Below are 71,756 nucleotides of genomic sequence, written 5' to 3' on the forward strand. Positions count from 1 at the left end.
AGGCTGGCGGTTCAAACCCACCAGCCACTCCTCGGAAGGAAGATGGGACAATCTACTTCCATAGTGATACTGCCTGGGAAACCCAACGAGGGGTCGCTATGAGTCAGGGCCGACTCCACAGCGCATAACAACAACAACATCTATAATGGTATCTAATTGACAAGAGCAACTTGAAAGATTAGGTAGGAGCCTTAGGGGGCAGTAAGGTTATGTTAATAGGGTGGAGGGTGAGAGTGGTTGTACTACTTGAAGAATGTGATTAGTGTCACTGAATTGTTCATGTAGAAACTGGGGGGGGGGGATAAAAGAATACTATCACATGTCCTTTTAACTTAGCAGGATGGTCTAGGTTGTTGAGCAAAATATTGCTTGGTGGTGTCCTTCCTGTTCAATATGAGAATATTCTATTTCCTTTTTTTCCTTAGAACTATATTGTTCATTTATGAGTTCTTGAGTTTTAGAAAATTCACCTAATGTATTGTCATCTAAAGACTCACAGTCTGAAATTTTGTTTATACGATCAATTTTTCCATCCCCATTAAAGTGTAGAGTGGTGCTGTTTGTCTCTTTGCATTCATCTCATTTGTCTAATAATTGTGCAATGTCTTTCCCCTGTCAGTTTTCTTCTCATTGCTGTTATGGGTGGAAAATTTTAAAATTCTGAATTCTCAACTGTGTTCAGTGAATACTACAATCAGACTAAAAAGTTAGTGTCTCCAGTCTTTTATACCTTATTGAAAGATGATACAATATGTTGAGCAATTCAGTAAGAAAATATAAAGACAATAAAGGAGGGGTGATTTATTTCACTACTGCATCATTCTCAGTGATTTCATCATTCTTCATTTTTCTTATTATTTAGTTCTTATTTTTGACATAGTTGTAAATAATTCAACATATGAAAAGGAAATAAGACCACTAAGATACTGTAATGCACTTTAGATTTACAAAAGGGTGCAGTGGACCCATATGGTAATTATAAAGTAAAATTAAATTTTACTCTATTTTTTTAAAAATAGGTAAAATTTCTCCTTGTTCTCTGGAATATTCTAAGAAAGAATAAAATTCATAAAATAACAATCCTCATCAATAGAACTGCTCCAAGAATAGTCAAAAACTGAAATTGGGTCCACCAGACCCTGATGTTATGCCAAGGGCTACATTGACCAGAAGAATATATTCGTATAATGACTATATTAATGAAGCTTTTATGGTATAGTCAACTGGAATAGGAATGACAGTTAATTTGTCTCAGCCTCTCTCTACTACATTTAAGCTTGTAGGAGTTTGCTCTGGCATAAATCTTTCTGTTCTGACCTCCCTTATCTGTGCAACATATACAGAAAGAATAGATTAACTTCCTTTCGAATGAGGAAGGTACTTCCTCCTCCTGTTCATTTTGTTTGCAGGAGTCCTGCTTTATCTTATGAGCTTCTCTTCTCTGTCAAAGGCTTAGAGCTGTTAGCTGTTGAAGTGAAATGCATCCCTGTTGAGCAGAGAGCACTGCCAATGTTCCAACTGGGAAGAATCTCTGAGAGGTGTATGTGCCAAGCACGATATCATTGTGTGCAGGCATTGCAGTAGTCTGCCAAACCCAAGGGTAGGCTGCCAGTACAAATGTCATGTTGACATGACATTTACAAGTGTTGAATCTGGAAAAGGGCTGGCAGTGGAACATCCCTTGGCCACCTCATTTAGGGTGGCAGTACCTGGACCACCTTTTGATTTTCAGACTTAGAAATCACAGTCAGGAATCAGTACTTTATATAGCATTTGAAGCTACTTCCTCTTCTAGGAAATGATGAGTCCTGGTAGCGTGTCCTGGGATGCAAGATAAACCAGAGTAGTTAAGAGTGCAGACTCTTGAGTCAGAACTGGATTTGAATGAAGGCTCTATCACTTATGAAATGTATGACCCTGAGCATGTTACTTTTAAGCCTCAGTTTCCCATCTATAAAGTGAGGATAGTAATATCACTTTCTTCAGAGATTTTAGAAGGATTAAATGGTGCATTTAAAAGTGCTGAATTCCAGTGCCTGTCTAAGAGTAAATGTTCAATAAATGTTAGCTGTTTCTCACATTCTTCAGAAGCTTGTGAGAAATTCAGGTTTTCAATTGTTCTTGTGCTTCCAAATTAGGTAGAGCTGTTATTATTGTTTGTCAAGGACATGTCACAACATGAGCTTGTGTGTAGACTCTGTCTACTTAGGCATTACTGAATCACCATTTTGGTACTGTGCATAGCAAGTCTAGAACACAGTTCTCTTCACCTCTCTAGGAAGATTTAGAGCTGGAGTCAGGGTCGTTTGAGCATTTGGCATCTCTGCAGTTTCTTAGACGTGGACATCATTTGAGTCTTAGGAATTTGTTTCAGTTAATAGCAGTTCTTTGATTGACCTGGAAATTCTGTGGCATATTCTAATCAAAGTAAAAGACCAAATGCTATTGTGAAGTCGATACTGTGGTTTATTAGGGGAATTCTTTGGGGTGGGTAGCAAAGTACTTGGTCTTGATAGAGCCTTTTATCATGATCTGGTAGCTAATAACAGGCTTTTTGGTACTACTTATAATCACTTTCAGTACCGTTAGTAAATTCTCTCAAATGATAAACTCCATCTTTTTTTTTTCCCCTCTTGTTTTTCAGATCTTCAAAACTGCTGCGGGCATTCTATGTCCCCTTTCTATCAGATCAATATACAGTGTATGCAAACTACACCATCCTCAAGCCCCGGAAAGCAAAACAAGTCAGGAAGAAAAGTGGAGGTTAGCAACACACCTGTGGCCCCAAAGGACAACCATCTTGTTAACTACTGATTGCACTGGCATGGCTCCATCCAAGTTATCACTTATAGCATTTGTAATAAAGGTCTTCTGACATGAATGCGGGGATCTGGGCTCTTTGGGCTAGTCAAAGGCAATCTTTTCACTTATCTGTGTCTCTGTTCTGCATATAAACTTTTTACAAATAGGCAGAGAAAGGCCCTAAAGCACGGTAGATATATTGCTCTACATCTTACTTTTTTTCTTCTGTTCAATTATTTACTAGACCAGAGAAGAGCAGAACCAACCTATAAGAAGAATTGAAAATCCCTGGAATGGATGTCTGTGCTAAGCTGTTCTCTACACTCTGGCCTGCCATCAGGGAACTAGCAAGCTTCTCTTGGGCCATATGGGCTTCTCCACCAAAGCTGTTTGGCAGCTCCTCGCAGACCTTGTTCAAATCCTAGTGCTGAAAATGAGCACAGCCTAGTTGCCAACCACATGTCCTTTTCACCTCCAGCAAGACAGCTTTTGTAAAGCACTTCACAGGACTAGGACCCTGTCCTGGAGATATCTCAGGAAAAAAGGCAACATTTGAGGAACTGTGACCTAATTTTATGATATACAGTGCTTCTAATTTTCATTTTATTCCTTTAAAAAAATTATAACTTCACAGGTTTTAAATTTTATTTAAATTTCAGCATACTGTTTCTTGAATTCAAGAGTCCTGTATAAAGATATCAGTAGACCAGGCTATAACTCTGTAGGGCATATTTAGAGAAAATTCTATCAATTGGTAGATTTGGATGACATCACACTTTAAAAAATGTATTCTGAGAGTCTCTGTGAGGAGATTGAGAATTTACTTTTTTCAACAACCCTAGTGAAAAGGACCAGTATATATTTCTAGCACCTGTTTTGAGTTTTGTCTCATGTAGACCACATCCTGTTTGGGGTACTTCTAGTCAAATAGGCAATGATAAGGACCTAATTATACTGTAATAAGTATATGCTATTACATGCAGCATTTTACAGTTTACAAAGAACTTCCACATCCATTATCTCACTTGATCCTCACAATTACTATGTGAGGTAGACAAGGCAGATGGTTTATCCCCATTTTTCAGATGAGGAAACAGACTGGTGGGAGAATAAAATTACTTACCTACAGTTACACAGCCAGTAAGTAATAGAGCTGGGATGAGAACCCACATTGCCTAATTTCTCATCTTAGGCTCTTTCATACTTCTCACTCAACTATGAAAACATTACTTGAAAGAATGGGAAAGTTGACTTGAGACCAGATTGATATTGTAACTTCCTATTTTAAGGAAGAATTTTTCCTGGATCGTTTTGAGATTTTTGGAGCCTGAAGTCTGCTTGTGAGTTAGAGTACCACAGCAGTGCTCATGATGCAGGCTGGCCTGTGACAGGAAAGTTGTGTTCGTGTCTGGGAGTCATGCTCCTTTGCAGCCCCACAGGATCCAATATCAGTACTGTTCCTACAGCCAGTCTGGGGTCACATCATAGGTGCCTTATTTCCCTAAGGATAATGGTTTCTAATATTTACAAATAGGATTAATCTCGTCTTTAGAGTTTCCATCCTTTATTTTTTCAGATAAGGAATTTTCAGCAGGAATCGATCCCAAGAAAGCAGAAAAGAAGTGATAAGGGAAGGAATGGCTAGTTACCATGTAAAAAAATCTGCTCTTTAGGACCCCCTTTAAAGGAATATCTGGGCCAGAGTTGAAGCACTGCCTAGGCAATAGGTCTATATAGTACGAGTACAGAATGATGCCTAGAGAGTGGAGATAGATTGGGTTTCCCCTTGCTGCTTTAAAGATTTCTGGCATTTAATTCTGAATACTTGATTCCTGCTTTCCAAAGGAAATATTGGTACATGTGGTCTGCATACAGGGAAGAAAATTTTAAGTGAAGTCTCTTGCCCTATTTGCATACTGTCCTTCACAGCCACTGAAGGTCTCCCTTTTTGCAGAGGTAAATTAAAGAGTCCAGTAATAGAGGTGTGTGGGAGTGGCTTTTGCTAATCAAATTGGTTAATACTGATCTGTTTTACCATCTCAATTGTTAAAAAAAAATAAAATAACCCTTCTGAGTGAGAACTTAATTGTAATACAGTGCAAAAAAAGTCATGATTGAGCCAGAGATTCCTTGGGAATATCAGTTTGTATGTGTTTTAGAACTGATGCTGGTTTTCTCTGTTCAGTGTATATCTTTAGTGAGAGCACAATAAATTATAGAGGTCCCTGTGTGATGCAAGCAGTTTGTGCTGGTCTTCTAACCTAAAGATTTGCACCTCGGACCCACCCAGCAGTGCTATGGAAGAGAGGCCTGGTGATCTGCTTTTGTAAAGATTACAGCCAAGAAAACTATGGAGCAGTTCTACTCTGTAACACATGGGGTTGCCATGAGTTGGAATTGACTCTGCAGCAAGTGGTTTGGATGCCAAGTACTTTAGATTGGGGACAAAAATGAATGGTATTTGTTGTCAAGGAGTTTTTCACATGATATTACACCTTAGCAATATGGAAGGGTCAGCTTTGCCTGGGAAAAGAGTAGCAACACACCTAGTCAGAGTAGCATTTCTCCTCCAAAGAATCAGTGTTCAGCATGAGATGACTGCTGTGCTCACTATAAGGGTAAAGTATCTAAGATGGTTATTTCTCTATATTGTTGGGTATCAAGGAACAAAGGACTATAAATTATTTGTAATTGTCATTTCCTTGGGATTGAATGAGGAAGTGGGTATGTGTAGTACACCCAAGGCTCTCTGATGTCTAGATCTGAAGCAGCCTTATTTGAACTCCTAATCTTAATGATACTGATTGCCATCACTGAACCAGACTGCAATAGGCTTCTGTTATCAAAGTGTACCTTTCACCTGGTAGGTGCTATCTGATGAGAAGGAAGACAGATCATTTTCATCTCTTGGGACAATCACGAAAAATTGCAGCCCTTACTCTTTATTACTGAATTCAAGGGTAGGCACAGACTTTTAAACCAGGGTGGTTCTTGATCCTAACCATTTATTTAGGTCATTTTTCCTAGTCTGGAGTTCTGAGAAAGAACCTTGAAAATCCTTTGTGATTCTGCAGCATTAAATCGAGGGGAATCACTGGACTGCGCCAGTGGCGTTCAGTCCTTTATTGTGTTTTGCATTTAGTGGGATTTATTAAAATAAGAATTCACTGTGATCGTGCAGTGTTCTGGGCATTGTCCGGCAGCTCTGCTCCTGATTTGATTAATTTTATTTTCTCTGAAGAGGGGAAAGAGGCACAATTTAATTTCTGCCTCAACAGGCTTATTAAAGCTTATGTGTTAATTCATTCTTACCCTCCTACATTAAATGCCTTGGGTAAATGGATAAGTGGACATGTGCTCAGCTTTAATTTTTTGCAACAGAAAGATCAGACATCCATATGGCATTGTTAGATTTCACAGGCTCTCTGGTGTGTCAATACATCTAAATGAATGCTGCCTTTCTTTAATTTTTCCAATATATATAACTGTGTGATTCATGCTGCAAATGGAATCAGGAAGCAGTACAGTGTTGAAACAGTTCATTTGCCTTTCTGATCCCTGTACTTTATTTCACATGTTTACATTACATAGTTACTGTATTTACTGTGAAAGAAAAAGTTAAATAAATCTTGGCAGTTTGATTTTCCTTTTCTTAAGGTGACCTTTTTGGCTTTCCTTCTGGCTTTTAAATCTTTGCTGGCAATCGGAAGCTGAAAGATTTCACTTTCGCTCATTTCCACCCAGGGTAGAACCCTCCCTTCTATAGACCAGATAGCCCAGAATGTTTATCCTAAAAACTTTAGGAAGAAGCCTTTGGGAAACCCAGTGAGGGTTCCTTTCATTTTACCTGTAGAAAAACAAGCACAGTAGGAAGTATTTGATGTTGTACCTAAAAGAGAGAAAATTCCTGTGTTCATCTTCTGTTTTGGGATTGAGAATCTCTGGACTGTGGAAGTCTAATTTTCATAGAAATGCTGATTCAGTGGTATCTAACATTTAGGTAATTTTAATTTCTCCCTTTGGCAAAGTTGTCCGTTGTCGGGAGAAATAAAACTAGTTTTTACAGATGAATTCCTAACATCATTCCTGTACTTGCACTTTATATCCAATAACTTCTAATTGCCATTTGGTTTTGTACCATTGGTTCTCTCTCCCCAGTTGTTTCTGGGGAGGATGCTTGTTTTTGTTTTTGTTTTTTTTTAATTAATATAATCCCAGGAGGGAGAAGTCTATAGCCTTAATGGGTTCCTTTCTCTCTGGCCAGAATATCATCTTTCTTTCCATCTGTCTTTTTTAACTTATTTTTAGGGCCAGCTTGAGTTTCCCTCTTTTATGAAGCCTTTCTAGATTTCTCTTGAGTCCTGAAACTACTACTTTTTCTGAACACTCTCGTGTGTCTATTGTCTTTACCAGAGGTGTAGAACCTTAGAACCTAAATGTACAAACTTTGTGAACCTGTCTTCCAAGCTCATTTTTGGCATAGCTAGGAGCAAAGACCATGTCGTGCTTTTAAGTATTTCCAGTGCTCAACACAGTTCGCTGAACATTTTGGTACTATACATGTTTATTGACAATGATAAAGAAAGAAAAGTTAAAAGAAACCAGAGACTGGTATATAGCCGTTACCTTCTATTTTGTATAGATTTGTAGACCACAGAAAGTAAGTGTAGCAAGTCATAAAGCCTGTAGAACTCAAAGGACAACCTGGAAGATGCGACTGAGACTGAATATGTGTATATTTTAGCAACTCTCTTGAAGTACACAGGCTTTTACACATAAGCAGTTTCCTCGGGGTAGCTTCTAAAGAAAGACATAGTACCTATATTGAATATTTATCTTACTACACCTATTCCTCACTTATTAGTTATCTTATTATCTGACATTTCATGTTTCTGACAATAATAAAAATCTATTTTGTGCATTAAAAACTTATGTCTGCAATGGAATACTATGCAACCCTAAAGAATAATGTAGAATCTACAAAACACTGCGTAACGTGAATGAACTTGGAGGACATTATGCTGAGTGAAATAAGTCAATCACAGAAGGACAACTATTAGTTCATTATTAAAAAAGTCAAGGAAAGGTATATATATGGAAGGAAACTTTCTGGTTGTCGGGTTGGAAGGCGGGGAGGGAACACTGCTAGATAGGTAGAGACAATTACTGATTTGGGTGAAGGGAAGGGAAATGTAAAAAATGTGAGTGATCAACATGGTGGCATCGAGGAAGAGGAAGACATAGGTAAATGGAAGGTACAGACGACAAAGATGAACCCTTCCTATATGGATGGATAGATAGGTGGACAGGCTAAACGATTAGCTATGTCTATGAAGGAGGGAGTGTATCCAGGATCATATATAGGGTTGGCAGACAATGATCCTATAAGTTTATGTGAAGGATCAGAATCCCCAGGAGTATAGTACAACTGACAAGGGGCTAGCTTATGGTCACTGCTTGCTCACAGCCAGCTACCCACAGCGACTGAGTAGTTGATCCTGAGGGCCTGGGACCATGGTCACAGGGGACATCAAACTCAATTGGCATAACATACTATACAAAACATTGTTCCACCTCCTACTTTCGTGAGTAGCGACTGGGATCTTAAAAGCTAGCAATCTGCCATCTAGATGTAACGATGGGTCTCTCCTCATCAAGAGCAAAGAAGAAAGCAGAAAAACAAAATTAATGGAAACAATCAGTCCTAACGACTGGTACACCATCCGATCTGCAACCTATACAAGTATGAGACCAGAAGAACTAGATGGTGCCCGGCTACCACTGTCATCCACTTGGAAGGGATGTAGGAGATCCTGGATAGAGAGGGTGAACAATGTGGAACAAAACTCAAAATCATTTGGAGGGGGAAAAAAAAAAGGGGGATGGTTGGGACCAGGTTTACTGGTCCAATAGAGACTGGTGGAACCACTGAGACTATGGCCCCTAGCTACCCTTCAGGTCTGGAATTGAACCCACACCTGTGGTTTCCAGCCAAACAAAGTACAGGCATGTGAGTTGAACATTTACCTCAAGTAGACACACGCCCTTGAGAGAACAATCATGGGAGAACGAAGGGCAGCTTATGCACAGGGAGACAGCTTAGGGGGCAGGAGAGCATGGAGGGATGGACACTGGGAAGTGGTACCATGGGGAGGAAGTTGGAGGGGAGCTGTTACATTGTGGTAAACTGTGGTCAATGACATGAGACAAAGTATATGTGAACTGCTGTATCGAGAGTGAATTTGCTCTGTAAATCTTCACCCAAATCACAATGGGAAAAAAAAAAAAAAAAAAATGAACCCTTCCCAATGTATAGTAATGTGTTGTCAGTGATGGAAAGTATTGATCTACCAGTGAGTGGATAGGTGGGTGGACAGGCTGAATGATGAGGTATGTCTAGGAAGGGTGGAATGGACCCATGACCATGTATATGGTTAGTAGACAGTATTTCTATATGCTTATTTATATGTGCTGTAAGAAGGCCCAGGTGTATAGTAGAGCTGATAAGGGGCAAGGTTATGGTGGCTTCTTGGCCACAGCCAGCTACCTAGAGGGAATGAGTAGTTGGACCTGTGGCCTTGGGACCACGGTTTCAGGGGACATCAAGCTCAATTGGCATAATATACTACACAAAAACAGTGTTCTACATCCTACTTGGGAGATCTGGTAGCATAGTGCCTAAGGCACTTGACTGCTAACCAGAAGGCTGGCGGTTCAAACCCACCAGCCACTCCTCTGAAGGAAGGTTGGGCAATCTACTTCCATAGTGATACTGCCTCGGAAACCCAAGGAGGGGTCGCTATGAGTTGGGTCTGACTCAATGGCACATAACAACAACAACATGGTGAGTAGTGGCTGGGATCTTAAAAGCTTGCAAGCAGCCATCTAGATGCAACGATGGGTCTTTTCTCATCCAGAGCAAAGAAGAATGAGGAAAACCAAAGACGTATGGAAACAATTAGTCCAAGAGCTAGATGGTGCCCGGCTACCACAGTCAACGATCCGGTGCAGGAGATCCTGGATAGAGTGGGAGAACAATGTGGAACAAAACTGAAAATCATAAAAAGAAAAAAAAAAAAACATGTTTGCTGATCTGATAGAGCTTGGTGAGACCCCTGAGACTATGGCCCCTAGGCACCCTTCGGGTCTGGAATTAAACTCACTCCTGTGGCTTCCAGCCAAACAGTAGACAGACATATGGGGTGAATATTTACATCATGTAGATACACTCCTTGGAGCAATCAATATGGGCTTGGTGTTAGGCATGCCTGTTTCCCAGTTACCCACCGCGACTGAGTAGTTGATCCTGAGGGCCTGGGACCATGGTCACAGGGGACATCAAACTCAATTGGCATAACATACTATACAAAACATTGTTCCACCTCCTACTTTCGTGAGTAGCGACTGGGATCTTAAAAGCTAGCAATCTGCCATCTAGATGTAACGATGGGTCTCTCCTCATCAAGAGCAAAGAAGAAAGCAGAAAAACAAAATTAATGGAAACAATCAGTCCTAACGACTGGTACACCATCCGATCTGCAACCTATACAAGTATGAGACCAGAAGAACTAGATGGTGCCCGGCTACCACTGTCATCCACTTGGAAGGGATGTAGGAGATCCTGGATAGAGAGGGTGAACAATGTGGAACAAAACTCAAAATCATTTGGAGGGGGAAAAAAAAAAGGGGGATGGTTGGGACCAGGTTTACTGGTCCAATAGAGACTGGTGGAACCACTGAGACTATGGCCCCTAGCTACCCTTCAGGTCTGGAATTGAACCCACTCCTGTGGCTTCCAGCCAAACAGTAGACAGACATATGGGGTGAATATTTACAACATGTAGATACACTCCTTGGAGCAATCAATATGGGAGAATAGAAGGGCAGTGTTTGCACAGGGAGACAGCTCGGGGGGGGGGCAGGAGTGCATGGGAGGGAAGGACACAGGAAAGAGGTTAATTACGGGGAGGAAGTGGGAAGAGAGCTGTTACATTGTGGGGCATTGCAGTCAATGTCGTGAGACAAAATGTGTATGAACTGCTGTATGGAAAATGAATTTTCTCTGTAAATTTTCACCCAAATCACAATAAAAATTAAAAAACAAAAACGATGTGTGTCTAGCAGTAATGCTGGCAATGATGGTTAAGGTTATGTGTCAACTTGATTGGGCCATGATTCTGAGTGGTTTGGCAGTTATTAATTACTTATTTGATGGTTACATAATGATGTAGTCATCCTCCATTTTTACATAATGATTATTTCATTTAAAGCCTGGTTTTGGGAACCTAACCATGTCAGTAAGTGAGGAGAGGTTGTACTTGATTTTGGAGGGTCAGGCATAGCCCAGGAAATCTTCTGAATGAGTTTGGGTCAGAAAGCTGCTCCTCCAGGTGACAGGAAGTCCTTGGGTACTACCAGCTACATAGCCTGCTAGGAATAGGAACTCTTTACTTCCAGCTGACTTTGTAGTAATATATTCAAATTCAATAATACTAAGTAGAAAGTGATTATTTTAAAAACTGTTTGGGCTTTCAGCAGTGAAGTTCTGCATAGACCTAACATTTAATCAAATTATAACCAAATATGATAAATCAGAATAGTAAAAGAAGAAATTTAGATTAGGGATATGAGGTTATGGAATTATAGTGACAAGGACAGACTGGGGATTCCCTAATGTTGTTGTTTTGTGCCATCGAGTCAGACCTGACTCATAGCGACCCCTCCTTGGGTTTCCGAGGCAGTATCACTACGGAAGTAGATTGCCCAACCTTCCTTCCGAGGAGTGGCTAGTGGGTTTGAACCGCCAGCCTTCTGGTTAGCAGTCAAGTGCCTTAGCCACTATGCTACCAGAGAGTTTCTTAGAATAAATTGTGTGTTTAAGTTAACAATTGGCTTAAACAGCATTTTCCTTGAGTATGAGCTTTTTGTTTCCCCTGAAATTTTAGACTCTAGGTATCTTCATAAAATACTTCAAGGTGGTAAGATTTTCTTAGTTTTGCTTTTGAGTTTGAAGCAGACCTCTCTGACAATGTAGTTTTGCAGTTCTATAACCATGCATTCCAAACACTGTCCGCTGTGTATGGGCTGTTTTTGACCTTCACTTGCCTGCAGAACCAGTATTTAGCAATTGGTGCCCTTGGCCTATAATTTCCCATCTTAACTCTCAGATACCAAGTTGCCAAATGAAGAGGGTATGTTTTTTGGTCTGTTTGTTAGCTGCCTCAGAAGGCTTGTGCTTGATGTTGGAGACGATACAACCTATAGAGCAGTGAAATCTCAATTGTAGCTTCAGGTGAGAATCACCTGGGGACCCTTTAAAAATTGCCACCATCTGCTTGACCTCTAGAAATTCTGACTTAATGGTCCAGGGTGGTCCCAGGCATCAGTTATTTATTTTTTTTAAATCCCTAGGTGATTTTTCTAATAAGCAGCTAGAGTTGAACACCATTAGTATTAATAAAGAGTAGGTGGAAACTATCATACCCAAGGTCAAATATTCAATGTCTATTCTAATTATGACCCTTGGCTACCCAGGGCTCCATCTAGGCCTCTTCCTCTCCCCAGACTCTTCTCTCTACTCCCTTATGCATATCAAACTGTTCCTGCCCTAGTTCCCATTTCCTCTGGGCCATGCTTTCCAGAGAAACAATTAACAAATACAGTACTGAGGTACACTAATGGATGTTAATAATTTACTGTAGCTCTTGCCCCATTGATTTTTCCATCCCAGTTTTGAATGCTCACACATGGAAAAAGAGAAGGAAAGACTGTAATTGTGGCAATTCTAGATAATTAGTGCTGTTTAATTTACTTATTAGGTAGGAGTAGTGTCTGAGCATCCAGATCCACCTTCAGGAAGACTGCCTGACCTCCACATTCAGTCCTGTTGCTTGGCACTGCTTGGCTTCCTCAGGGACCTTTGGCTGTCCTGAGTGAAAAATGAGGGGCGGGGAGTGTGTGGTTGTTAGGCACTCCTGCTCAGGGGCACACTGAGGGGTGTCCTCTGTAGTTTTTATATGTTTAGCTCTGTTTATTTGAGATGAAGACAGTGAAAACCCTACTTTCCTTTTGTTATTCTATTACTTGATCTTCCACAAAGTGACCTTCTCTGGAGCTTTGGCCACCCTTGGGTATCAGAGCAAAGGTTAATGTCATTTTGAGAGAAATCACCTAAAATGTGTTCCCTCAATCAAGAAAACACCATGTATGATTAAAGAGCTGGTCTTGTCTCTTTCTTGCCTCCCTATTAACAGTCTAGCTCTAACCTCCCTGGTGTGTCCTGTTATGTGTTCCCATATATATTTATTTTTTATTGTTAATCAAATATTTGTAGAGATATGTGAAAAAGGAGGCTGGCTTTTCAGTGCTACATTTATAAAGGAATTGTATGGGCCTCCTCCAGCCCCAAGCAGCTTTTTCTCCTCAGTTTGAACCTTTTTCTATAATTGTATTCCCACAAACTTGATTACTGGACATATTTGGAAAAATAGCACTAAAGTTTTAATTTGTTGCCACTTTGTTTTTCACTCTCAGTTATCACTGTATTTGAAAATGTAGGGTTTCTTAAGGCAACCTTATCTTCAAACTCATCATAGAGATTTCCCCAGTGTCCAGCAGAGGGCAGCCTATTCCCACTAAAATTTTCAGAGCCCCTTTCCCTCCTGGAACCTAATTAGTTTTGAGTATTTGCCTTATACTTGGTGTAGAAATTCCCCTTTAGATTAAGAAATCTGAGTTGCATTTCTTTAGAATCAGTATCTTTACATTGGGCGCTCTGGTGGTGTAGTGCTTAAGGTATTTGACTGCTAACCAGAAGGCTGGCGGTTCAAACCCACCAGCCACTCCTCAGAAGGAAGACTGGGCAGTGTACTTCTGGAGTGATACTGCCTGGGAAACCCAAGGAGTGGTCACTATGAGTTGGATTCCACTTGAGGGTAGTGAGTTTGGTTGGTTTAGCGATCCCTACATTGCACTCCTATATTGCTATAATTGAAAAAAATTTCCTGCAGAAAACCATGGTCATAACTTATCAGGGGATGAATTACACATTACAGCAGCAGTTCCCTGTTGGTACACTATGAACAGACAATTTCTCTATTCTTCTCTTTTAATTTCAGTTCTGTTTGGCGTGACCTTGATTGTATTCGTTGTTATCATTGTTAGGTGGCATTGAATAGGTTTTGATTCATAAGGACCGTATGAACAACAGAACAAAAACTCACTGCTTGGTCCTGTGCTGTCCTCACAAATGCTGCAATGTTTGAGACCATTGTTACAGCCACTGTGTCAGTCCACTCTAGTAAGGGTCTTCCTGTTTTCCTATGACCTTCCACCAAGTATGATATCCTTCTCTAGGAACTTGTCCCCTCCTGATAACATGTCCAAAGTATGTAATTCAAAAGCTCACCCTCCTCACTCCTAAGGAGTATTCTTGCTTCTTCCAAGACATTTGTTCTTATGGCAGCCCATAAAAACCAAACTTACTGCCATTGAGTTGGTTCCAACTCATAGCGACCCCTCCTTGGGTTTCCGAGGCAGTATCACTACAGAAGTAGATTGCCTCATGTTCCTTCCGAGGAGTGGCTGGTGGGTTTGAACCACCAGCCTTCTGGTTAGCAGTCAAATGCCTTAGGCACTAGGCCACCAGAGCTCCTATGGTGGCCCATGGCATATTCAATATTCTTTGCCAACAACTTAATTCAAACCAATCAATTCTTCGGTCTTCCGTGTTCATTGTCTAGATTTCATATACATGTGAGGCTACTGAAAATACCATGGCTTGGGTCAGGAACACCCTAGTCTTCAAAGTGACATCTTTGCCTTTTAACACTTTGAAAAGGTCTTTTACAGCAGATTTACCCAATGCAATATGTCATTTGATTTCTTGACTGCTGCTTCCATAGGCATTAACTGTGGATCCAAGTAAATAAAATCCTTGACAATGCCAATAATTTCTCCATTTGTCATGATGTTGCTTATTGGTCCAGTTGTGAGGCTATTTGTTTTCTTTATGTTGAAATATAATTCATACTGATGGCTGTAGTCTTTGATCTTCATCATTAAGCATTTTAGTCTTCTTTACTTTCAGCAAGCAAGGTTGTGTCATCAGTATATCACAGGTTGTTAATTAGTCTTTCTCCAATCCTGACTTCATAGTCCCTGCACTTGATGGCACATAACAACAACAACAACAACATTCTACAAATGCTTTGAATTTCGGAGCACAGGATGTGGAATTATGGGTTGAATTATGCCCAAAAAAGTTGTGTTGTAAATCCTAGTTCCTATATTTGTGAATGTAATCCAATTTGGGAATAATATTTTCTTTGTTATGTTAATAAGGCCATATCAGTGTAGGATGGATCTTAAATCAATTGCCTTTTTGTGTTAAACCAATATAAAAAGAGCAGATTAGGTACAGTGAAGGAAAGACAAATGGGGAAGAGACCAAAACCAAACCAAACTCACTGCCATCTTGAGTTGATTCTGACTCATAGCATAGCGACCCCTCCTTGAGTTTCCTCCTTGGGTTTCCGAGGCAGTATCAGTATCTCTGCAGTATCTCTACGGTGTCTCTGCGGTATCTCTTCGGTATCTCTACAGAAGTAGATTGCCCAATCTTCCTTCCAAGGTCACTTTGTGGAAGATCAAGTAATAGAATAACAAAAGGAAAGTAGGGTTTTCACTGTCTTCATCTCAAATAAACAGAGCTAAACATATAAAAAACTACAAGAGCTAAACATATAAAAAACTACAAGGAGCTTCTGGCAGGTAGTAGTCAAGTAGAGCTCCCAATGGGGAAGACAGATACTACATAATGGGCTGTCAAGGAACTGAGGACCAGAAGCTAAAAAGAAAGAGACCAAGATCTCCTAGGGCTGACAAAGCCTTTCCCCTAGATCCAGTGCCCTGAATTCAGACTTTCAGCCTCTTAATTGTGAGAAAATAAATTTTGTTCATTAAAGCCAGCAACTTGTGCTATTTTTCTTATAGTAGCACTAGATAAAGTAAGACAGCCTACGACCTCCTTTCTTTGGATATTACATTGGGGGATCTGTCTGGAAGATGGACAGAGATGAGAACAGGAACCAGTCTAGTTGTTTCACTTCTTTTCCCCACTTTTTAGTTTAGCTCTGGTAGCATAGTGGCTAAAGCACTTGACTGCTAACCAGAAGGCTGGCGGTTCAAACCCACCAGCCACTCCTTGGAAGGAAGGTTGGGCAATCCTACTTCTGTAGTGATACTGCCTCGGAAACCCAAGGAGGGATCACTATGAGTCGGGGCCGACTCGACGGCACATGACAACAACAACAACAACAACAGGTTGTTCTAGTAAGAATGTGAAGATAATGCATTCAGTCTTTGAAGGAACTTTTCTAGAACACGGTGGGCCCCAACTAATATTTAATGACAAGCTAGATCAGAGAGGATACTGATTTCCTGAAGTCCTGAAAGTTAGTGGAAATTCCGGTTTCTGATTATAGCCCCAGCTGGAGTCCTGCCAAAATGTGAATGACGTGTCCAGGGGATCTTGGCACTGGTCCTTTCTAACTTCTGTGACCTTTCTCCTAATAGTTCTGCTGGACTGATTAGAAAAGGAAATGGGAAAGGATACCCTTTTCAGGGGAGACCACAGGGAAAAGCTTTCAGGGGACCAGGAATATTTTAAGTAAGCTCTGCTGTTACTAAATCAAATCTCTGTCTAGACAGAGCCTGGGGACAGTGTGCCCAGCTGTTGAAAGCTACTGCTTATGTTGGCTGGGTCTCATACAGAACACAGGGCTTACAAAAATAAGAGCGAGGAAGGAAATCTGGATGTGCCCCATCCTTTGGACACAGCAGGGCTAGAAGGGGATTAGCGGGGCAGGAGGAATCCAGGATATATGCATATAATCAATGGATGGCACGGGACGATCAGCCAGGGGAGGCACAGCACAGTCTGCAGAATGGTAACCGGGTCCCAAAGGTTGGTTGGGTTGAACAGGCAATAATTTCCATGACACAAAATTTTAAAAGCTGGTGTAGTGCCTAAGGCTAACCTTCTGCTAGCCAGAAGGCTGGCAGTTCAAACCCACTAGCCACTCATCGGAAGGAAGACTGGGCAACCTACTTCCATAGTGATACCACTTTAGAAACCCAAGGAGGGGACGCTATAAGTTGGAGTCAACTCGATGGCAGTGAGTTTGGTTTTTTTAAATGCAATAAGGTATCCAGGATTGGATCCTAAAACAGTAGAAGGACATCAGTAGAAAAACAGGTGAAAATTGAGTCAAGTCTGGAGTTTAGTAAATAGTAAAAAAAAATAAACAAAAAGTACAAATGGATATACTGTACATTGAAATATCTCCATTCTGTATCCCTGTTACTCGGGTAACCAGTTACCTTTCCATAATCAACCAGTGTTATTAGTCTAGTGTGTCCTGGAAACACACGTGTGTGCATTCTATTTTATACAAATGGTAACACTATATACACTGTTTTGCCCCCACTCCCTTTTAATAAACATGTAGAATCATTTTAATATCACACATTTAGAAACAATCTAAGGACCCCTGGTGGCACAATGATTAAGCAATCATAGACCGTTTCGAAAGCTGTTGCTTATATATGAGAAGCAGACCACATCCCTACGGCAGCTACTCAGCTGCTTGTGGTAGGTCCCTCCATGGAGCTGATTGCCAGTCTCATCATGGGGAATAACTACCATGAGCTGCCTAATCAAAAAGTCAGAAGTTTGAACCCACCAGCAGCTGCGTGGGAGAAAAGACCTGGTGATCTGTTCCCATAAAGATTACAGCCTAGGAGACCCTCTGGGGGAGTTTTGCTCTGTCCTATAGAGGCACTATGAGTCAGATTTGACTCGATGGCACACAGCAACAACAGGAGCACTCTTTTATTTCTGAACATCTTCAGCTTAAATTACACCTTGTAACTTCAGTAACGCTGTATACCTTGTTTTTTACTTAACTCTGTAACAAAGGGTTTTTGTTGAGCTATGTCTAGCATACAGCAAGATAACCAGGTGTTCTGTCCAGAGAACCTTAGAGCTCATAATAGGACTCAAAGGCTTAAGACTTTGGAGAAAGGTGCCATGCCCATCTGAGCTCTGAGTTTGCTGTAGCTTAAATCTACTGCTGTGATCAGAGGGAGCACTAATTCGCAGCTGGAGGCTTGTACACCTTGAGCATAGTTCTCCAGATGTTCTCTTTGTGTGTTTGGCATAGGCTGAGATTCAGTAAGCTCACGGTAATAAACAAAACAACTTCTAACATTTGCATGGTACTTCACATTATAGATCTTATTCTTTGCAGCACTCCAGAGAGCGGAGTAGGGTAAGATTTGCTCCTATTTTGTTGTTGCTGTTGTTAGGTGCCATCAAGTTGGTTCCGACTCATAACGGCCCCTATATGACACGATAACAAAATGAAACATTGCCTGGTCCTGTGCCATCCTCACAGTCCTTGCCATATTTGACCCGTTGTGTCAGCCATTGTGTCAGTTCATCTCGTTGAGGTGTTGAGGAGGGTCTTCCCCATTTTCACGGACCCTCTACCAAGCATAATGCCCTTCTCCAGGGACTGGACCCTCCTGAGAACGTGTCCAAAGTATTTTTTTTTAACCAATGACAAAACTTTCTGGAAGGCCTTGAGCCAGGTCTTTTGACTTTAAATCCCATAACCCTCTCATTCTTTCACACTGACCCTTTCTGGTAGCAAAGCTCAGTTGACTGAAATATTTTCTTACCTTTCCTACTTCCTCAAGTAAATGGTAACTACTAATGGCAAATATTTGAGCACTTACTTTTCTCTTTTTTTAAAAGCAGCTTTTTTTTTTTTTTTCATTGTAGTATAATCATTGAATTCAGGAAACTTAACTTTGATACAATCCTATCATCTATATAAAGTCCATATTCAAATTGGGTCGGTTTCCCATTAGTGTCCTTTATAGCTTTTAGGCTGTATTGCATTCGAGTCTCTTCAGTGTACTTTAACCTGGAAAGTTCTTCAGCCTTTCTTTATCTTTCATGACAGTTATGGGTTGGTTTTTTTGTTTGTTTGTTTTTGTGGTAAATGTATGTGTAACAAAATAGTTGCCGTTTCAACATTCTTCACATGTACTTTTCAATCACCTTTAATAGAAGCTCGGTTTGAGGACTTACTCTTGCCAGGCACCAATCTGAGCACTTTACATGAATTATTTAATCTTCTTAATAATCACATGAGGTAAGCTTTGCAGCCTCAATCCAGAGATGCAGAAATGGAGATTCAAAGACATGTTTGCCCAAAGTCACACAGCTATATAATAAAGCCTGCAAGAGCCGTAACCTGTGTAAGACAGAAACCTGTCAGAGAAGGAAAACCCAAATATTTTCCTCTGATAGAGAGCAATAGAAAAGTGGTAAAACTGCACCCTGTCAAAGGTGGGAAACTTTTGAGACCTGGAAGAACAATGCAGTCCTTCCAGTTCCCACAGGCTTCACTGTAACCTGTAGATCTGGGGTTTAAATCTAGGTCTTCTTGGTTCCAGAGTATTCTCTCTTAACCATTGTATATACTTTCCTGAACAAGAGCTGACTGCCCCATTTCTTTGCTTTTCTCTTCCCAAGAATTCAAGCAAAGAGTGAAATAAGCCAATTACAGAAGGACAAATATTGTATTAGTTCATTATTGTAAAATGTCAAGGAAAGTTTTATATATGGAAGGAAACTTTCTTTGTTGGTTACCAGGGGTGGGAGGGGAGGGGAAGGAACACTGCAAAAAAAAAAAAAAAAAAAAAAAAATTGACCTATGTCATTTTAGTTTTGTGTATTTCACCGTACATAAATTATATTTCAAACAAATGTGTTTTTTTTAAAGAAATTAGACATATTGCTTTGGGCAAATCTACTGCAAAAGACCTCTTAAAAAAATATGCTACAGCAAATATGATTTCTCCCCGTCTGGAGCAAAGAAAAAAGAGCAAAGAAAATCAAAGGTGCAAGGCAACAAAAGATTAATGGACCACGTGAATCCCAGCCTCCCTGACCCTGAGACCAGCAGAGCTAGATGGTGCCTGGCTACCATCGCTGACTGCTTTGAAAGGGATCACAATAGGAGGTCCTCAAAAGAGGGAGAGAAAAATGTGGAACAAAACTCAAAATCACAAAAAAAGATCAGGTTTACTGGTCTGACAGAGACAGGTGGAACCGCAGAGACTATGGCCCTTAGACTCCTTTCAGGCCTGGAACTGAACTCACTCCAGTGGCTCAGCTTTCAGCCAAATGATACATCTATCAGGTGAACAATAGTACCAAGGAGGTACACACTCCTTAGAACAATCAACTGTTCAAAATCAAAAGGGCAGCGTTTGTGCAGAGATAAAGCTAAGAAGGCTGGTAGGGATAAGAGAGAAGGAGGAAGGGAAATGATACACATAGGGAGGAAATGGGAAGAATGTTGTTACATTGTGGGGATTGCAATCAGTGTGACGAAACAAAATGTATGGAAAACCAATTTGCTCTGTACACTTTCATCCGGATCACAATAAAAAGTTTTTTGTTTTTTTTTAAAGTTTCACAAAGAAAGCAGAGAGAGAGAGAGAAAGAAAGTAAAAATATTGATGCAAAAATATTTGGGTCCACAGAATGAAGACTTTTTTTTTTTGTATAAATATAAATTCAAGGTATCATTGTTATTCTGCAAGGAATTAAATTCAGACATGGGATTCACTTTACCAGGGTTATCTTGCTAAGTGAAGGTCATTGGGAAACACTTCCACGTGCTTCAGTTTTTCTTTCTGTGAATTAACGGAGCCATCCGCTACTCTCTTGATGGCCCTGTGACTGGGACAGCACTCTGGGTTGGCCCTGAGCAAATCACCCCTAGTTTATCTCTCCTACACTCTGCATTCTTGCCCATTCTTGCCATTCTGTGGAGCAGAAGAGCATTTGAATGAGAGCCTTTTTTTTTTTTTTTAATTAAATTTTTATTGTGATTTGGGTGAAAATTTACAGAGCAAATTCACTTTCCGTACAGCATCTCACATACACTTTTTCTCATGACCTTGACTACAATTTCCCATAATGCAACAGCTCTCTTCCCACTTCTCCCCATAGTCACCTCTTCCCTGTGTCCTTCCCTCCCATGCACTCCTGCCCCCTGAGCTGTCTCTCTGTGTATACACAGCCCTTCTATTCTCCCATGATTGATCTCTCCAAGGAGTGCATCTACCTAATGTAAATGTTCAGCTGAATGAGAGCCTGTTTTCAAAGTTCTGTGGACTGTAAGGAAGAGACAAGCTAAGTAAACGTGAAGCATGGGGGCAGAGAGGATGGTAATGATGTCATTCAGACTTTCTCAGAACTGACCCTTTTCTGTGGTGTCACCAACACAGGGTTCAATGGCTGTTGATCCCATCAGCCTCTGATTTCCCTCATATTCTTGGCATGTTGTTTTACTCGAGCCAGGCAAGTCTAACCCTGTCTATCCGTGATTCACTGGATGAGTGAACTGTCTGTGGGTGCCAGAACTGCACTGCTTTGGTGCTGAGAATGTCTCATTGTTTCCCCAGGGCTTCTTTAAATCCTCAGCCTAATCTCAGTGGTTGCCTGTGGCTCTCCCTGGTTATTAGATTTTTGTGGAGTGTGTGGGAAGAGAAGAGGAGACCAAGGGAACAAAAGAGAAGAAAGGCAGATATGAAAACAACTCAGTGCCACGTTACCATATTTGCAGTGGGTTTGCTATCTTCCAGGAATCCAGCAAAAGAGAGATTATTTTTCTTAATCTGGCAAAAACCACAACCAGTTGGGCAGTACTACTTATTGATAAGCAGTTGTAGTTGCCATTTGCTTTTTCTGGACAGAAGTGCCCTTCAAAGACTCTTTTTAGATTTGATGTGAAGCAGATGTTCATTTATGTGGAAATTATTTTGCTGGATGAGCATTTAAATCAGTGACTTTGAAACATCAGTGACATTACAATCACAACTCTCAGGGATTCTGTTCCACGAGGTCTGGGCTGGAGGCTAGGAATCTGCATTTTTAAAAAAACATCTTAGGTGATTGAGATGGTCAGCAGACCACACTCCCCAAAAGACTGCCTTAGACTTTGTTATAGTAGTTTCCATTCAGTTCAGTTTTTGAAATAGTCATTCTGTTGAAATCTGGTTTCTTTCAATCATGTTTTTTATTGAAGAATTTATTAGCATCTCTGTTTATTGCCTGTTTCATTCTCATAGCATCGCAGTAACTAGAGAGGCAGCCAAAGGTGGTTAGCCTCATTTTATTGGCAGGGGGTGGGTTGGGTTTGAAGTTTAGGGAAAGGAAGAGCAAGGTAAGTCAGAGCAGGAGGTAGGGATTGAAGTGTAGAATTGAAGACTCTCCAACTAGGCAATTTTCTGAGGCCTATTTCCTTAGCTTGTGATTTCATATTTAATTATAGTTATTCCTTAGGTGTCCGATTCATTGTGCTTGGGTATGCAAAACATATTTGAGTTTTAAACAAAAAGGCTTATTGTCAATATGACAGTTTTTATCAAAGCGAGGCTCTTCCAAAGCTTGAGCTTATATCTAGATGACAATATATGAGGAACCGACTTAATCTGCTTCTCTCAAGCTTGCATTCTTTATCATTTTATTTTATTTTATATTTTTGACATGGGTCAATGCCTTTTTTTTTTTGCAGTGTTCCCTTTCATCCCCTCCCACCCCTGGTAACAAACAAAAAAAGTTTCCTTCCATATATAAACCTTTCTTTGACTTTTATAATAAGGAACTAATACTATATTTGTCCTTCTGTGATTGACTTATTTCACTCAGCATAAAGTCCTCCAAGTTCACCCATGTTATATGGTGTTTTGGAGATTCTACGTTATTCTTCAGGGTTGCATAGTATTCCATAGTGTGTATGTACCGTAGTTTGGTTATCCATTCTTCTGTTGATAGGCACGTAGGTTGTTTCCATCTTTTTGCTATTGTAAATAGTCCTGTGATGAACATGGGTGTGCATATATCTGTTCTTGTCCTAGCTCTTACTTCTTTAGGATATATACCTGCTAATGGGATTGCTGGGTCAAATGGTATTTCTAATTCCAGCTTTTTAAGGAATCACCATACTGTTTTCCACAGTGGTTGTATCACTTTACACTCCCATCAGCAGTGTATGAGAATCCCAAACTCTCCACATCCTCCCCAGCATTTGTTATCTCCTGTCTTGTTGAACTTTGCCATTAGTGCTGAGGTGAGATGGTATCTCATTGTTGTTTTGATTTGCATCTCTCTGATGGCTAATGACTGTGAGCACTTCTTCATGTATTTGCTGGCTGCCTGAATATCCTCTTTGGTGAAGTGTCAAATCATGTCTTCAACCCATTTTTTAAATTGGATTGTTAATCTTTTTGTTGTTGAGGTGTTGGAGTTTTCTATAAATTTTAGAGATAAGTCCCTCGTCAGATATGTAACTATTGGCAAGTATGAATTTGTTGCTGTCATTTTGTTATGTGTTTTTTCATGGTGTTCCTGATTTCTTTGTTTGAAACTACAAAACAAATATTCATATTAATAACATTATAGCAAGCTAATATGATGAATGATGAGTTTTGCTGAAATTAAATCATCCTTTGAATAGTGACTAGGATATTGCCTGTCAAAGCTCAGCATGTTTTGAGTTCAGTGTATCTGTGCCGCCAAGTGACTTCTGATACCTCTATTTTCTCATGGCTTTGCTTTGTTAGTACTGGGTCAGTGCAGGCCCACGATGTCATTTGACTTTCACTTTGTATACTAAAGCATCATTTTCATTTAAAATCTACCACTGTTCTTTTCTCATTTTCCCAGAATAACAAGCAGCACTGAAACACACATGCAAATTAAGTACTGGAATTGTGTGGCAATACTGAGTTATAAAGTGGTCCAAACAAGATCCAAAGGAGAGCATTTGCCCAGGGATAAAGTTAAGAAGGCAGGAAGGGATGGGAAAGAACAATGAAGGGAAATGGGAAACAGGGAGAAAGTGGGAAGAGTGCTGTTACATGGTGGGGAATGCAATGAATGTCACAAAACAAAATGTGTATGAATTGTTGAATGGAAAACCACTTTACTCTGTAAACTTTCACCCAAATCTCTCTCTCTTTCTGTCTCTCCCTCACACACATCCGGAATATGCTTATGCAAATCTAAAAAAATGATCGAAGTGAAAAGAAAATGAAGACCCTAGAGAATACATCCCCAGAACTAATTTGAGAAATACTGTTTATTGGTTCCCAAACTTTCACCACTACCAAACACCCTATTTACAGTGTTTACTTTCAGGACTCCCATGTTTTAAAAAATAAGTCACCTAAGTTGCATTTAGGGAGCTCTGGTAGCATAGTGCCTAAGACACTTGACTGCTAACCGGAAGGCTGGCGGTTCAAACCCACCAGCCACTCCTTGGAAGGAAGGTTGGGCAATCTACTTCCATAGTGATATCACCTCAGAAACCCAAGGAGGAGTTGCTATGAGTAGGGTCTGATTCGACGGCACATAACAACAACAACAAAAAGTTGCATTTATTAATAATTTTACACTTTTATTACACACATAAAACTGCCATTACAGAGTTTATGATCAGTATATGTAATTATCGTTCTGAGTTGCTTAAATACCAGTCTAAAATAACAACAACCAAAAAAGACAGGACTTTCTAGTTCTGTGCTGCCCTCACAAGGGCAAATGAAAACTTTCCATCAGGTTTTGTAACTCACAGACCTCCCCTTCTCCCATCTCAGCCTTTGAGGACTCCTGGAGGTCTACAGAGGCCAGCTTAGGCTTTTTGTACAAGCAAATTGGCTACTCCATCCAATTTGGAAAGATTAAGGCTTGTCCTTGTTTCGTGTGATTGTTTTACTTCTAGCATGCTGAAAAATGGGATGAAGAAAATAGACAGAAGGCATCATTCCAGTACCAAGACTGAAAAGAACCACAAAAAGAAGAGAGCAGCCTGTTTTTAAGAGCTTGCGTGGAAAAAATATTGACTGGGGAGTTTGGACAGCACTGTTCACTTTCTATCACCCGCCTGCGTTGTCTTTTGGATCAGGAGTCATAGACACTTATTCTGACAGGAAGGCACCAAGACCTTTACCCTCAGGTCCTAAGCACCCTCTTTGGTCGACCTGAGGCCTTGAGAGCACAGTATGGATCATTCAGGTATGTAGGTCCCTGGTTCCTTCAGATCACAACGAACAGGACTAATCCCTGCTTCTGCTTCTTTTGGCTGTAATTGCACTCTCAGTCTCAGCCCAACCTTCTAAGGCAGTTCATAACTACAATTCCCACAACTGGGGTAGGGCAGGGGACTGCGACGGTGGAGTGACTCCCCTTCCCCACCTCAAAACCCCGCCAGGCCTTAGTCCCACCTGCCTGGGCGCGGGGCGGGGCCTGGGCGCGGGGCGGGGCGGGCGGTGGCGACCTGCGGGAGAGGGAAGAACATGGCGGGTGCGGCGGTCCCTGGGAGTAGCCCAGGGGCAGCGGGAGGAGATGGAGACGATTCACTATATCCAATCGCGGTTTTAATCGACGAGCTCCGCAATGAAGACGTGCAGGTACTGGGCTATGGCTGGGGAGCTGAGGTGGGCCCGGCTAGGCGCTTGGTAGGGAAGGGGGAAGGCTGGCGCTGCAGTAGGGGAGGCCCGGGAATTCAAAGAGTGAGGCTTTGAGCATAAACTTGAGGGGTAGGAGGGGAAAGACCATTAAGAGGTTGTAGTGTCACTACCCGACTCTCCCGGGGACCGCTCCAGCACCCTTTCTTCGGATCCCCTGAGCGCGTCGGCCCGGCTCCTGGCCCGGTCTGGGCGGTTGTCGGAGAACCGCCTCTCAGCCTGGACGCCCCTTCCGGGGCCTTGCGGTGGGAAACGCCGCGTCAAGCCCGGGACAGACGTCCTAGTTGTTGGGCGAGCCTGGGGGCCCGCAGCAGGCAGCGGGGCTCTCAGGTTGCGAGGCTGCCCTTTGAAGTGCTGGTGAAAAGCCTTACTCCCAGGCTGGAAACTGGCTGGGCTTGTTGGATAGAACGAGAGCTAGATGGCTGATAACCGAAATGAGTCGGTATTTAACCTTTGATGGAACTTTCTTTCAAAAGTCAGGAGTTGTATTCAACCGTTTCACCTGCTTCACTACTGCCAGGGTTCTCACTTGTAGAAGTTATTTCACTTCCTGGCTGTTGTGTTCTCATTCATTCCTTTCTCCCCTGGGCCCAGAGTGTTTCTCGCAGAAAATCTTCCTCTGGCAAAGATTCCGTGTTATCCTGCTCCTGAGGTTCCTCACAGGAACCTTTATCTTATTATACTTACCTCTGTTTGCATCCTCTGTTTTGTCTTTTGATCTAAATTGCAACCGTTTCTTTATTTTGTTCTTTCCACTTTCTTTTTTAAAGCTCCGTCTCAACAGTATTAAGAAACTGTCAACAATTGCTCTAGCACTTGGAGTAGAAAGAACTAGAACTGAACTGCTGCCATTTCTTACTGGTATGTGAATCTTTGTTTAGAGTTTTTTTCTTTTTAAAAAATATTTAAAGCCATTTTCCAGTGGCTTTCAAAACTGTGACTTTTTCTTAGAGTTTGTTATCTACAGTGTTGTGAAATACTGAAGTGAGCCTAGTGCTTTCTGTGCAAAAGAAGCAGAACAAAGTATATTGTAATATTGGGTCCGGACATATTCAGACATTAGGTAACAAGAAAGTAATTGATATGGGAGTATCAGTTTCTAATTCGTTTTGTAAAACAGATCTGGTAAGACTGTTTATCGAGGAAACCTTGTTAGTATTGTGACTTGGCCATCTAAAAAAAGAAACAAGAAACCCATCGCCCTTGAGTTGATTTAGACTCATTGCAACCCTATAGGAAAGAACAGAGCTGCCCTACATGACTTCCAAGGCTGTAAATCTTTATGGAGCAGTTGGCCACATCTTTCTCCCACAGAAAGGTGGGTGTGAACTGCTTGCCTTTCAGTTGGCAGCCAAGCACTTAACCACTGTGCCGCCAGGGCTTCTTACTAGGGCTCCTTACTAGGTACAGAGTTTTTTTTCCCTAGTTTTGTGTGAGTGTCCAGCTCTGGGCTAGCTCTCTTTGTTGATGCCTACCCTGATGTTGTCTTATGCAGATACTATGTATGATGAAGATGAGGTACTGCTAGCACTTGCTGAGCAGCTGGGAAATTTTACTGGCCTTGTGGGAGGTCCTGATTTTGCACACTGTCTGCTGGTAAGTATTTATATGCTACCTCCCCTCCTTCTTGTTGTTGTTTTGTGCCGTTGAGTCGGACCCGACTCATAGCACCCCCTCCTTGGGTTTCCGAGGCAGTATCACTAGGGAAGTAGATTGCCTAGCCTTTCTTCTGAGGAATGGCTGGTGGGTTTGAACTGCCAGACTCCTGGTTAGCAGTCAGGTGCCTTAGGCACTATGCTACCAGAGCTTCTGAAGTGTAAATGATACATTGTTTGGTTATAGCTTCATTGTAGCACTATGTATAGTGTCTTATGAAATTTAGATCATGATCTTTTTATGGGCAGATAGTCATAATGTTAGCCATTGAGAGAACAAACAATATAGGCATTCTGGACTCAATGATGGGAGCTCTGGTGGCGTAGTGCCTAAGGCATTTGCCTGGTGGTTCGGTCCCACCAGCCACTCCTTGGAAGGAAGACGGGGCAATGTACTTCCGTAGAGGTGGCGACTGAGAAACCCAAGGAGGGGTCACTATATGCTGGACTTGACTTGACCGCGGTGAGTTTGTTTTTGTTTTTGTTTGGTTTGGACTCAGTTAACCTTTTCTTATTTTTTCTCACGACAGAAAAATGCAAGTGCTCCTTTCTCTTTCCTTTTCTGCCTTTATAAACTTAATGATATAGAAGTGGGGAGGAAAAGGATTTTATTTTTAAAAAAACATAATTATATGCTCATTTTTTCTTTTTATTGTAGTAAAATACACATGAACAAACTTCACTGTTTTGACCATCTTAAAATTTACAATTTAATGGTATTTAGTACATTGGCAGTGTTGTGTAATTATTATGACTCTCTAGTTCCAGAACACTTTATCATCCCAAATGGAAACCCCATACCCATTAAGAAACACTTGCCTTTCTCCTCTCCTCCCTGGCAACTACAAATCTCCTTTTTATGGATTTGTCTCTACTGAATATTTCATATAAATGAAATCACAATATGTGTTATTTTGTGACTGGCTTCTTTCATTTAACATAACATTTTCAAGATTCATTTATATCGTACCACATATCGGTCCTTCATTCCTTATTAAGGCTGAATGATAATACGTTTTAGGGATATACACCACATTTTGTTTTCCATCAGTTGATGAACATTTGGGTTGTTTCTCCCTTTTGACTATTGACAGTAATCCTGCTGTGAACATTCATACACAAGTTTTTGTTTAAACATCTGTTTTCATTTCTCTGGAGTACATACCTAGGAGTGGAATTGCTGGATAATGCTATATTTAACTTTTTGAGGAATTACCAAACTTTTCTATGGCAGCTGCAACCATTTTATACTCCCACCAGTAATGTACAAGGGTTTCACTTTCTCTTTATTTTCTTCAATGCACTTTTCCTTGTTTTTTTGAATTATAGCCATCCTAATTAGATGTGATGTGGCATCTATTGTAATTTTAATTTACATTTCATGTTTGCTTTTGTTTATTTTTTCCTCTGAAATTGGAAGTCTTAATTCTCATCTGTGTCACTGTTTTGGAAACATTCATTAGTTTTTTGTCTTTATTGTCGGTGTAACTTTTGCTCTGAATTACTTTGTGAATTTGATGATTTCAGTTCAATTTAGTTGACATTAATTGAGTGCTTACTATATCATGTATTGAAGTTATAATAATGTTAATGTTAAAGAACCAATGTGAATGAAATGAGGTCCCTGGTCTCTGCCCTTGTGTTTCATCAGATTATTGTATAGTGTTAAGCTAAACAATGGAAGCACATATGAAGTACTCGAGTAATAGAAAAGGATTAAATCAGGATGATCAAGGAAGACCCATGGGGAGATGATGTCTGAATGAGGTTTTTAAGGATGAGTAGGAATTCAGCATTTGGGCAGGGTAGGGATGTATGCTTCAGGGTGTAAATATTGTCTGTAGGATGCTGACTCTTGGAGTTTCTGTCTTTACCTCTGACCTTTCTGTGGAACTCCTGATACATATATATCCAGTGGTCTGAGTTTTCTACTTGCATGTCCGACTTTCAAATTTAAATGCCTGAAACAGAACTTAATCTACTTTCTAAAATGTGCCTCCCATTTAATTGTCTCCATCTTAGTAGATGACATTACTGTCTACCCCAGTCACATAAGCCAAAGCCTAAAAGGCATTCTTGAATCCTCTTTTCCTTATTTCCCACATCTGATTAATTAATAACTATTACGTTGTTGTTGCTAGTTGGTGTTGAGTTGATTCCAGTTCATCACAACCCATGTGTGCAGAGTAGAACTGCTCCAGAGTGATTGCTAGGCCTGTCTTCCCAGGCATCTTCTTGGTGAGATCTAACTTCAGCCTCTCGGCTAGTAGTTGAGTGTGTAAGTGACTCCTGGTAATTCCTAAGGTTGTTAGTGAATGCTGTCTGATTCTTAGTGACTGCATGTGACAGAGTGGAATTACCCCAAAAGGTTTTTGTGGCTCTAAGCTTTACAGAGGCAGATTGCAAGGTCTTTCTCCTGTGGAGCAGCTGGGCAGGATGAACCGCCAGTCTTTTGATTAACAGCTGACAGCTTAACTGTTGTGCCACCAGGGGTCTTTAGTAACTCCTACAGATTCTCCCTGTATCCCAAATCAGTCCACTTTTCCTCTCTCCGTCCTACTTCCCTGGATTACCCGCCATGATATTTCCTCTGTATTATCACAGTAGTTCAGGAGCTCTGGTGGCATAGTGGATAAGGCACTTGGCTGCTAACCAGAAGGTCAGCAGTTCAAACCCACCAGCCGCTCTGCAGAAGGAAGGTGGGGCAGTCTACTTCTGTAAAGATTTACAGCCTAGGAAACCCAATAGGGGTTGCTATGAGTCAGAATCGACTCGATGGCAGTGAGTTTGGTTTTTGATTTTGATCACAGTAGTTTACTAACTAGCTTCGTTCTGCTCTTGTCTCCTAACCACCCTACAGTTCAACTTCACCCAGCAGATGGATCGATCACTCCTTGTCACTGCACGTAGAAAATCCAAACTTTGTACTTTTATTTAGAAGATTCTTCAAGACCTGCTTCTCTGACCTTATACTCTTTCTTGATAACCTCGTTCCACTCATACTGATCTTTTTGTTTTTTGCATAGCCAAGCTCATCATTGCCTTAGAACTTTTGCCCTAGGTATTCCCACTAATGAAATGAAATGCTCTTTTGGGCCTTGGCTTGTGTGTCACTCAGATGTCAAGTCTGAAATAGCCTCCCAAAGTGCTCATCACCATCTAACTGGTTTTTTTTTTTCCTTTGTTTGGTATCTTCCTTCATTGGATGTAAAACTCTACCAGAGCAGGGAACTTTGTCTGCCTTTTTCACTTTGTTGTATTCAGTGCCTAGAACAACATTCACTTACTGAAAGAGTGAATTTCAGAGGCTTGGAAGCATGAAACAGATTGGATTCCAGACTGCTGGAGCATAAAGTGTTGGGGCTAGAGTTGGCAGGTGTGGTGGTCAGGGGACAGGATGAAAGGGTATGGAGAAGTAGGCAAACCTTGTATGCAGTTCTCAGGAGCTTCGCCTTATCCTGTGGTAGTGGTAGAGATTTTCCAGTGAGTTGATTGCATGAGAGAATGTCACAGTAGTCTATGGGACAGATCATAAAAGGCCTTGTGCAAAAACGGCAAGGAGGCCACATGTTCTGACCTCCTCTAACCTTATAAGAGGAAGACAGGATTACCAGCAGTAACCCAAGGCCCATTCCTACAAGGCCAGACATGTTGCCTCCCTCCACCCCTTTCACCAACCATTCCTCCCAAAGCACCCACCACCTCTCTCCTGGGTTCGATAATTCACTGCAGTGGCCACACAGAACTCACGGATTACAGGGTTTATTAGGGAAGCACCGGGCTCCAACTCAAGTTCAGGAAGAACACTCAGTCTCTCTCCCAGCCCACCATCCCTCAGCCAACAGTCTCTCACAGTCTCTCTCCCAGCAGTGCGTGTCCCTCAGTGTCTCACTCAGCAATGCACGTCTCTTGTGTCTCTTTCCCAGCAATGCGTGTCTCTTTTAGGAGCACGTGTCTCTTGCAGCAGCACGTCTTCCTCAATCAGCAGTCAGAGAGAGTTCTGCCTCCAGGAGGCCTCCTTTTGAGCTTGGCAGAGTGGCCAAACTAGCCAATCATAGCGTCAGAACTCTAAGCACCTGAGAGAGAGTGGGCACCTCCCAGAACATTGTTTTGTGCCACTCCCAACAGAAATACTCCAGGTGGGCAATCAGGATCTCCTCAGTTGCTAATAGCAATTCCCACCTTGGAGTTTGCAAAGACTTATGGGTAGAAAAGCCACACTAAGTAATTTACTACACCACACCTTGGTAAGTAAGAAGCAGTATCTTTTCAAAGGGACTCTGAAAAATTGAGAAATTGAGTATTTTGTTGCTCATTTTCTACCTTTGAGTATCAGTTAATTTTGGAAATGTATTGTTAAGCTGATACACTTCTTTCCTTTGACTCATCCTTCTGTCTCAGTCTGTTAGTCAGTTCTATAAGTGGGTCTTGTGTTTTAACACTTGCAGGTCGTAGCACATGCTGAATCTACTAGGACCAAATGCAAACCCAGAAAGGCAGAGGTTCAGAGAACCAGCCTGTTTGTACTTGGCCAAGTCATATTCAGTTACTGATTCTAGTCCAGACCCTCATCCCCTTTGGTCTGTTCTACTTCTAAAGTTACAAGGTTTCTTCCATCTTTGTAATAATCCCTTGATTATTTATCAAGAACTCCTTTAGCTAATATGTCTGGCTCATGGGAAGATTATGCTGCAGACTCAAAAAAAGTGATTTTATGCTTCGCCTTTGATAGGCTGGATAAATTCAGGTATAGAACTAGTTGACAATGGTTACTTGATCCTCCAGGAATAGTAGAAGTATACTCAAAAGGCAGTCGACTCAGTGGCCTGACAAGATGTCATCATGTAATTGTGGTGCCCGATGTTGGTCATATTTTTATACTTAAAGAAATATCCATGATCCTGATAATCTGAATTTGGCTACATGTCTTTTAAACCTAGTGTTTTAACTCACAATAATATTAATATTGTGTCAAGTCTCTTCCACTGTGTCATTTGTAGACACCATCTGGGAATTGCCATCTGGGACATGAGATCTTGGCTGTCCTACAGTAGTCGTGTCTTCAGGTTGGGCACACCATATGTTTTCACTATGTGAACTGAAAGTTACCATTTGGTATGATGTAGCTAACATTCTGGTTACATGTGCCACCTCCCTTCAGTTGCTTTAAAAGGTGATAATCTATATCTAACCTGATTCAATAAGTTTTCTTCTTTTTGGTTATCCAGCCTCCTTTGGAAAGTCTGGCAACTGTGGAAGAGACTGTGGTCCGTGACAAGGCCGTGGAGTCTCTGAGGCAGATCTCCAAGGAACATACTCCCGTTGCTCTGGAAGCTCATTTTGTGCCTCTGGTGAAACGCCTAGCGAGTGGGGATTGGTTCACTTCCCGCACATCTGCATGTGGTTTGTTTAGCGTCTGCTATCCCCGGGCTTCCAATGCTGTCAAGGCAGAAATTAGACAGTAAGATATGACGTTTTTTTCTTATTATTATTTGGGGTGATTGGGAACACATAGCTGACAGTTTATATGTTGTTGTTGTTATATGCCATTGAGTCGGACCCGACTCATAGTGATCCCTCCTTGGATTTCCGAGGCAGTGTCACTATGGAAGTAGATTGCCCCATCTTCCTTCGGAGGAGTGGCTGGTGGGTTTGAACCGTCAGCCTACTGGTTAGCAGTAAGTTCCTTAGGCACTACATTACCAGAGCTCCCGACAGTTTATATAGTACCTAGTTACTAGTGAGGGGCTGATACAAAGCTAGTCAGATTAATGGTATCATTTTTTTTATCATCCAGTTGGATATACCTATGGCTTATTTTTGTTACTTTTATGAGTAGAGGCTTAATCACTGATGGTTTTTTTTTTTTTAATTTTTGTGATTTGGGTGAAATTTTAGAGAAAATTCGCTTTTATACAGCAGCTCACATACACTTTGTCTCATGACATTGACTACAAATTACCACAGTGCAACAGCTCCCTTCCCATTTCCTTACCATAGTTACCTCTCCCCTGTGTCCTTCCCTCCCCTGCACTCCTGCCCCCCGAGTTGTCTCCCTGTGCATGCATAGTCCTTCTATTCTTCCACGATTGATTTCTCCAAGGAGTGTATCTACCTAATGTAAATGTTCAGCTCATATGCCTGTCCTTTGTTTGGCTGGAAGCCACAGGAGTAGGTTCAATTCTGGACCTGAAGGGCAACTAGGGGCTATAGTCTCAGTGGTTCATTAGGATCTATCAGACCAACAAACCTGGTCCTTTTTTTTTTTTTCTTTTTAATGATTTTGAGTTTTGTTCCACATTGTTCTCCCACTCTATCCAGGATCTCCTACATAGATCCCCCTCTGAGTGATTGACAGTGGTAGTCAGGTACCATCTAGCTCTTCTGGTCTCATAGTCGTTGTATAGGCTGAGGATCGCATGGTGTACCAGTTCCTTGGACTAATTGTTTCCAAGTATCTTTGGTTTTCTTTGTTCTTCTTTGCTCTGGATGAGGAGTACTCAGTGATGTTTTTAAGAGAAAACCTTAAATGTGTGCATGTGCACGTGTGTGTTGGTAGACATTTAATCAATGGTATTTGAGGAGAAATCCCTTCTTTATTTGCTTTAGGCACTTCCGCTCTCTGTGCTCAGATGATACACCAATGGTACGACGTGCTGCTGCTTCCAAACTGGGTGAATTTGCAAAAGTTTTGGAATTAGAAAGTGTGAAAAGTGAAATTGTTCCATTGTTCGCCAGTCTGGCTTCAGATGAGCAGGTAAATTAACTCTTAGTGCTTAGGTACACAGATAGGCTCCTTTCCTCAAACATTTTAGAAGTAATTTTGGAGAATTTCTTTTAATTTGTCCCTTTCTTAACCAGATCATGTTTTTCTCTTATATTAGCAGCTTCTAGAAGGAGTCATCAAAGAGGAAGTGGGAGCCATAACTAGAAGGCAAGACCAAAGCTGTGTTAAGGGATAACACCTTTGGGAATTGCAGGCTGTATTGTAATATGGGGGAGTGAAATTTCCTGGAAGTTTTGACTTTCTGAGAAATAAGCATAGCATATTCAGGGAAGCTGTCTGACCCTCAGTACTGTCCTCTGTACTAGAATAACTTGGCATAGTCACATTTTTAAATCCAAGAATCTAGATCTCCTTTTTGTAGAATAACAATAGTAATAACAACTGTTAGCATAACAAATACTTCAAGTGCTTGATATTTTCTAGCCTCTGTTTTAAATGGTTTACATATATTAAGTAACTGAATCCTCACAATAGCTTCATGAGTTAGATACCCTATTTTCCATATTAGGCAATTGGAGGCACAGTAAGTTATCTAAGGTTGCATAGTTAGTGTTGGTGAATTCAGGATTTGAGCCGGCAGTTTGGCTCCAAAGTTCTTGGCCCTTCACTGGCAGGCTAGAATGCTTTTTCCTGTGATGTGGGTTTGAAGATCAGCCCCAGAGTTTCTGGACTCTGGAAGGAGAGTCCTTACCAGTTTTTAATTTGCCTGATGCCTTCCCTGGAATCACTTCATGCGTACAGAACCAAGAGCATCAGGATACATACTGATAAATCTTATTTTCAGACTTTAAATTAAAGGTAATAAATCTTACTTTCAAAATAACTTAAAAAAAAATGTTTGTTGAAGTAACATACAGATAACAGCACAAAATAACTATACAGTCTACTGGATTATAATTAGATGAACACACTTGTAATTAATCTATGAAAGGAGGTAGAACTTTGCCATCCACTTCCCCAGAAACCCTCCATAGGCTCCCTCCCCCACATGCCTCCTTCCCTCAGTCTCCTAAGAGTAACTATAATCTGACTTTTATATGTCACCTCTTTACTTTTCTTTGTACTTTTATTAGCCAAGCATACATCCCCTAAGTATAGTTCAAAAAAGTACTTTCCAAGAGAGATGTAAGCCATTTTTGTAATTTTTTTTAAATTGTGATTTGGGTGAAGATTTACAGAGCAAATTCACTTTCCATACAGCAGTTCACGTATACTTTGTCTCATGTCATTGACCACAGTTTACCACAATGCAACAGCTCCCCTCCCACTTCCTCCCCATAGTTACCTCTTCCCAGTGTCCATCCCTTCATATACTCCTGCCCACTGAGCTGTCTGCCTGTGCATAAGCAGCCCTTCTTTCTCCCATGATTGTTCTCTCCAAGGAGTGTATCTACTAGAGGTAAATGTTCAATTCATATGCCTTTCTTTTGTTTGGCTGGAAAGCACAGGTGTGGGTTCAATTCCAGACCTGAACGGCAGCTAGGGGCCATAGTCTTAGTGGTTCCACCAAGCTCTATTGGACCAGCAAACCTCGTCCCCACCTTTTTTTTTTTTTTTCCTCCAAATGATTTTGAGTTTTGTTCCAGATTGTTCTCCCTTTCTATCAAGGATCTCTTACATAGATCCCCTTCCAAGTGGATGACAGTGGTAGCCGGGCACCATCTAGTTCTTCTGGTCTCATAGTCGTATAGGCTGCAGATTGGATGGTGTACCAGTCATTAGGACTAATTGTTTCCATGAATTTTGGTTTTCTTCATTCTTCTTTGCTCTGGATGAGGAGAGACCCATCATTGCATCTAGATGGCAGCTTCCTAGCTTTTAAGATCCCAGTCGCTACTCACCAAAATAGGAGGTGGAACAATGTTTTGTATAGTATGTTATGCCAATTGAGCTTGATGTCCCCTGCAACTATGGTCCCAAGCCCACAGGTTCAACTACTCAGTCCCTCTGGGTAGCTGACTGTGACCAAGCGGTGACCACAACCTTGCCCCTTGTCAGCTCTACTATATACCTGGGAATTCTGATCATTCACATAAACTTATAGGACCATTGTCTGTCAACCCTATATATGTTCTTGGATACACTCCCCATTTCATAGACATACGTAAATCATTCAGCCTGTCCACCCATCTATCCACCCATATATCCATGTTTGCCTTCACTGACAACGCAGTACTGTATGTGCAAAAGGTTCATATTTGTTGTCTGTACCTCCCATGTACCTCTCTATGTCTTTCTTATTCTCAGTGGTGCCATATTGGTCACTCACATTTGGTACATTGCCCTTCTCTTCACCCAAATCAATACTTATCTCTATCTATCTAACAGCCTTCTCTCTCCTCCCCTCCCACCCCTGGTAACCAACAAAGAAAATTTCCTTCTATAGATAAACCTTTCCTTAACATTTACAATAATGGACTAATACAATATTTGTCCTTTTGTGATTGACTTATTTCACTCCGCATAATGTCCTCCAAGTTCATCCATGTTATGCGGTGTTTTGCTGATTCTACATTATTCTTTAGGGTTGCATAGTATTCCGTTGTGTGTATGTACCATAGTTTGGTTATCCATTCCTCAGCTGATGGACACCTAGGTTGTTTCCATCTTTTGGCTATTGTAAATAGTACAATAACCACTAGCAACGTGTGTCTATCGAGCACTTGAAATGTGGCTAATGCCATATGGTCAAATAATATTTTGGATATATTGGGCTGAATAAAACATATCATTACTATTAATTTCACCTGTTTCTTTCTACTTTTAAAAATATGGCTGGACTCGGGGCAGGAGACTATGGAGGGATGGACACTGGGAAGAGGGTAACTATGGGGAGGAAGTGAGAGGGGAGCTGTTGCATTGTGATAAACTGTGGTCAATGACATGAGACAAAGTATATGTGAACTGCTGTATGGAAAGTGAATTTGCTCTGTAAATCTTCACCCAAATCACAATAAATAAATAAAAACAAAAACATGAATTACTTAAAAAAAAATATGGCTAGAAAATTTTAAATTACATAGATCGGAAGCTCATGCATTGTGAAGAATGTAATGATGTAACTGAACAATCTGTGTAGAAATCATTGAATGAGAACCTAAACTACTATGTAAACTTTCACCAAAAACACAATAAAATATTATTTTTTAAAAATAACAATTATGCCAACAAACATATGAAGAAATGCTCACGATCATTAGCTATTAGAGAGATGCAAATCAAAACAACAATGAGGTACCATCTTGCTCCAGCACTAGCAGCAAAGTTACATAGTGGACCATGCAGGTTTAAAGTGTCCCTCATTTGGGATTTTACTGACTACATTTCTCATGGTCTAGTTTAACATTTTCCTGTGCCCTCTTTGTTTCCTACAAATTGGTAGTTGAATCCAGAGAAGGAGTTTTCACATTTTCTGTAAAGGGTCAGATAAGAAATGTTTTAGGCTTTGTGGACTAGACAGTCTCTGTTGCAATGATTGACTCTGCTGTTGTAGTGTAAACACTGCCACAGACGTAGTAAACTACTGGGTCTGGCTGTTTTCCAGTCACACTTTATTTATAAAAAGTAGCTTGGGTCTAGATTGGCCCATCTATGTCTGTCTGGTCTTAATCAGATGTAGGTTTGATATTTTGAGGGTCATAAGACCACTTCATGGGTGGTGATGTGCTTTTCATCAAGAGGCATGTAACATCTAGTTTTATGATACTAGCAACAGTTAAAAAATACTAAGTGCTTAGTTGTCAAATATATGTATGTCTGTTCCCTCTGACAACTGTTGGAAGAGCTGCTCCTGGCTTATTCATTGGTTGAAAAAAATATTAAGCACCTGTTATACATCAGGCTCTGTTTTTGTGCTGGGATGCAATGTTAAGGTGTATGGACTCTGTTCTCAAGGAGTTTACATTGTAATTTAGGAAAACAGATTAAAAAGATAAACTATCAGGTAGGGATAAATGATATGATGAAAATAAAGTAGGATGATACAGATTATGAGCCATTCCTATAGACTAGCTGGTCAGACAAGTTCTCTGAGGAGGTGGACAGATCATTTGAGACCTGAGAGAAAAGTGCTAGCCATGCACTTTGCTGGAGTATCAGAGCTCTACAAGAGAGGAGATGTAGTGTAAGGGCCCTAAGATTAGAACAGAGTGGATGAAAGAGACCCTGGTGAAGAATTGAGGTTGGAGAAGATAGACAGGGGCCAGATCCTGGAAGTCCTTTAAGCCAGGGTAAAGAGTTTGGATTTTCTTTTCTTTCTTTTTTTTTTTTTCCCCCCTCAGGTGCAATAGGAATACATTGGAAGATTTTAAGCAGGGGTGCGACATGATATAATTTACATTTTTAAAGCATCATTCTGGGTGGAAACTAAGTTGTAAAGGGGCAAGAGTAGAAATAGGAAGATCATTGGGAAACTTGTAATAATCCAGGTAAGAGATGATGACGGTGAGCTAGAATGGTAATAGGAAGATGGAGAAGTAAGAGTGGGAGGTAGCATCACTAGAACTACTCTTGGGTTGGATGAGGGGAAGAGAAATCAGAAGATCTCTTAGATTTTTGCCTTGAGCAGCTTGATGGATGGTGGTGTCATTGCTGAAATGGGAAGATTCTTTGAGGAGGAACAGGTGTAGGGGAGAAAATGAGCAGTTCTGGAAGAGAAGTTATTTATTAACAAATGTCGATTGGCATATATTTCCATAGATAGTAGTTGTCGTTTGACTTAGCATCATTTTTGGAATTTAGAATATATGTATGGTGCCCAGTCTTCCTTCTGAGGAGTGGCTGGTGGGTTTGAACTGCAGGTCTTCTGGTTAGCAGTCAAATGCCTTAGGCACTATGCCACCAGCACTCCCTACTAAGAAATTAGTTCTGTCTTTTTTTAGCCTGTTATTAGATACATGGGAGTGATGTGTCTTAGGTAAGTTATTATTGATGTATAATTTATTTCATTTGTAATATTTTGAAAAGTTGGAGTCACTGTTCTGTTCTCTCTCTCTGCACGTACTTATGTGTACATACTTATACCTATATACATACACATATAATTTATGCTTATATATTAAACATTTTGTTGTTTCTTGTGGGGTGGTACATGTTTACATATAAACATGTTTACATGTTTTCAGCTTCTATTTTTGTATAGATGATCCCCAAATCTATTATTTGAATCCCTAATTTCTCATTGATTTATCTAATTGTGTTTTCCTATTTGCTTAAAGGACATATTGGTCTCACATTGACACTTGGCTTAACGTTTGGAAAGCAGAGTTCATTAATCCTATCTCTAGGATTCTCTTTTTTTTCTGTTTTTCTAGATGTGGTTACCTCAGTCATTCTTTCCTTTATTTTCCATATTTACATCTAGCTGATTTTTTTGTTGTTACTTTTTTAGTTTGCTTTTCTTTGTATTTCTTTCATCATCATCTCTCCTGCCTAAGCTCTACTATTGCCACTCAAAGCTGAGTATCCCTTTATCTATCTCTGTTCTCTTTCTGCTCTAATCTGTTGTAAACAACTTGTACAAGTATAATTGTCATTTTTATTCTTCAACTTCCTAGTATAGTAATAGGCTTTGAAGATATCATTAAAATAGTCTCTCTTTTTCACTTCATCATTACATTTTCATTTCATTTTTTTAAAAAGAAAAACTACACCCTAACCAACAACCCAGACTTACTGTTTACTCATAGAACAAGTTGTTTCTGTCTTTATGGCTTTGACATACCCTTCCAGGCAAATGGAGCAGCTGTTTCAAGACACAGAGACATGAAACTGCAGAGTGTTCTTGTTTCTTTGAAACAACCACAGCATCATCCCGCTGCACACACCTCATGTTGTTGTTTGGTGCCACAATGAGTTGATTCCAATTTGTAGTGACCTATGTGACAGAGTAGGGCTGCTCTGTAGGGCTCCTAGGCTCTTTATGGGAGCAGATCTCCAGGTCTTTTCTCCTAAAGAAGCTAGGTGGGTTTGACTCACCAAACTTTTGGTTAGCGTTTGAGCGTATCACTGTTGCTCCACTAGGGCTCTTTACATGGTATGTATCACTGTGAGTCACAGTCGACTCAATGGCACCTACCACCACCAGCATACCCTGTGGCTCTTGGTAAATACTGTTTGACTCACAAAAATAAATTTTATTCCTTTAGGATTCAGTGCGCCTCCTAGCTGTGGAAGCTTGTGTCAGTATTGCCCAAATACTGACTCAGGATGACCTTGAGACTTTGGTGATGCCTACACTTCGACTGGCAGCAGAAGATAAATCTTGGCGAGTTCGCTATATGGTAGCTGACAAATTTTCAGAGGTAAAGTTACTGCACTGGCTTTTTTTTAAGTACCAAAAAAACAAAATGAAAAACTCCTCACAGATTGACCATTATACCTCTGTATTAAGCCTCTGACTTAATTCTTCTGAATAGGAAATGTTTGTAGCAAAAATATAAGCTTGAAGATTGCACTCTTTTGTTTTCTTGTTGTTGATTATTTTGTTAGTGTTTATTAACACCGGACAAAATCTTTTATAGCTCCAGAAAGCTGTGGGCCCAGGAATCACCCTAAATGACCTCATCCCCGCCTTTCAGAACCTCCTTAAAGACTGTGAAGCTGAAGTCCGGGCAGCTGCTGCCCACAAAGTGAAAGGTTAAGTAGTTCCGTTTATGTTGTAACATTTGTCATTCATTTTGTGCATTTTTAAAATGTCAGTGAATTTTGCATTTGTTTTTTGTTCCAGAATATGTTTTTCAAATAAACAGAGATGAGTTCAGTGTGTAGAAATAATAGCATTGTTACATAAAGCTGTTCCCTTAATATTTCAAGCCAGAAAGCCATTTTTTTTCAAAGTATCTTTTCTGTTTCTGTTAAAACATGCTTTTTCTGGTTGGATTGGTATGATACACAATGGCACACAGATTAAAGAGTAAGTGATGTTAGAATAAGAGCCATTTTACTCCTTAGATCTTATTTGCTTTTAAGCATATGATTTAATTAAACTTGTAACTGTTGATGAACCCAATTAAAATTTCCTCATCTGGCTCTTCATAAATGTCTGCATGTAAACATTATTTTTTTTATTTATCTCCTTTAGAACTTTGTGAGAACTTACCAACTGAAGGTAGAGAGACCATAATTATGAATCAAATTCTGCCCTATATAAAGGTAAGCCTAACTTCTGTTTATTTTATTTCATTCTGCCCTGTATGAAGGAAAACCTTACCTCAAGTTTTGCTTAAAGTTTCTTGAGTTTAATAGTCAAGATGGGGAGAGCAGGGCAGGTATGTTAATTGTGACGTTGTTATATATCATTTATTAGTGGTTTATAATTATAAAAGGCATTTTTGTGTTTTAGGTGGACTAGGGAATCATTATCAACTAACAGTATTGAATTAGTGCTGTTTTTTTTAAATTCCTTGGGAGATGGTATGGAAGTTTCTGCTATCTTGCAGAAAAGAAAGGCTTTTCACTTTTTTTATCTTTTAGGAATTAGTTTCTGATACAAATCAACATGTCAAATCAGCTCTAGCTTCTGTAATTATGGGATTGTCTACCATTTTGGGCAAAGAGAATACCATTGAGCATCTTCTACCTCTTTTTTTAGCTCAGTTAAAGGATGAGGTGAGTCTGGCTATAAATTCTGTTGCCTTTGATACTTAGTGATTAGTAGGTTTTGGTTTTGGTTTTCACTAGAATGGGACCCTAAACAGGGATGAAGGGATAAAAAGCTGTAACTTACTTTAAGCCGGTGACAGACCCTATGTTGGTGTTTATAGGGGTTACAGGTTCTCCAGAAAATGGACACAAGGACTCATAGAAGCAGACTTAAAAACGTCTATTCATACCGTCTATCTGATTCTTGCTTTGTATATTCTGATTCCTTATTTTTAAACCTAATGTATCTTTATTATAAAAATTTATTTAAGTTTAGATAGGATAATAATCAAAAAATACTGATAATATTCATTGAGTAGTTAAGTAACCCTCATGGCATGGTGGTTAAGCGCTTGGCAATTGAAAGGTCAGTGGCTTAAACCCACCATCCACTCCACAAGAGAAAGATGAAGCAGTTTGCTTCTGTAAAGATTACAGCCTTGGAAACCCTATGTGGCAGTTCTACTCTGTCCTGTAGGATTGCTGTGAGTCTGAATCAACTCAATGACAGGGTTGTTTTTTTTTTTTTTTTTTTGGTGGTGGTGGTTTATTGAGTAGTTTATATACCAGGCATGATCCTAAGTGCTATACATGTGTTTTTGACATGTAGTCCTCACAGCAGTCTTATAAGGTAGTTCATATTGCTATTCTCATCTTACAGTTGAGGAAGCTGAAGGACAGAGAGAGAAAATAACTCACTCAAGGTCTCTCAGCAGTGGCAGATGTAGAATTTGAATGCCCATAATTTAGTTATAGAACCTATTATACTCTTTACCATCCTATAGATACTCCATGGAATGTTCTGCTTAGTATCAGTTAAAATGAAGTGCACCGAATTCTCTGTATAGCCAGTATTAGGTATTTCCTTCAAGACTATGCATTTTATTTCACTTGCGTTAATAATTACTTTTTTATCGAAAGGAGAAAATTAGGCAAGCAACTTGATTTTTATGTGTACTTTTGGGCCTTGTCTACTTGTAGTGTCCTGAAGTTCGTTTGAATATCATCTCTAATTTGGATTGTGTAAATGAAGTGATTGGAATCCGTCAGCTCTCTCAGTCTCTCCTTCCTGCCATAGTGGAGCTGGCTGAAGATGCCAAGTGGAGGGTCCGGCTGGCCATCATTGAGTATATGCCGCTGCTGGCAGGCCAGCTGGTGAGTATGTGTGTTCCATGAACTGAGTTGTGAATTGTAGCATCAAGTCCTGGAGCAGATTGCCCATGACAAGTAATAGGCCCATAAAGCTCACATGATTGCGTTCATTGAAATGCATGAAAGTGTGATATGTCTTAGTTGCCCATGAAAAAAACCAAACTCACTGCCATCGAGTTCTTTCCAACTTGTTGCGACTCCCACTGGGTTTCCAAGGCTGTAAATCTTTATGGAAGTAGGTTGCTCAGTCTTCCTTCTGTGGAGCAGCTGGTGGGTTTGAACTGCTGACCTTCTGGTTGGCAGTCAAGTGCCTTATCCGCTACGCCACCAGAGCTCCTTAGTTGCCCATAGGGTGGTTTTAATTTTCATTAGTGCATTAAACTCTTAAGAAAGCATATCATATAGAAAAAAAGGTATATACATATACACACACATGTACACGTACATTTCACCTTATCACCCCCTAAAAAGAGACAAAGAATAATACAGTGAATTTTTTGCTATATATAGCATAGATTTTGTGATTTTTAACATTTCTGTGACTTAAGGAATTTTTAATGAGAAGAAAAAAGTATGATTTCAAGATAAATCAGCTTTGATTTTTGCTCAAGGCACCTTCCCTGTTTGATTATGTCCTGAGCAAAATGTCCCTAGATAATACTTTTCCTACATTCTAGTTAGAGGAAGTTGAGGAATTACCATGTAGAAAGGAAATATTGGAGCTTGTAATGCTAATGTTATCAAAGACTACATAATCAATCACATAATCACTTACTGTGTAGGTTTCATGATTAGTTTTATTACGACTGATACCCATGTGGATTAAAATGTCAAGGCCAGGTATTTTAGCCATATCCTTTCCTTTTTAGTAGGTGCCTGTAAAAAGTACATGAGGATGGCATCTGACCTTTTCTAACTTCACAAGTGGGGAGGAAGATGAAGATGAACAGCCCAAGGCTGATTCCTTTGCGGTGGAGCGCAGACATGCCTCTACCTTCCACTCTTTTTGCAAATTCTGACACCAACCGTCCCTCCCACAGCACTCTTTACTTACCTACTGGCTTCGATCATTCATTGCAAAGGCCACTGAGAACTCAACAGACAATATTCACGATTATGGGGTTTATTAGGGAAGCAGCAGATTATAATTCAGGATCAGAAACAACTCAGGATACAGTTTTTTGATCTGGACAGCTTCCTCTCAGCCATGCCCAAAGTTAGGTCTCTCTCTGGCCCCTGGCTCCTTGGCTTGGCCTACTCAGGCAACTGTTACAAAGCTCTTTTAACTGCCACTAGGTGGGCAGAGAGGCACTCCACTCTGTTAATAATTCCTGCCTGAGTGCACCCATCTTTCACGCTCCTTGGGCCAGGAAGCCTACTGCATTGTCTCTTGCTGGTCTCTTCGTTCTGCTATTGTCAGTTCTCTGCCACTGCTTCTTGCCATCTCTGGTGTCATCGTTTTGTCTCCTTGATTGATCGAAGAGGTTCAGTCCAAGAATTTTGGGTCTACACACGCTCCACTCCTGGCTCTTTTTTCTTGATGGTAGTGAGATTCCCCCTTTTTGCCTCTGGGAGGGCTCATTTTAAGCCTAGTGGGATGACAGAACTGACCAGTCCCCATGTTAGGGTTCCATACACCTTATTTCTGTGGTTCCACCCATACAAGGTTACTATGCCCCTTATTTTCATTATTAGCAAGTTATCTAATCCCATTGTTGGCCTCGAGCACCTCACATTGGCTTCTGGTGGGAATCAAATAGAGCATGGCTAGAAATGACATACCAAGCAATTCAGTGTCCCGCAGTGCCTTAGACAGAGCTAAGTTTGACATACTCTTAACCCTGTTGTAGTTATTTACTACAGTATATTCTAACTTAAAATCTAGTGAGGGAGAGAGAAAACTAATCTTTCTTAATCTTTTTTTAGGGCAGGGATAATGTTTGATGAATGTTTTATTTCTAGAACCTACCATTGTGTCAAGGAGCTCTAGTGGCATAGTGTCTAAGGCATTTGACTGCTAACCAGAAGGCTGGCAGTTCAAACCCTCTAGCCACTCCTTGGAAGGAAGATCAGGCAATCTAGTTCCATAGAGATACTGTCTCGGAAACCCAAGGAGGGGTCGCTATGAGTTGAAATCGACTTGATGGCAGTGAGTTTTTTTTTTTGTTTTGTTTTGACCATAGTGCCAAGGAGCTCTGGTGGTGTAGTGAATAAGACATTTGGCTGCTAACTAGAAGGTCAGTGGTTCAAACCCACCAGCTGCTCCATGGGAGAAAGATGAGGCAATTGACTTCCAAAAAAATTTACAGCCTTGGAAACCCAGTGGGGGTTGCTGTGAGTAGGAATTGACTCGATGGCAGTGGGTTTTTGTGTTGTTGTTACCATAGTGCTTGACATTAATTAGGCACTGAATATTTGTTCATCGTTGAATAAATACTTGAATGTTCTTTTAAAAGAGTTGATAATGATTTATTATTATAAACCCATTTTGCTTAGTTAAGTCAATATTTTCAAAGCACTACAGCTTTGAATTACACTGCTTTACTTAAAATATGTAATCAGAAGGGCAGAATTTGCACAGGAAGATAGCTCAGAGGGCAAGAATGCATGGGAAAGAAGGACACAGGGAAAAGGTAACCACAAGAGGAAGTGGGAAGAGAGGTGTTACATTGAGAGGATTGCAGTCAGTGTCATGAAAACAAAATGTGTATGAACTGTTGAATAGAAAACGAATTTGCTCTGTTGACTTTCACCCAAATCACAATGAAAAAAATAAAAAATGTAATCACTGTGGAGGAACTTTTTAGAATCCAAAGAAACAAAAACTAACCATGTAGCTCCCTAAAGGGAGGCAGTAGGAAAGTATGTATCACAGCATTTATCCGCATGGTGCAGAAGGTACCAGGTGAGAGATCTATGTAAATCAGGCCCAGGAGCTTGTCCCCAGCCTGTGCTGAAATGGCCACATGGTAACAGTTAAGAGGAATAGAGCTGAGACAGCCCACGTGTTTCCTTCTGCCTGTGAGGCTATACTGGGGCCACCTCACCTGTGCTCTTGCCACCTGCATTGTTTCCCTCTTCTGCTCTCTGCTGTCATCCCAGAAATATTGTCTTTATTAATTATGCTGTTCTTTGTCTTTTATTTCTACCCAATAAAATATATTTACAGCTTGGTATTCCTTTTTTGGTTTCCTGAATTTAGCTTATGTGGAAACAAGTCATTTTAGCTTTCAGGCCACCTTGGTATAATATAAATTGACTTCATAATTTTAGAGATGTAGACTAAGTGATACTGCCTTGGAAACCCAAGGAGGGGTCGCTATGAGTCAGGGCCGACTTGACGGCAAACAACAACAACAACAAGACTAATGGAATATTCTGTATCCATAGGGGGTGGAATTCTTTGATGAAAAGCTGAATTCTTTATGTATGGCCTGGCTTGTGGATCATGGTAAGTAGATAAGTTTAAAACAGATTATTATGGAAAACTTGTGCTTTTGCATATATTTCTTGGTTTTTATATACCCCTTTTTAGAAAAGAATCCTAGTCTGACCAGATAGATATTTTATATTTTGTCTTAACAGTGCTTTGATGGAGATAGGCTTTGTGTAAAGTCCACTTAGCTTCCTCTGCACGGTTATTTGACATTTCTGTTTTCTACGTTAAATTTTGGTAGAAAATTTTCTCTATTAAGCATTGTCTTTGTCCTGTTTCTTACTCATTTCATTACATTATTTTCAAACTATCTCTTTCACATACACATTTACTCCTTTCTTATCCCAAGATCTTCTTCTTGATCACTTTTTTAAAATTACATCTTTTATTTCCAGAAAATGTAGGGGTGGGGAAACATCATGATAAATACTAAGATCAGTTTCCTGTGGATGTATTTTGCCCCTGGAGAAGGTGCAGTAGCTAGGTTGGCCTGTGTTTTCTTGGTGGGAGGGCCTTAGAAGGTCCATGTTGCCACGGCAACCTGGAGTTTATCATCACTAGCTCCTGGTCCCTCTTCACTGGCCAGAGAGGAGGTCTAGAGGCCATTTCCAAAAGGTCCTTACTCTGAGCTTGTTCGTGCCCCTTCTTCCTAAATACTGGTTTTAGTGGATTAAATTTCAAATATAGCATCTTTGGAACCCAGTTTCCCCTCTTGTTTTGGATTGAATCCCCAAAAATATGTGCCATAAATCTTAACCTCTGTGCTTGTGGTTATAATCTCATTTGGGAATGAGTTGTTGTTATGGTAATGAGGCAAGATTAATGTAAGGTGTATCTTAAATCAGTCTCTTTGAGAGAGAAAAGAGATTAAACAAGGGAGCAGAGCAGAGATGGGGAAAGAAAGAAGCTAAGACACATGGAGATTGCCCAGGAGAGATGAGGACCTTCCTCTAGAACCAACACCCTGAATTCAGACTAAACTGAGAAAATAAGTTTCTGTTTGTTAGAGCCACCCACTTGTGGTACTTCTGTTATAGCAGCAGTAGATCGCTATGACACCCCTACTTCCCTCTGCTTTTACTTTCCCAGCCATTAGGAGCTCTCTGTTCTAGCTCCCCCCTTATTAAGGCCTTCACTATCCTGGCTTTTCAATTTGACTGAACCTGGCCTAGTCCACAAGGATCATCTTGGAGAGGTTTTCAAGGGGCATGTGGTTAAAGGCAAATTGTCACAAGGTGAGCCCCCGTCACTCTATCAGAGTGTCTCCTGTAATAAACTTAAAAAACAGTGAAAATTAAGGTAGAGACGGAGATAGTGTCCAAACTGGGAGCCCCATTACAAGTTGTCTCCAATAAGTATAGACTAGGTTGGATGGGGATTAGAATTGGAATAAAGGCTTAGGTGGGAAGAAATGGCTCCTTGGCATTTTTGGGGTGACAGAGAAGGAGGTAAACAGAAGGGCCCACTAAAAGATTCTTAGGAGTAGGACAGCAGGAATTAACAGTTTACTTTTTGGTGAGATCTCAAGTGGGTGTTTAAGGGTATATATCCTCTTGTCTGCTAGGCAGCAGTGGGTGAGGGAGGTACCTCCTGTACCAGTGAGGCCCAGTGCCAGGTCTCAGTTCCCAGTAGCTGCAGTGTGGTCTGAAACCTGTTCAGATGACTGTTCTAGAGAGCTCATAGTGTATTATCCTGTGAGCTTTGGTTCTATTTTTGCTGATTTTATTACGCTCTGGTGGCACAGTGCTAATGGCATTCGACTGCTAACCAGAAGGTTCGCAGTTCAAACGCAGCAGTTGCTCCTCAGAAAGAAGATGGGCAATCTACTTCCATAAAGATTTACCACCTCAGAAACCCAGTGGAGGTCACTATGAGTCCGAATCTAATGGCAGTGAGTTAGGTTTTTTTGTTTGTTTGTTTGTTTTGTTTGGTTTCACGTTATCTTCACGCATTTATGCATTGGGTGTGTCTCATTGTTCATCTGTGGGTGCTGCTGCCTGGAGATCTGAGGAATTGGATATTATGTCTGCTTTTACATGTAGGTGGCTTTGTTAAAGGCATATTTGTATTGTATAGGTGGTCTTGTGGGTAACTGTGGAGAGAAGTGTGAGAAAGTCTGTAAGGACATACATGTGAATACATGAGTGTTTTCAAACTGGATTGTGAAGACTGCTCTCTTTTTCTTCTAAAGTTACCTTTTTATGGCCTAATTTTTTTTCCCTTTTAAAACAGAGTTTAAGTTTGGCAAATTATAGGGAAGAAATTCTTCTCAGGGGAAGAAAAAAGTGTTCATACTGTTTATATTAAATATTTAATATTGTTGGGAATGGCACATTCCAGCAGATTATTCAGTACTCCCTTTGAAAGCTGGCATTCTATTTTAAGACAGTACTTCATTTGGAGGAACTTGTGAAGTCCTAATATTCTACAGAGAATTAAATTTCTGACACCCTTTCTGTGAGATTGTTCTGTCAAGTTTATTGCTTCTTCCTCTTCCCTCAGTTTTCCTTCTACTTTGGGGGCAGGAGACACTTTTGTTTCTCTTTTCTGCAGCAGCATACTGAAGTGAGAGTTGCAGGCATTGCACCAATGAAATGCCAGCTCTGAAATGGTTTTGTATTTAATTAACCAAACCACTTTTTTGCATTTTAGTTACATTTTATATAGTGATACCTGATAAATTAGATTTGTTGGAAGTTTTTCTCTAGATTTTTATACCTAAAATAATATATTGTTGAAAAATCTAGACGATTTTAAGGAAAAAAGTCTCACTTACCTATATTCTCATAGTTGAGAGTATAATATTGATCAGATTGAGGGATTTAGAAGGGAAATTTATTTTATACAGGGAAAGGAAAGAGTATTAAGTACAGTAAACATATAGAGTGAGCTGGACATTTCAAAGAAACCGTGCCAGTCAGCCAGGCTTTGGGGGCAGGGGAGAGAAAGACAAAACAGGGAGAGAAAGTAGGCAGAAAATAGGCTTTGCATTTTCTTGGCGATAAAATTGAGAGCCATCAAGAACGTAGTAGGTATCTGGCCAGGTAGAGTTTGGTACAGTTAAGGTCTCAGTCAAGGCTGAACATATATATACTGTGTCTCTCGTTACTCTGGCAGTGGAATCTCATCCTGCATTATGGTGAAAAAAATCTTAAGAAAATGAAGAAACGGTAATTAGAGGAGAAGACACAGATAGTCTAGCTGGTTCCACCTTAGGGGGAGGACACTGAGGAGGAGGGGCTTGTGCCAAAGACAAAACTTGTTGGAAAGGGAAGGAATTTGTGCTATGGGTACAAAAAAAAAAAAAAAAAAAACTCACTGCTCTTGAGTTGCATCCACCTCATAGCGACCCTTCCTTGGGTTCCCAAGGCAGTATCTTTAGGTTTCCCAACCTTTCTTCTGAGGAGTGGCCAGTGGGTTTGAACCATCAGTCTTCTGGTTAGCAGTCAAGTGCCTTAGGCACTATGCCAGCAGTTAATTTGAGCTTGCTCGCTGGAGAGTGTATTACTGACAGGTTGCTTCTCCTGTAGACTTTGGTCAGGTTAATCATAAATTATATAGTTCCATGTCCATACTGTCTTGACTGTTCTCATCAACATAATCACCTGAAGGATCTACGACGGACTGGGAAAAGTTAGATCTTCCCTGAGGGGCTTCTGTAGGTTGTCTAGAATTGGGGTGCCCTGGACAGTCTGGCTTGTATAGCTATTCCTGCTTTTCTTTTCATCCAGGAGGGTTGGGCTCTCCTCACACAAGAAGTAGAATAGGGAGTTGGTACCCATCACCCTGGATTTGTTATCTAAGCCCAAATCTTGAATTTTATTGGACCTGTTAAATGAAGTGACATCAGGCCTGTCTTTGTTCAGTGCTATATAGCAACTAATTGTTGAGAGGATAATAGACCTTGAATGTATAGATGTATGGTATCATTGATAAATGTTTTTACAGGAAATTATTTGATGCTGTACCAGGCAGTTATTCACAGAAAACGTTTGACAGGTTTCCAACATAAACATTTTTGGTGGAAAAGAGGCAGATTGATCTGAAGTGCTTCCTTGCTGTTGTGTAGATGACCACCGTGGCCATTACAGAATCTCCTTGACCTTTTCCTTCAGCTGTTCTTGCTGCTGCTGGGATAATCTTGCCAAAATACCACACTGCCCATCAGGTCACAACTGTTCTTTAAAAACCCATCATTATTTGTCTCCTGGAGTCTAAATTTAGATGCTCTGTGTTCTGAGTCCACCCTCACTATCCAGCCTTGAAGGCTCACAGATCTTAACTTATTTTCCTCTGTGCCCTTAGTATGTTTTTTAGCCCTTTCCAGGCATTCTTTCTGCCCTCTTTCTACTTACACAAACTCTCCCTAATCTTTAAGGGCCTGTTCAAGGCCTGTCTCTTCCCTGCAATCTTCCTAGACCTACCCTGTTTACTCTTCTCTAAATTCCCACAGACATCACAGTCAGTGTTGTATCATGTGACTTCTTGGGGTATGTTAACTTTTACTTCTCTGATAGAGTATAACATATATTTCTGTAGCACATAGCACATAGTAGGCTCTTGGATGTTTATTAATGGTGATGTATATAAGAAAGGAGGAGCTCTGGTAGCATAGTGGCTAAAGCACTTGACTGCTAACCAGAAGGCTGGCGGTTCAAACCCACCAGCCACTCCTCGGAAGGTTGGGCAATCCTACTTCCGTAGTGATACTGCCTCAGCAACCCAAGGAGGGGTCGCTATGAGTTGGGGCTGACTCGACGGCACATAACAACAACATATAAGAAAGGAGCCCTGGTGGTGCAGTGGTTAATCACTCACTTGCTCACTTGCTAATAGTTTGGCAGTTCCAACCTGCTAGCTGCTCTGCAGAAAAAGATGTGTCACTCTGCTCTTGTGAAAGATTACAGCCTTAGAAACCCTAGGGGGCAGTTCTACTCTGTCCTGTAAGGATCACCAGGAGTCTGAATCAAATAGACAGCAACAGGTTTAGGTTTGTTTCTTTAACATCTTTTTTCCTTACTCATATTATACATTTTTAAACTACAATAATACTAGATCCTTATATTATGAGACATAGCTGACCTGAGCATTTTTGCCACATAGTGTGATCAGATTCGGAGTGTGTTTGCGGAGAGATTTTGTTATTGATCTGTAGTTGATGATGATTGTAAGTGAAATGTTGTTGTTTTGTTGTCATGTGCCATCGAGTCAAACCTGACTCATAGCGACCCCTCCTTGGGTTTCCAAGATAGTATCACTACGGAAGTAGATTGCCCAACCTTCCTTCTGAGGAGTGGCTTGTGAGTTTGAACGGCCAGCCTTCTGGTTAGCAGTGAAGTACCTTAGGCACTACGCTACCAGAGCTCCTGTAAGTGAAAATAGGGTATGCTTATAATATCAACTGGATGAGATGTGTTTTTGACCTCTTTGCAGTGTACGCTATCCGAGAAGCTGCCACAAACAACCTCATGAAACTAGTTCAGAAGTTTGGTACAGAGTGGGCCCAAAATACCATTGTTCCCAAAGTGTTGGTTATGGCAAATGATCCTAATTACTTGCACAGAATGACCACTTTATTCTGCATTAATGTAAGTAATACCTAGGTGTTATTGCTCATCCCTGGCATTAAACAGTTAATTCACACTGACTGTCTCAATTCTGAATAGCCTGTCTTATATTTGGAATATATTTCTTATATATTATTGTTGTTGTTATTTGCCGTCGAGTCGGCCCCGACTCAGGTAGTATCACTACGGAAGTAGGATTGCCCAACCTTCCTTCCGAGGAGTGGCTGGTGGGTTTGAACCGCCAGCCTTCTGGTTAGCAGTCAAGTGCCTTAGGCACTATGCTACCAGAGCTCCTTCTTATATATTAGAAGATGGTAAAAAATGTTAATTTTAAAATTATGTTAAAATGTTTGGAAAGTTGCAATTTAGTTGTGAATTTTAATTCTCTTTGAGTGCTACCTGTGTCCTCATTCAGATGCTCAAACTAGAAACATTTTCCTGTTGGTTAAGTACTTTCTTACTAGATATGAATTTGTCTCATTAGAGTTTGGAATTTTTTTAAAAATGAAAGTGTTTTGAATGAAACTACTTATTTATTTTTCTAGGCACTGTCTGAAGCCTGTGGTCAGGAAATAACCACTAAGCAAATGTTGCCCATCGTGTTAAAAATGGCAGGAGACCAAGTAGCAAATGTTCGTTTCAATGTGGCCAAATCTCTGCAGAAAATTGGACCAATTCTAGATATGGAGTAAGTTCTTGGTGTTACTCTTGTTTTAAAAGTAGATTTTAAATTTACCTTATAGTGGGGAGTAACAGAAATCAAGTTCATTGGTTTTCATTTTATATAATATGTGGGCTTATTTAAAGAACAAAGTAATTGAACAACCATTTTTTTAGGGCATCTGCTCTTTTATATTTGTCAAGTTTATATTATAGGTGTTTTAAATGATGTTTTATTTTGAACTTCAAAAATTGCCTTAGACCATATAGCACCATGATTCATTTCTCCATCCCCAAAGACTGCCTTTCAGATTGTTGTTGTTAGGTGTCGAGTTGCCTCTCACTCATAGTGACCCGATGTACAACAGAATGAAACACTGCCTGGTTGTACACCATCCTCACAATACTGTTGAATTTCAGTGCTTTGCAGGGGGAAGTTAAGCCGGTACTTCAGAAATTAGGCCAAGATGAAGACATAGATGTCAAATATTTTGCACAGGAAGCTATAAGTGGTACGTATTTCTGTTTTCTGCCTTGCAGCTTATGCTTTGGTTAACAGGGTTTCATTTCTCTTGTCTGAGTGATGTGAAATTGGCGAGGTTATAAGCATCTTATGGAAGAGAGGGGGGAGGGGTGAGTTTCATGGAATGTTGGTGCCCATTGGTTAGAACCTTCTTGGGCCACCATTCTTTCATAAGTGAGCAAATCTTTTTCTCAGTTCAGTATCTAGGGCTGGGTAAGTATTTGATTCTTCAGGTAAGCAGAATTTTTGTGTTAGTTTGGATTTTAACCAGTTTTTAAAGTTCAGCTTGTGGTTAGCCTAGCAACATACTGACCCTAGTGAGAAGTGTATTGCTTCATGCTTGGGACCAGTCATATGGTTCTTAATATTCACATACTTTCTATACCACTAACCTGATTTTGTTTGGAATTTTCCAGTTCTTGCATTGGCATAATGAGGAACAGGAGGGAAAAGACTGTACTAAATTGTTACCACAGATTTCTAGTCACTGTGTTCTTAAGCTGGGTGGAGAAAAAATGGAAAGCCTTCAAGATCTCATCCAAGAAAATGGCAGCAACTTTGAAAAGAAATCAAATTTCAGTGACTTGATTCTTTCTAAAGATGAAATGGGAATGTTTTTTACTCATCGTCTTTGTTGGGATAGTTATTTATGCTGTTCTTACATTTCTGATCAGTCTGTAACATTTGGTACAGTCATCTCTTGATTATCTCCTGATGGCTGTGACTGTCGGGGATCCTGCATCTTCCCTGTTTATTCAGGTCCCGGCCACGTAATAGTGCTGACAAAGCCTGGATAGGTTTGGACTCACACCTGGAGTGGAGTGAGTATCTTGATGTTTACATATATCTGTGTCTCTGTCATTCCAACGTTAAATATACCTAGTTTAGGATAACTTATTTTATAAACTCTCCGTTTGGGAGACACATTGAGATTTGATTGTAGTGAAGGCCACATTTTCTTGGATAACGAGTGTCTGCATCAGTGTCTCCTAGGAGAGGGGAATGTGGAAGCTCAGGGTTAATGTATTGGTTGGTTTGAGTGTTATTTGCAATATTCTTGCTGTAATCATGTCATTCAGAATCCTGAAGTGTGGACACACCTTGCTACTAACGTGATGTTGAAACCTAACAATTTCAGCGGCTCACCCACTGTGACTGCATTCAGAAATATTTCTCTCTCTCCTCTGAGAAATTTTACATTTAGTGCCGCCTGCGAAGCAGTGGTTTCACTGTTTCACTGTGAGATTTGAGTGTTGATTTCTAATGAGCAAAGGAACCACTAGTATAATGCTGTATAGATCGCTTACCTTTAGCTGGTTCTGCTTCTGGCGGTGGTAACACGCTCATTGCTGCATTGTACAGGAGCTTTCCAAATTGAACTTTCATTACTAAGTCTTTTTTATGTGGGTGATGCTGAACTCTTATTATTTGAAATGTTTGGGTTTTTTTTTAGGTTTTACAGTAAAACTTTGTTGATTCTTCAAGGGTTTTAAGATATGGGTTAAGTTGAAGAGTTTGCTGAAGCAAATTAATATGTTAGCAAAGCCTTTTTTAAAGCTCTCTTTAAAAAGCACCCATTTACTTGTTGATATTACCAATCATTCTTTTTAATTTTATTAAAATTATTAATATAATTATCATGAGGAGCTCTATGAATCATAACCTTTATTTTTTTATAAGCAAGATGGCATTCAGTCTGCTTTTTATCCTTGAAATACATACATATGTGTTACATGCAAAATTTAAATATCTCTTTTAAGTCTATTTACATTTTTAACTCAATCATACTCACCTGTCCCTGGTAAGTTTTCATTAATGAGGTTTTACTGTGGCTTATTTTTCTCTCAGTGCAACTTGTATGTACTTTTCTTGTTTCCATTTTGGTTTCTGGATTGTTTATTCCTTCATAACGTTATCTCTTTCAAACCAGCGAGCCCTGTTCTGTTTCATGAAGGCCAAAAGACTCCTATAAAACTTTGTATGTTAAACAATTAAATAAAACAAAGTTTAACTAAATATTTTCAAATTTGCCTTACTTTAGGAAAACAGAACATTTAAAATAAAAAATTACCATTACCTGCCTGCATTTTAAACTGCCATATAACCTTATAATAAGATTCAATTTTACTACTTTTTGAGCCAAAGATTAAATATTTTTCTAAGCAAAAATATTTTCTACTTTCTCATTTTAATATCTTAAACTATTATGCTTAAGCCTTTACATTTTAGGTTCATAGTTTTTATTATTTTATTTTTTATTACCTATAGGTTATGTTCCTTTTTGTTCAATTTCATATTGAGAGACTTGTTGTCTTGAGTCTTGAACCAAATTTGCCTAACTATTGCATCCTTTTTGACTGGAAATGCCATTGGTTTGGGCATAAACTTTTAAACTTCCTTCATTTCCCCCATGGGGAGCCTGTGCATTGTCTCTGCCTTGACCCTGTTAGAGGGAGAGCCGTGAGCCCAGCAGGGCCATCTTTCTGGTGAGGTCTTAGGGACTGACTTCATTGTTACTTTTTTACTTAAGCAATAGGGAGTTCTTTTTGTTACTCTTTGGATAAATTGTTTTGTGGTTTAGAGTTTGGTCATTTTTCTCCATAGGTTAGTGTTGTTCACTCTTGACTTCACTGGGATGTAAGCTCTAGGAGCTCTTGAAGGGTGGGGACTTTTGTCTGTATTGTCTTCTGTTGTATCATCAGTGTCTGCTGAATAAAAACGTGTTCAATGAATGAATTCCTAAAATTTGTTCTCTGGTGTATTTTTTGCGTGACTCATCAAAGGTACCAGACAGCATCTCATTCTCCCACTGACGTAATGAAAGGATTTTCCTGCTCTTGAGAAACAAGTTGCGTGTGGCCCTTTTCTGCTCCCCCATTGTAAGCAACAGTTCTGTTTTGATTTGCATGAAATTCTTTTGCCTCAAACAAACATTGCCATAATTTTCATCCCAGGCAGTTGACATCAGTTGTTTGGCCAATTAGTAAAGAGAAGCAAAGACACACATGTGACCTAAAGCCAATATAATTACCTTATCAGCAATTAATGGAATTTACTTCTGTGGGTTTGTTTTTCTCTTTTGTTTTGTTTTGTTTTTTGACTTTTTATTGTGGTTTGGGTGAAATTTTACAAAGCAGACTCATTTTACATTCAACAGTTTTAAAAAAAACAATGTTGGATTTATATCCCTCATGGGTTTAAGAGACTAGATCTTGTTACCTGTTGGCCAAGAAGACATGAATTATAGGCATATGCTGTTTGATAAAAGTAAATTAATGTTTGGTGTCTGTTGAGCCAACAGCGTGGCCACTGTGATGCGATGCCCTGGAAATCTTTGCTGGACAGCTTGTCCTGACTCAGTAGGGCATCTGGTTAGCCTTTGAGCAAGCCATCTTTGTCTAAGCATCCAAGATACTTGCAGATCTGCAAGGAGAAATGTCGTTCGTGACCCCATGTCATTGTTAGGCTTTGTCAATTCTTTCTTGCTGCAGTTTTGTTCCTTTATTAATTGCTTGTGTTGTGAGTCAAAAATCTGGTATTTTCATGTAGAAATCTCATTGGTTCCATTTCCCCCAGGGATGGCAGGGCAGGGTGGTTAAACAAGGTGGGTGCTTTTCCTACCCTCTTAACCTTTTACTTGCTTTCCTCCAGCATATTTAAATTCCTCTGATGTTTGTTTTTCTTTTACCTTTTGTCAGTTTTATATTAAAGCCTCCTGTCTCCACTTCTTGCATATAAAACTGTAGAGTGGAAAGAATTTGTCACCTCATGTCCTCCTTGGTTTAACAAATGAAATGACTGTGGTTTGTTGTAATTGTTTCCCATTGATTCTCGTGAATTCCCAATTCCATCCAATTCCTTGTTACTTCTGTAGAGATGCTGCCTCGGAAGTCCAAGGAGGGGTCGCTATGAGTCGGGATTGGCTCGATGGCAGTGAGTTTGGTGTTTTTGGTTTTGTCTGTCTTATTCACATGTCTCCAATCCTAGAATCATCTCACTCTTTCCTGTTTGTCTCCAGAGTATCACTGTCCAGTGTATTACTTAATGTCCACTGGCAATGGAAATCTCAAAGATGAAGGAGTCTAATTACTGACTGGATAAAAAAGCCCATCATTTTCTCCAGAGTTGTTCTCTTAAACTCATATTATCCATTATGGAAGGAGCTGGGTGTCTGCTGTCTTTGGATGGGCTCTGTAGGCTGCAAGTGACCAAGATGTAGGGGAGCTATGTGGTCCAATGGGCTGGCCCTCTCTAGGGCTCCTTGGGGAAGACACCGTCAGTGAGGTCCGAGGTGCTGCCTTCTCTGCACAGTGGCCATTGTGCATATAGGCTGCTGTGCTTCCCCAGTGAGGTGTTGGAGTGACTGATGCCATCCTGGCTGGGACACACAGGTGGGCTGAGGAGGGACGTGCCCTGTCAGGGCCTGTTACAGCACCCGCTGTCTGTATCTCTAGTGGTGGCACAAAGACTGAGGAAGCTGGATTTTCCTGTGAAGGACAGTGAAGAGCTCAGTGCCCCTGGGGCAGACAAGAACCACCTCCTGAGACCCAGAGGGTGTGGAGAGGACACTGGGAAGGTAAGTACCACAGAAGCCTGGATTTGGATCCCACACACGGCTTGAGGCAGAAGATGAGGGAGGGCAGCAGGGCAGGCGAAGCAGCAGTGACTTTCATGCTGTCCCCAAGGAAACAGTCTGGCTTTAAGGGCCAGGAGAGTATTTGCTAAACCTGTCCTGTTGCCTGCTATCATTCTGGGAGCTCTATGAGGGGTGGGGTGGGCTGGCCAAGTGGCATAATGCCTAAGGCAGTTGACCGCTAATCAGAAGCTTGGCGGTTCAAACCCACCAGCTACTCCTCGGAAGGAAGGTTGGGCAATCTACTTCTGTAGTGATACCACCTGGGAAATCCAAGGAGGGGTCGCCATGAGTTGAATCGACTCGGCAGCAGTAAGTTTGGTTTTGGTTTTTGGGTGGCTCAAGATACGTTTTCCTCTTCCCAATCCAGGCAGGACCATGCAGAGGAGAAGGGTGGGTTAGTGAAGGGTTGCTTATGGAAATGGGCTGTTAGTCCACTTACCTCGCAGAAGATAGAAAGTTACCACTTGACACAATTCCTCTTGAATAGTAGTCATTTCCATTTATGGAAAAAAATAGTATCTGTCAAGTTTACTGTAATAGTCTGATCTATAGGCCTCACTGGGTATCACCTGACATGAACAAGGTGTGCAAAACAGTTCAACAAAATTGGTGCCGGCCACTGCCCTGGAGCTGTTCAGTAGGTGGGCCATCTAAGGCACACACACTCAGTAGAAGAGCCTTAGGGTCTGTGGAGGGAGTGCTGATGCTGGGCTCCATTGAGCCGACTTGGAAGGATCTGGCATTCTCAAACCGCCTCAGTGGGTTTGGTGAAGATTCCAACATAAAAAAGTTTGCCTTTTACACAAACCTCCTAGGTTTCTTCTTTATATGAACTGAGGCCATGAACACTTTGCCTGCCTCCCAGGCCTGAGTTGCAGTCGCTCAATGTTCTCTCCTTTTGTGCTGCTGCCCACCTTGAGCTTCTCGGAGATCTGCCCCAGGGCTGAGCTGCCAGGTGTCCGTGATGCTGGCAGCTCTAGGCTCCTTCCCACAGTGGCTGTGCTGTGGGGGATGAGCTAGAACCAGCCCTGGGACCTGAGGGGCCTTAGCCCTTTGTGTCGTTATGTCTCCTTCCCAGAACTCGGTCTTAGGGAAGAGACTTTGGCTGAAGGAGGTGGGAGAACAGTTATATTTTCTCAGGCCTAAACCACCTGGTAAAGTCGTTAAGTGTGTAGTGTGCAGCTGATCCGAGAATGGAACAGTTGAGGTGGCCTGTCCACAGCAGACTTGCTCAGGTTTGAGGAAGGCCCCATGATAGCCATGCACTGTGGAAACAGTACTGCCTTGAGCCTGGGCAACTGTGCAGGCACCTTGTTGAGCACTTGACAAGCATGGCATTTGATCCAGTTTTGTGTGGTAGATGCTGCCATCTCCATTTTGCAGGTGGCCGTTAACCTCTCCCCGAGTCTAGTCATCTCTATTCGGGAATCTTTTCCAGGAGTGGAGGTTCAGCAGTGCTGGGCCTTGGAGGCTGGAGTTCCTTTAACCCAGAAAAAGCCCTTGCCCTGCGATGCAGGGAGCTTTCCCTAAGTGGGTTTTACTTAAGGAAAATGGCCTGAGGGTGAGAAGGAAAGAGAATTGGCTGTTGTCAGGGAGAGCACTGTGTGTTTGGAGCCAGCAGCCAAGTGATTGATCCAGGAAGTCATCCAATTGCAAACCAGAAATTGTTCTTAACACCTTACTGGCCCTGGTGCAGAGCAAGCTCCTTGATTTACCCAGATAGGGGAATGGGGTCAGAGCACAAGCCTGGCTGCTGAGAGCCCTGGGAACTGTCCCCAACTGTTGGCCATACTTAGGACCCTGAAGGAGCTGCTTGAGTCCTAGAGTCTGGGCCTGCCACTCGGTCTGAGAGAACAGCCCCAGAGAGCAAGAGTGGGTCCTTCTGATGAAGGCTAGGGGGCTCCTTGGTGTGCTCTGAGTCAGGGCCTTGAAGCCTGCAGAGCCTTCTGTGTTGGCGCTGTTGCACGTGCCCCTGCACCACTTGCCCGGGAGCAGCACAGACTGGCCGGGTGGGCTTGGCTGCTCCTTCCCAGCAATGCCTGGGTAGGATGCTGCCCTATCTCCTGATGGCCACAGATGGCTCTCTGATGACAAAGCTGGCAGTGGGCCTCTGTCAGGCAGGGGTTAACAGGAGAACTTACTGAATCATGAAGTAGCTGTCACATGATTTTAATCAAAACACCATTTCCCTGACAACAGTGATGTCAGTCTTGTTATTGCAGGAAGGAGCAGCTGTGAGGGACATTCAGTCTCCCTGTGGAGCCCAGGTCCGGAGACTAAAATCAAGGGAAGCATCCATGAATAATGGATGCAGACACTTACCTGCCGAGTCCTCCTCCTCCTCCCGTTCTGTCCGGACAGCCTGTCCTGTACAGACCCTGACCAGAGCCCAACCCGGTACCAGGACTGTCAGCTAAGACCTCACCTTCTGCATCCCTCACTCCTTTTGCCCTGCTTTCTACTTCTGGTTTTTCCTGTTGTCATTTTTTCCCCCAACCTCAGTCACTTGGGCCCCAAGGTCTCTGGCCTGAGCCATCTGGCGTCTGGCTGTTTTCCGTGCCAGTTCCACTTACTAGTGAACTTAGGCCTGTTCGCCTAGCCTGGGGCACGGGGACCATTCTCCATGTCAGAGCCAGCTTCAAGGAGAGAGGAGGTTGTAGCTTTAGTCCTGCCTGAGAGCAGGTAGGCAGGCTTTGGTGTGGCCTGAGGGCCTGGGACTGCTCTGTCTTACCCAGCCAGCTCCCAAAGGCAAGTCCATGCTTGGCTGTGGATAGTGAAGAGTAAGAATCCACAGGGGTCCAACCTCTTGGCCTAGGACGATTAGTTCTCTTGAGCCCAAGAAGACAACAGTTGAGGAGTGAATGCTCAAACACACTTGATCCATCCCTAGGGGCCTTGTTGCTAGGTGCTAGAGTCCACCCAGAGGTCAGGAGTGGCAGGTCATGGCCCACTGAGCAGTGTCTTCAGGCTCTGGCTGATTCCTGGCACTGTCTCCACTGTGAGGCTTGGACACTGAGCTCCTTTCTCTGTACAGAGACTCCCCCAGGCCCTCCAACCTTCTCCACCCAGGAACTTGACCTGAAAGGGATGAAACAGGCTGCTGCTGCCTTGGTGCGGTGCAGATTCTCAAGGAAGTTCCTGTGTCTGTGGTAATCACAGCAGGTGCTGCCTAGATCTCATTTCTGAAAATTATGACATCCTGGGGCAAAATTTGTGGTTTTAAACCTGATCAGGTGCTTGGAAGAGCAAGCACCTTAAATATGTGGTAAGAGAATTCACGAACACCAACAACCATTTCCTATGTGCTGTGATGGGATAATCAAGAGTTAAAGCAAGACCTGTACAGGTGAGATGCTGTGACAGGCCATGGGGGGTGGGGGGTGAGGCTGGGAATGTCTTCTGGGTGCCTTCATGTTAGAGGTAGGGCCATGGTAGGCTGCATCTGAGCCTTGAAGAAACCTGGGCGTGAACTCAGATCTGCATTCCCCAGTTATACTTGGGGTAACAAGCCTTTGCAACAATTCACCTAGGTTACTGGCAGGGTGGGCTGGTGCCAGGGGCTGAGGTTCTTTGCTGCTTCCCAGGTTGTCCCTGGCAGAGAGAGGATAAACCTCACCCTGCCCCTGGCTAGGCCCTCTTCCCCTGGGCCTTTGGTCCCCGAAGCCCCTGCCAGCTGCCCTTTGGTCCTTAATTTGCTGGCACAGAGACTCTGTCTTCTCTTTTTCTTGAGGCTGAACATTCTAGCTCCCTCAATGACCAGAAGGGAGTTCTTCTGGTGGGTCCCAGACTGAAGAACTGGTGAGGCTGTGAACTCAGGGTCTTTTGAAAGGCTGGTGTCTAAGAAAAGCTTTGGGGGCTCTTCCCCAGTTCAGCTACAATGTTCCCCTAACTGTGTGAGTGGTCTGGTGTAGTAATGCACACACTCCTCCCTGGAGCTGGAGTTAATCTCATCAGGTCCCCTTTTGGGTATCTCCAGCCCTGTTACCTGCTCCCTCCACATCTCTTGGGGGAGTAAGGAGTGAGTCAGAATCTCTCCAAGCCTGCCCGAAGGGGAGAGTGACTCAATTTTGCCTTGAGAGCCCAAATTCCTAATGTCCCTAATGCTGTTTCCTCTGGGCCCACATTTTCTGAGTGTTCTGCACAGCTATTTCCTGGGGCTTTGCTTCCTATGGTACAGTCTTCCCTTCCAGGCTTCTCACTTAGTGGCTCACCCTAACATGCTTTGCCTGGGCTTGGGACCTCTTTTCAGTTTCAGGCCAGCTCTGAGTCATTTACCCCTAAGAAAGCCCCTATAGGACTGGTACACCATGTGATCCTCAGTCTATGACTATGAGACCAGAAGCACTAGATGGTGCCTGGCTACCACTGTCAACGACTCAGGGGATCTATGCAGGAGATCCTGGATAGAGAGGGAGAACAATATGGAACAAAACACAGGCATATGAGCTGAACATTTACATTAGATAGATACACTCCTTAGAGAGATCAATCATGGGAGAATAGAAGGGCTGTTTATGCACAGGGAGACAGCTCAGGGGGCATAGGAAGGAAGGACACAGGGACGAGGTAACTACAGGGAGGAAGTGGGAAGAGAGCTGTTGCACTGTGGGAAATTGCAGTCAATGTCATGAGACAGTGTATGTGAGTTGCTGTATGGAAAATGAATGTGTTCTGTAAACTTTACCCAAATCACAATAAAAATTAAAAAAAAAAAGCCCCTAGAACGTGACAAAGGAAGTGTTAATGCTCCCTGAAATACCTGTAATGACTTTGTGGAGGAATACTGCTTTATTGGTCTAGTTGGGACATCCTTAGCAGGAAGGTGGGTCAGAAGACGAATGGCCATAGACTCACAGGAGGCTCTTCTTCTGCCTGACCTGGCTTTCTGGGTTGGCCTCAGTGATGGTGGGTTCAGTTTCATACCTAGGGGTATGGGAGGAGCAGGTAGTTTGCAGCGATGGCTTTGTCTGACCGGAGGGTCTGACCCCTTAGTGTCCCAAGGGACACTGTTCAGTATGATCTATGTCCAATAGTTCATCCCCTTCAGAACTGTTCAGCCCTAATGTCACTAGGCTGCAGCTGAGCAAAGCCACTCTTTAGCCCCCAGGGCAGACTGCCATGGCCTGTGCAGGTGGTATTTCCTTGGTAGCCATGTGGCACCCAGGAGTTGCTGTACAAAGCCCAGAACTTCCTTCCAAGGTGCCCTTGGAATGCAGCCAGGGGTGGGGAGCAGGACACTCTCCTTAACCTGGATTTAGCCAGGGAGAGATTAGGGTGCCCCTAGTGGGGAGGGGCTCTGCAAGAACAAGAGCGTCACAGATGAAGCCACTAATATTCTAAGTCAGTGGTTTAACCTGGGGTCCATGCATGGGTCTAGGAACCAACCCCCCTCCTGAAAGTATCATGTCCAAAGTTGTTTATGTTAGTATCTTTTTTTGGGGGGTGGGAGTGGGGGAGAGGGTTTATTGCTTTTATGAGTGTGTCAAACAGATGTGAGATCCCACAATTTAAGTTAGGTGCTGTCAAGTTGATTCTGACTCATGGTGACCCATGTGACAGAGTAGGACTGTCCCATAGGATTTTCTTGGCTATAATCTTTATGGAAACAGATCACCAGGTCTTTCTTCTGTGGATAGGTCTGAACCTCCAATCTTTTGGTTAGGAATCAAGCACTTAACCATTTGTACCATTAGGACTTCTTAAGAACTAAAAAGCAAAAAAAGAAAATAAATAGTAATTCATTGCCATTGATTTTGACTCACAGTGACTCTATAGAAGTGCCCCGTATTATTTTCAAGGTTGTAATCTTTATGGAAACAGACTCTACATCTTTTTCCCATGGAGCACATGGTGGGTTCAAACCCCTGACCTTTTGGTTAGCAGCTGAGTGTTTAACTACTGTGCCACCAGGCCTCCTTATTTAAGAATTAGTGGGACAAAAAGAAGCAAACTGCCAAGACCAGAACCTTGGGGCCCTGAGCAATGAGTGCACTTAGGTGGGGAGGTGGGCTTGGTGGGGCCTGTGCGGCTGATGTCCTTAGCCAGGAGCACAGGTGTCCTTGGCTCTCCTCCTGGGCCCTGCATCACCAAGCCTGTGGCTCACAAAGGCCCCAGCTGAACAGAATCATGCTGGGGAGTGGGGAGATCAGGGGCCTGGCTGGCTGCTCATGATCTGGACATTGTTGGCAAGGTTGTTATTTTTTTTTGACTGTACCCTGGGGCACTGGGGTTGTTTTTGGCAACACAAAATAGAAATGGAGAAATCTGGTGGAAAGGGGAAAGCTGGCAAAACATCATTACTGAAATCCAGTATTTTCCTTAAAAAAGTCAATTGAGACTCATTGCTCAGTGACACTGCATTCTTGCGTAGCTGGGTTGAGTGGTACCTGGGGCAGCAGGTCAGGCTGTGGAAAGGGCACACTCCCCTCCAGCCTGTGCAGTTTCTGTGGACTCTGTCTACTCCCCCAGCCCCAATGGCTGCCAGCAGATGATCTCCCATCATGAGAGCTGCCTCAGTTCTATAGCATGGGGCTCAGTTCAGTGCTCCTTTGACAAATGCAGTGGTTTGAATGAAACCAAATCTCAGTGGAACTTGCTGCCAGATACTAGGATTTATTATTGCCCTTTCACTCAGGGGCTAATGCTAAAACGAGCCTAGGAGGTATGAGAGCAGCCCCAGTGTCATGGGAAATGGCTTCTCCAGCCTCCTGTGCACTGAATTGGGCTTCGAAAGGGTGTTTGTCCCTGTGAGGGGTCTGCAGTGTGGGTGAGCGAGTGAGAAAGCGAGACAGAGTGAGTGAGCGAGGGAGCAGGGTCAAGGCTTCCTGCAGATCCCAGAGAAGATGGGACATCGTCAGTTGCAGGGCCTTTTTTCTGGCCTCCCTGGTTGCTTGCTTGTCCGGCGTGCCCACCTCCCCCTCTCCCACTACTGTCAAAGGCCCTTAGCCAGACTCCCTTTTCTCTGACTGGAAATCAAGGAGAGTATTAGGCGGAGCTCAGCTTGGGGCTTGTCCGCTTGCAAGCTGCGGTTAGCTTCCGTCAGCTTTCTGTCGCGGCTAACGTGTACTGAGGCCATTTCAGAGCAAGATATTATTTACCCTGCTGACGTCAATGAGAACATATTATCCACTGTCCTTTTCTGCAGCCTGAAACGAGCACCAGAGCTCAAAAGCACACAGCCACCTTCCGTACGTTTACAATTCCACCCGGGGCTTGCTGAGGTAAAGAGAGGCCCCATCTCCTCTGCCTGACATTCACATCACCCAGGCTCTTAGAAAAACAAGTTGTTTTTATTTTAATTCAAGAGGGTTGGAAACATAAAAACAGTACATTTTTCTTACAGAAAATTACCTCATTTAAATTACCATTTGGTACAAAGATAATTTATTAAACTGCATTTTAGGCAATTTTCTAACATTGAGTGACAGGTTACATTTTGATTTTTTCACGTCGGCGCTATTATGATTTGCACTCAAAATACCAAAGCTATTGAACTCATCAGTTTTTTCCTAAGTAATTAAAAGCACACAGAAAAAGTAACTACAATTAGATTAACTTTATCAAAAGTAACTCTTTCACAGACCACACATCCAGCAAAGACCACCCTCCTCCCTTCAGAAATAAGCAAATCATCTTGCCCTTTCACAAAGTGCAAACATCTCTGTATCACTTTCCTTCCTTAAACTGCAGCTCCCAAAGAGAAGCAAACCTCCTTTCTTCTCTGCGTCTTTTCCCTTCAAAGATTTTGGCGAAGGCCGGTTTCTTTTACCATCTGTAGTGGGAGGCATCGCCGCATGCTTGATTCAGCAAATCCTGACCAGATAGGCATCGCTGGGCCAGCGGCAAGTTCTGGCTATCTCTATTTGTTAATTTAACATTATTCCAATCTGGGGTCATATTTTTCCAGGATGTTGTTTTGTATTTCTATTTTTAAGTCTCCCCACCCCCAACTTTGCCTCTGGAAAGCCAGAGTATTCAATCACAGCATGTTATTTTAACTCTGAGAAGCGAAGCATCTAAATCGGCACTTGTACTAATGGGACTTCACTGTGAAGAAACACCACGCCCTCCTCAGGACCACTGCCCTTCTCCGCCTTCTTTTCTCAGCAGCCCCTTTTTTGAGTCATTTTGGTCTGGGAGGGGGGAGCTGACGTCCTACAGGTTGGCTCCTTGGCGATTTAGGGCTATGCTCTTTTACCTATACATGTGCTTTAGGAAGTGACCATACTCTGTGACTTGGAAAAACAAGATGTTTTCAATGTGAGCTAAAACTTCTATAGTTATCTGAACAGTGAAAGAACGGCCAGATGTGGAGTTTATGTCTCCCTAAGCCTGAAAAGCTCGTCTCCCCAAAGTCAGGCAGCTGTAAGTCAAGAGTAAGGTTGCAGGGACAAAGTCATATTCACCCAGGGCTTAACCAAGACAGGGGCTTTGTTTAACAGCTGTTTGCTTTTGAAATGAGTGAACTGCCACGGGGGAGAGCAAAGAGCAAGGAGAGGCCAGAAAACCCACGTGATTCTCCTGGCTCCTCCACTCATGAGTTCTGTGACCTCAAACCTGTGTAACCTTCTGAGAACTCTGGTTTCCTCAGCTGTGAAAAATGAGGAGTTTCTGCCCAAAGAACTTCAAAGCGTTGTTGTGAGGATAAGAGATGAGGGTAAAAGTCCTTGGTAAATTCATATACAAAGAGAAGCTACTACTACTCCTTTAGGACAGCCAAGCTGAATACTTGGGCAGGAACCGTCAAAACGATCACTGGTTAAGTAAGTACGGGCAGTGCTGACTCCCCTGCCTGTTTCTCAATGCAGTGCCCAAATCTGCCAAGTGTGTTGAAACATGTCCTGATAAAATGTGGACATAAGATGGTGGTGCAACTAGGGCAGCCATGAGGCTTCTGAAATCAGCCAGACTACCTTAACTGGGAAAATATGGCAGAACAAGTATGGGACAGGTTATGAAACTACAAGACCAGGAAGGTCACTTATTCATCCCTCGCCAAGCTTGGCAGCACACTATGTGAGACAGAAAGAATGTCACAAATTCAGTCACCTCCCAAGGCGTAGACTGGGAGGGCCACATTTTATGCTACCCAACCTGTCAAAAGGGCTATATAAATTTAAAAAAAAAAAAAAAAAAAGGTTTTTTAAATCCAGTCTAGAAACCGAGCCAGATGATACTGTTCTCATCTTCCATGCTTTACTCTGAAGATAAATCCTTTTAAAATTTCCAGAAGCAACAAAATGATCAACGATTCCTTCCTGTACAGCTACTGCAACTTAATATTTGTTCTCCAGTTTTCACCTTTGCTGTCGATGCAGAAGGAGACTGAGCGGCTCAGGTGGCTACTGAGGAAGCAGCAGTGGCAGCCCGTTTAGGGGTACAGAGTGCAGCAAAGGTCAGAGCCGGGCACAGGGGCTTCTAAACAATTCATTGGGACTAAACTGTCTCTAATGGAGGATGAATGTGGAAGTTATCTAGAGCATAAATTTCCTTTTAGTGTAACTAAGAGCTTAAGTGTAACTGCCAATATCTGCTTTAAATGTAATCGGAACAGAAAAACTCTGAACCCAGTATTTAAGTACCTGGAGTTTGACTAGAGATCGGAGGCCCCCTGCAACCTTACATTCCCAACAGCCTGCCCCTCACCAGAGGCTGTACTACCATCCACCTGGGACCCTGAACCAAATACAACTGGAAGCTGCTGCTTTTCACCTTAGTTTATGGCTGATCACCTCACCACTCTATAGCTGAGAGTATGCCCCCTTCTCAAGGCTAACAACCAGCTAACATTCTTTAGGATCTGACCTGCATTAGGCACTAATGGTAGCCAGTTGTGAACTGAGGGGTAAGGCCAATACTGGGAGGTGTTCCCTCAGTGGAGGCCTTCAGGGAAGAGGGGTGGTGGGGGGAGGTGCTCCTCACACAAAGTAGACCTCCCTCCTCCTAAGGGCCTGGTTCTCCTACTTCTGGGGGCTGGTCAGGAAGAAAACCTGAGAGGCTAGGTCCAACCTGAGTCCCAGTCCCAGGCTCCTGCTAGATCCACTTTACTCATTCAGGACATAAACACTGGGGGGACCTTTATTTCTGAGGAACACTGGGTCACTGACTTTCTCTTTCTTGGGAGGTACAGTTCGATTGAGTTCCTATTAGAATTATCAGAGTCCTTTAGTCCCATCTCCTGTTCCACCTTGGTGGGGCCCAATTGCTTCCGTGGACATTGGAGGGTGATGTGTAGAAGACCGTCTCTCCAGGTAGAGAGATCAGACACTGCAGGCCGAGGGGATGAGGGCGTGGCTGGGGATGGGCAGTGTAGCTCACCAGAAATTTAAAAACAGAACACTGGCCCTCTTTCTGCAGTGTTAATGTGCTATGTTTGCCTTACAGGGACCAGCACGTCAGTTGCATGTATATACTAGAGACACACTTGCTCAACTGGAAATTGCAGAACTAGTGCACTTTTCTGAAAGCAAAGATTTAATACCCCTGGATTAAAAAAAGAACATAAAAAATAAAGTACCACACATATTGCACTTTTTGCCGAATGAAATTTTTACCTCACGTTCATCTCACCAAAGTCTCTTCAGAGGAGCATGGTTGACAAGATCATAAAGCTAATGATTATTATACAGTAGTGTACACACTGCTAATGTGAAACAGACTGGAAAAAAGTCGTAATTTCAAAGTAGCCTCTCATATAAAGAATGGTCCTAAGCCTTCTTAGTGTTACTTTTGTAAATAAGGAGAAAATGGCTTGGGAGCTTACATAGGTCACTAGTTAGGGAACAGCAACAGAGATGAGCAGACAAGAGCTGGGAAAACAACTAAATGACCAACAGAACCAGTCTCCTCTCACCAGCTTACATCTCAGAAAATACAGATGGTTAAGAAATTAGGTGATTTCTGCTCGAAATAATGACAGAAGCAAATGAGAGCTTCAAAGATACGTGTTTCAGCAGGAGGGGTCTCTGTTACGTGTCAGGGGAGTACCCATGTCATTCCATCAGACTCTTGGGCCACTGCTGGAGGCCTCCCGACTTTGATTTCTGGGTCTAACCTTCCAACAGCCTCTCCACTCATCTCTCATTTCTCAGCCTCACTGTCTTACTATAGCCTCTTGGCCTTGCTGGAGGACAGGCATTTACGAAAATCTGTAACCTCGCCATTCCTGCAACTCGAAATGAGTGGCCCCATTTTCAATGTGGAAGGTGTGTAAATTTCATAAATATTATAGTGCTTCTGTAGTATATATTTGGGAACATATCCTCCTTCAATCTAAACAATCAAGCCCTAGCTCTGGTAGCATAGTGGCTAAGGCACTTGACTGCTAACCAGAAGGCTGGCGGTTCAAACCCACCAGCCACTCCTCGGAAGGAAGGTTGGGCAATCCTACTTCCGTAGTGATACTGCCTCGGAAACCCAAGGAGGGGTCGCTATGAGTCAGGGCTGACTCGACGGCACATAACAACATAGCAAAAATAAGAGGATGAGTCCAAATTTAGCAGGTTTAAGACTGTGAAGTAACTGTTAACTCAGAGTTCTGTCACCATCCCGTTACTCTCAAGTGAAATGATGTTTATCTACTTCACAAAATCATTTATTTTAAGCACAAGGAGGAATAAACAATTCATAGAAGGAACACAATTCATTCTTCCTGGATTTTCAATGCAATCACAAAAATGACAGTTGTGCACACTAACCTTCCTTTCTAACACCCAGAGTCCAGCCTCAGCTGGAACGCCTCTGCGGAGGGGCCAGGCACCTCATGTGGCCACAAGGGCTGCTCACATGACCGGCGTTGTTGGGGGGGTGGGGGCAGCTAGAATGAAACTCCTTAGAATTTCCATGCTTCTCCTCACCTGCCTGGACAATTATTACAAAGAGGAAAGGCAACTTAAAGGTGTTTTCTAGATGCAGCATCAGTGTAGTATCTCTCTTCTTTGTGCTTTAAGGAAGATGCTTTGTGCTTAATGCATTCATCTGCCAATAGGATGAGCCATTCTGAAGGACAGAAATGTCATCTTTGTAAATAATACTGAATTTGAAACACTTGGATGTTACTCTCCAAATGGCAGATTACTCATTACTTCTAGGTATACAGGTAACTAGCTATAGCATCTACTGTATGGGTTAAGGTTAAGTTTTACTAGTAATAAAACATGTTTGGCAGATGATCTGCTTAACTGGTTAACACATTTGTGGTTCTTTGAATATTGCTGTTAATACTTGAACATTTCATTACGAGTCAAACTTTAAGGAAATGAAGAATGCTACTTCCCACACGGTGGAAAACAAACTCTGAAGTGACTTTGGATTTAGCATTGACAGAAATGGAAAACTGTTGGTTTCTACAGAAAAGAAATAATTAAAGCATGATCTGGGGGAAAAGGCACAGCACTACCACTTCACATGGGAGATAAGAGTTCATTTTTCTTGTCCTTAAAACTTCTAAGCCCTATATGAAACTGTCCAAATATACAAAGCTCAATATACTACTAGCAACGTATAGTGTGAAGTCAAAAGTAGCTATTACATTTCAAAAGAGACAACAGGTCCTCCAGAGACCAACTGCTCCAAAACCACAAGTCTCCACAAGAGACTGGTCAGGAAGAACCCGCTTCCCCAGCCCCAGAGCTGGTGCTTTTGATGGTTTCTGTAGTTTCTTGCACCCTCTGCGGTGAGTCTCCTGCCAGTTCCACAGATGACGTCTTTGGGGCTCTGAGTACATGCACTCTGACACTCTGTAACCAAGGGACACCTTCTGAAGAGGTGTGTCACCTGCTCCCACATGGAGGCAACTGCCAGTCTCAGGGGTCAGTACCAAGTGTCATTTAGTTGCCCCTGAAACAAAGCTCATGCTCCCCTGCTTTGCAACAGCCTTGGGAACAACTTGCATCAGCAGCTTAGAATTTGTAATTCAATGACAAAGTACAACTTTCCTTTCTTGTGCATCAAACTCCATTGTGAAATCTTGATTTGCTTCTAAGCTTTTTACATGTTGTTGCTCTGCTTCAGTGAAAAATATATTGCTTTTTTTTTTTTAATTTATATATATGCAATGGCACACATTTTATCTGCTTTCACCTCAATAATGAACTGGTGTAATTCTGCATAAAACTAGGTCTGAGTATCTTCTTATAAAACATGTGCTGTTGTTAACTCCCTTGAAAGCTTGCTCCACTTGACCGAAGGGCACGGTCTTCAGCCTACAACTATGTTGCAGCACTTGCCACAGAAAACTGGGGGGACAGAGCCAGAAGGAACCACTTTCCATTCCATTCTGGCCCTTTGATTCTAGTTGGGCAACTTGATTTTTCCCCATTAGGGATAGGGCAAGAAAATAAGCTTTACGTTTAAAAGGCTGGAATAAAAATAGAAATACATACTCTTCCTTCATTTCACTCACCTCACCTCCTGTGCCGAGATTAATTCACCAGAACATACCCACTGGGCTGCGGATCCACAGCCTCTAGCATTTCACAATCAAAGAGTCCAGGTAACTCAGAGAGGGCTAAAGGGTCATAGCTGGAGGGCGCCTCCTGCAGTCCTGGGCTCCTGGGAGAGTCCGGCACTGCTATGCCACTTGGCTCGGCTCCGTCCATGGAATACTGACAGGGAATGGGGTAGTCTGGCTCAGGGGAAGCAGCACTCGGCAGCTCGCCAGTCTGATACGAGAATGGTAAGGGTGGTGGAGCAGCTCCGGGTCGTTGGGGGGGTGGAGGAGGCGGCGGTGGCGGAGGCTGCTGCAGCTGTGCGGGCAGTGGTGGAGGCGCACGGGAGCCTGGTGCAGAGGGCAGGGGCTGCAGCTGCATCTCCTGGTACTGCCTGAGGAAAGGGCTGTATTGCATCTGCTCAGAGGAAGGTTCCAGGACAGGGCTCAGGGGCTGGGCCAGGCTGAATGGCGGTGGCTGCTGTGGTGCTGGGGGACTGTCCTGGTGAGGATGGGGCAGTTGCTGACTGGGTTGTGGATAGGAGCTCTCTGCTATCTGCATCTGGTTAAAATATGCCTGCAGCTGAGATTGCTTCTGCAGGAACAGTCGTTTCTGTTGGAGCCTAAATTGGCAATATCAAATGAAAGAATTTTAAATCTTCTTAAATGTCAGCCATTATTAGCTTTGGTCACCCCACTTTTCTCTTTCCCATGGCAGAAAACAAGTTGGAGTAGGAACCAATTGTGTCTGGTTTCTTAAACCTAATCTCATTTTTTTTCTTGTTTTTGCCCCTTAATTCTGCCTTTACAAATGTAAAGCTGTATTCATTTGCTCTTGGACTTCCTCTAAAACTTCT

The 71,756-nt window shown here is 41.9% G+C and overlaps 3 protein-coding genes across 3 annotated transcripts in view; 2 read left to right on the top strand and 1 right to left on the bottom strand.

Moving 5' to 3' along the window:
* Window positions 1–3,084, top strand: part of ALG9 (ALG9 alpha-1,2-mannosyltransferase) — a 197,775-nt gene extending 194,691 nt beyond the window's left edge. The window contains exons 15-16 of the mRNA XM_007936556.2: window positions 2,645–2,763; window positions 3,047–3,084. Of these exons, the coding sequence (XP_007934747.2) occupies window positions 2,645–2,763; window positions 3,047–3,084 (157 nt within the window). The remainder of the gene's footprint in view (window positions 1–2,644; window positions 2,764–3,046) is intronic.
* Window positions 3,085–25,245: 22,161 nt separating this feature from the next.
* Window positions 25,246–55,655, top strand: PPP2R1B (protein phosphatase 2 scaffold subunit Abeta). The gene is made up of 15 exons (XM_042780347.1): window positions 25,246–25,359; window positions 26,187–26,277; window positions 26,912–27,012; window positions 32,300–32,532; window positions 33,681–33,828; window positions 40,005–40,160; window positions 40,380–40,494; window positions 40,940–41,010; window positions 41,332–41,466; window positions 42,481–42,654; window positions 46,042–46,102; window positions 51,521–51,675; window positions 52,200–52,342; window positions 52,735–52,826; window positions 55,612–55,655. The coding sequence occupies exons 1-15, from the start codon at window positions 25,246–25,248 to the stop codon at window positions 55,653–55,655; spliced, it is 1,833 nt and encodes a 610-aa protein (XP_042636281.1).
* Window positions 55,656–70,894: 15,239 nt separating this feature from the next.
* The window catches only part of SIK2 (salt inducible kinase 2), a 62,423-nt gene continuing 61,561 nt past the window's right edge, over window positions 70,895–71,756 (bottom strand). The window contains exon 13 of the mRNA XM_042780356.1: window positions 70,895–71,522. Coding sequence (XP_042636290.1) covers window positions 70,895–71,522 — 628 coding nt within the window. The remainder of the gene's footprint in view (window positions 71,523–71,756) is intronic.

This window comes from Orycteropus afer, unplaced genomic scaffold, assembly GCF_000298275.1.
Source record: "Orycteropus afer afer isolate SDZICR_OR568_19922 unplaced genomic scaffold, OryAfe1.0 scaffold00036, whole genome shotgun sequence".
Taxonomy (NCBI): Eukaryota; Metazoa; Chordata; class Mammalia; order Tubulidentata; family Orycteropodidae; genus Orycteropus; species Orycteropus afer.

Bases quoted from the DNA above. Each gene is read 5' to 3' on its own strand.
- PPP2R1B (XM_042780347.1), top strand. From the start codon at position 25,246: ATGGCGGGTGCGGCGGTCCCTGGGAGTAGCCCAGGGGCAGCGGGAGGA. The intron at 25,360-26,186 runs GTACTGGGCTAT...TCTTTTTTAAAG, and splicing joins TCCGCAATGAAGACGTGCAG to CTCCGTCTCAACAGTATTAA. The intron at 46,103-51,520 runs GTAAGTAGATAA...ACCTCTTTGCAG, and splicing joins GGCCTGGCTTGTGGATCATG to TGTACGCTATCCGAGAAGCT.